Raw genomic sequence first — 64724 nt, forward strand, 5'->3', positions numbered from 1 at the left:
CCTTTGGGGAAGGTAGAATGATTGGAATCTGTCTTTGGGCAAGATAGAATAAAAAAGATGGTGTCTGTCTTTAGGGAAGATAGACTGTAAATAGACTCCTGGCCAGGTCACACAGATACTTTAGGGAAGTATTTTATAGTTATATATTTTAGGGAAGGATATACCAGAAGTAGTCTTTTGGGAAGACTTCATATAGTGTCTGCACCTTGATTTCTCTCGTCACCCCCTGTCTGTTGCTTCTTTTCTGTCGCTTTCTTATGCTTTTTGTTATGTTCTGATGTTATAAAGCATTAAGTAATTTTTTTATGCTGAAGGTAAGCAGCAATTGATACTGTAACAAATGTACTAACTTTATTGTGTGTGTCCTGGATGACCTTCTAACCCAGCAACTGGTGAACGCAAGTAACTATTTTAAGGGATTATACTACCTGATAATTGTGAAGGACGTTGTGCATAGATTCTGTACGGCCAGTCCTGGGGTCAATTTTGCTCTGCCTCCATCTCAATTAAGTTATATGACATGGGTGCACAGCAAGGAAATGTCTCTCCACCCCCTCCGAATGTAGGAGAAACTTGTAGGGATTATGTAGCCCGGGTCTGTGTGATTGTTTAGTTACTCCCTGGGTTGATAATCTGGCAGTATGGACAGAGTGAATGAGGAGTATGAATTTGTTCCCTCAGGAAGAGGCTGATGACGTCTTCCATATGGATATGGTGATAAGGATTATGTTTGGATGACACTGAAGCTGACCCATATTATGGTCCAGACCTCCAGTGGGACATGCAGTGTATGCAGTCAAGTAGGGAAAATTGCCTTACTTAAGCACCATAATGGTATGATAGACCAAATAAAGGTTCACAAGCAGTAGGCAGGGAACCAGGAGGGATATATATATATAAAATGAAACATGAGTTAGATAAAGAATTGACAAGTAGTTCACTCCAAAAAACCCTTCCTCCCAATTTAGGAAATATCCCACAGATATCCGTCCCTTCTAACGGATGACTTAGATTTACAAGTACTTTGAGGCCCAGGCATTATTAAATTGGCTAAAAAGGGAATAAGATAGGAGGAGAAGAGCTGACACTCTAGAGTCCTTTTACAGTACACACTTCTTCACAGCATCTGTTGGGAGATAGTTTGGACGCTGCCCGCAGCTCCCTGCCCCCCTTCTCCTCATGTCCATTACATACACAAGGCTTCGAGTGACAGCAGTGAAGGGAGGGGGGGGGGGTGCTCCTGAGCTAAAAATGCAGTTTCTGACAGTTCGGGATTGACCAGTTGTTGTCCTGGAAATACGAGAACATGTAGACTACAATTCACACATTTCTAACACTAGAGATGTCATTTCTCCCATGCGCCTTAGATCACAAAAAATGTTTTCCCAAACCTGAACATATACCTCCTCATGATGAGGACAGTGACCTTGAGGAACAGTTCACTTTTATGACTATAGGGGTCACCTTGTTAAAGGAACCTATTGAAGTAGTTGATATTAATAAGGTTGTTATTATACCCATAGCCCCTGAGGTTCCTGACGTACCATCTCTGCTATTCAGCTATTCCTGCCATGCAGAGTTTTTCTCTGTTATTAATTTGATGAATGCATTTTTTTCTGTCCCAGTTGACAAGGAGACACGGCCACTTTTTGCTTTCACATTTAGATTTCGCCAGTATACTTGGTGTAGAATGCCTCAGGGTTATGTGGACTCTCAAATAGTCTACTCCATTGTCCTCCAAATTACACTGCGCCCTTGGACTGTCCCTCATGGTTCTGTTCTTCTACAATATGTGGACGATCTCATATGTAGTTCTACTCGGGAGGCCTGCCAGGCAGACTGTGTTAGTTTACTACTGTGGTTATGTGACACATTACAATGGTGTATGGAAAGAGTTGCGTATTTGGACTTTGTTCTCAGTAAGGGTGAAAGGAGAATCAGCCATGCCAGAATTACTGCCATACTAGGTCTGCCCCGCCCACGAACCTAGAAAGACATGTTGACCTTTCTTGGTATGATTGGTTACTGCCGCCAATGGATTGCTGATTGGTCCTACTATGATAATGTTCTTAGACAAGCCACTAATACTGAGATGCCTGACTTCATTAAATGGTCTGATGACATGTTACAAGCTTTTAGTCATTTGAAATGTGCAATGGTTTCAAGTCCTGGTTTGGGCCTACCCGACTATGGCGTGATGTTTCACTTAGTTGCCAGGGACAATTGTAAAACCATGGCAGGAGTCCTGGCGCAGGATCATGGAGGTACATTCCACCCTGTTGCTTTTTTCTCAAAAGTGGTTCCCGTACAGGTTTAGGGCATGCCTGCGTGTCTCAGGAGTTTGGCAGCCTGTGCTATGGTCGCTGAGATGGTCACGCCTATCACCCTAGGTCATCCCACTACTCTGCATGCCACACGATGTTCAGGCCCTATTGAGGAGCATACATACGCAACATATGTCAGCACGAAGACTGAGTGGATATGAAGTTTTGTTGCTATCTAATTCTCAGCTTTATATCAAGTACTCAGCACCCACGTTCGGTCCAATGGCTATCCTCAATGCCCTACTTGGCTACAAGGGAGAGCAGGATGATTTGCCTCCTCTCCATGCATGTGCTGAACTTATACATGAGCATACCTCACCTAGGCCTGACTTACAGTCCACACCCATTGATGGAGCACCTGATATATTTATGGATGGATCCTGTTCCCGCCCTAATGTTGAGGGGAACGATGTGGCTGAATACACTGATTCCAAGTATGCCTTTGGGGTTGTCTATGATCATGGGGTAATCTGGCGGAGGAAAGGCTTCATAGCTGCAGATGGGAGATGAATCTCACATTCCACCCTAGAACATGATCTCCTGGCCACCATCCACTTACCGAGCGAAGTTGCTCTTATCCATTGTAGGGCACATTTTGGACTACAGACGCACATAGCTATGGGGAATGCCCTGGCTGATCGTGCAGCAAAGGAGGCTGCTATTAGGATGGCAGCGACAGTTCGAATGCCTTCCCTGGTTCCGGACATTACCCTTACTGACAATCTATTGCGACAAACTGGCATGGCAGTCGGTAGGTGCAGTACAAGACCCTAATACGGGTCTTCTCTGCAAAGAGGGGAATCCATGTATCCCAGTTGCAAGCGCCCCAATTTTCATTGCACAGTATCATGGTCTTGGCCATAGGGGAGCACAGGCAACCACTGATCTCATTCAGAGAGATTTTTTTATACCAGGTCTTAGATCAAAGGTACAATCTTATGTTTAGCGGAGTATTATATGTCTCAGAGATTAGGATGCAGCCTAACAAGGATACTGGGTACTCACTATTTGAGGTCCTAATGGGAAGACCCTTCCCCAACCCTTGGGGTCAAAGGCCCCTGTGATAGAAAAAGGGGATCTAGAAGTGGTACAAGCAGAGTATGTGAGGAAACTTATAGAAACTTTAGATCAAATTAAACAAGATATTGCTCGTGCCTCTCCTTTCTCTCCACAGGAACCTACGCATCCTTTCCAACCAGGAGATGTGGTGATAGTCCAGCGCCTGGCAAAAGGACGAAAACAGATTGAGTTCCCGTTTGGACCACCCACCCGAGTGGTAGCAGTCACCAGAACAGCGATTCTCACAGAAGAGGCTCCAATCTGGATTCACAATAGCAGAGTGAAAAGGGTCCCTGAGGCTTCTTCTCCGGTGATAGACAAAGACAAAGAGGGTGAAGCAGGTGTGAATTCCCTGAACAAAGAGGGGAACTCAGAAGAAGTTTCCCTGAAAAGTGCCTTGCCACAGGCTGAAGATGATGACCCCACAATATTCTGGGAGATAATATTCTAGGAGATTTGTTTGTCGGCTGATAATTATTAGTCTGGCTTATTACTACATGTATTTATCACCCAGAGGAGATGAGTTTCTTCTGCGGTGCATCAAATAATCAGCCAGTATATAAAAGAGCTCAGGAGCAAGATCCCTTGGCTCCCGTCCCCTTTTATTCTGAACAGAATAGTATAGTCAGGATGGCAAATGCCCTAAATGTTAGTTCACTGTGCCTTAAAGACTTACAGAGCCCACGGGATCTTATACAAACATGTGTTATTGCTGTGCCTACACCCGATGAATCCCTCCTTGAAGTCTGGTCGAAGGCTAACAATACACAATCTTTTATTCCCTTGTATGACTTCTGTGGGGAATGTCAGAAAATAGGAAATAGCAGGGATAATATTAGAATAACTACTATTAATATGACTACAGCAGAAACTTGTTTTACTTTTTTCAGGATATGACTTTATATTGTGATAATAGAGACATTAAATGTGGATTACCTAGGAATAGTGTATATGATTATATTGACGACACCTGTAAAAAGAATAGTAGACTTGCTAGCTCCCTGGATAATTCCATGAGCTGTAATAAGACCATTGTGACTCCTAGTTTTATCTATAATATAATGCTTCCTAAAGGATGGTTTTTGTCTTGTGGTAACAGCACCTACAATTACATTCCTGCTAATGTTATTGGAGGTCCCTGTGCGTTATCCAGGCTGACTTTGGCTCTTCCCAGTCAATCAGGAGAGCTTACAGATCGGTTACCAAGACTTTATCAGCAGATTGTGACTCTACTTTACCCCTTCTCAGCCGTACAGAATATATAAGTTTTGGCGACTCTATATTAGGAGTGCCTGGACTGGCTATATATAATACTCGTACTATAAATTCTATTGCATGTGACTTAGCAAAATCCCTGAATCATACCTCTATCGCCTTATCAGACATGCTTTTAGATATACAAGGTATAAGAGGAGTAGTGCTAGAAACTAGATTTGCTGTAGATTATCTGTTACTGAAGCATAATATAGGATGTCAAGATGTTAAAGGAATGTGTTGTTTTAATTTATCTGATCATTCCAGATCAATCCAGTCCCATATTCAAGGGTTACATGAAATTGCTAATAATATCAGGAAAGATGTTGAGTCATCCTCTTGGTGGGACTGGTTATTGAGCTGGCTGCCGGATTTGAGTTGGTTAAGAACATCATTTATCAGTATTATAATTGCTTCCTTGATTGGTATATGTTGTTGCATCCAATGTATTCCCTCCCTCATACAGATGTTTTGTGCAATGTGTCCAAAACCCACAGACCCTGGTCAAGCATATGCTACTTACCTCTCTTTGAGAGAGAAAAGATAAGTCATATTTATGACTAAAGAGGGGATTGAAGGGTTAAACAGAATTAGCTGTGTGATCTGTATGAAGGACAAGAGGTTGGGTGACATCATATTGAAGGGTGACTATGTATACATTTACCTTCTGTCTTTATAAGGAAAGTTTCTAGTCAGCATTTATATAATGAGAGCTGTATAAGGAACTGCTATTATTGTAATGAAAGCTCAGCTATTCTTGTATGTATGTTTGAAAGTATATAAGGCCCTGTACGACGAACAATAAATAGAACTGTTTCTGACATCATACTGCATCTGTCATTGACACGTTCTCCAGACGTCTGTCTTCGGGGACACAGAAAGAAATCACGGTGCATAGAGAGAAGGATAATATTCTTTCACCCACATATATCCGCGGAGTTGAAAGCTCTATTTTACTGATTGTCCCCTGGCTCGGCACAATTTTAAAGGCACCCCAACTTAACCTTCCAGTTTTACTAATCCCTCAGAGGGAGTTGCTACTTTATGGTATTCATCCATACCTTCCTCCCCCCTACATCACAACACCCACTCAGGGAACTAAAGTTGTCATGTTCCCTTTTTCTAAACATCTAACTAACCAATTAAGATTACTTTTTCTGGTTTTGTTCTTTAAGTTTGATCTATGTTGTTTTGACAGGTGCTCAGGACTTTCTTTTATTGCTTTCTTTATGGGCGATCCTGACATGGTGTTAGCTGAGAAGACATGGTCCTGGAACGGCTTGAGACAGTGGTCTCGAATACGCTTCTCTCGTGGTGGCACCCTCCTTCCCCTCCTATGGTCGGCCGGTACCCCCCTAGTTGGTATGCCAATTAGATTTTGCTTCACTCCTTTCTCCATACTCAAAAATGTCTGACCTTAAATTGGTATCCTATAATGTCAAAGGCTTGAGATCCCCCTCTAAGAGAAGTCAAATCTTCTCCTTGTTGCATAAAGAGAAATGCTCTGTGGTCTTCCTCCAGGAGACTCACTTTAAGCATGATAGATACCCAGATCTCTCTTATTCCAAGTTTCCCTGCTGGTACCATTGTGGAGCTGGGGGTGCCGCCTCGAGGGGAGTCAGTATAGGTTTCCGTAGAGGGCTCCCTTTCCAGTATATGTCCCATATGCAGGACCCAGATGGTAGATATCTCATCCTCAAGGGCAAAATAGGGCAAGCCATATTCACATTTGTCAATATCTATGCCCCTAACTCAGACCAGATCAGTTGGCTCTCTAGTACCCTGTCTCTTGCAGACTCACAAAGAGAGGGATTCTTGATCATTGCAGGGGATTTTAACCTGGCCTTTAACCCTCTCATTGACACTTCATCAAAGAAGTCATCAACTTCTGCAAAAGCCCTCAGATTACTGCATACTAAATTATTCAACATGGGTATGGTTGATGTATGGCGCTGCCTCAACCCCGATTCAGTGGATTTCTCCTTTTACTCCTCAGCCAACTCCTCATACAGCAGGATTGATTATATTTTAGCCCCAAAAGAGAAACTTCAGCTCTGCTCCTCAGCCCAAATAGGTGATATCACACTATCTGATCACTCTCCTATATATTGTTTTATACGTCCTGAAGTTAAAAGCAGTAGATATACAAACTGGAGGTTTAATGAATCACTGTTGGGTAACTCCAAGCATAAATCACAAATATCATCCTTTCTTGAGGAATATTTTAGACTAAACAATACCCCTGAAATATCCCCCCAGGTCCTCTGGGACGCTCACAAGCCCTATATTAGAGGCAGGTTGATCAACCTCTGTTCTTTTTTAAAGAAAGAGTCTGAAAGGAAGCTTAATGCTTTACTGTCCAAAATCCACACAATGGAAAAAGCGCATAAACGGTCCTTGCTTGCCCACCAACTAACGGAACTCTCTTCTCTTAGAACACAATTGAAGAACTTATTAAACGAGCGCTCAGCCAAGTTCTACTTGTCGGCTCAGCAAAAAACTTTCGCCCATGGAAATAAAGCATCGAAATTCATGATGCGTAGAATAAAACAGAGAAGAGATTCCCGCTATGTGCAAAGCATCAAATCCCCCCAAGGTACTCAGCTTTTCAAAGCTGAAGAAATTGCTGATCAGTTTAGACTGTTCTACTAAGCTTTATATAACCTCCCTCCTTCTGCTCTCCCAAACTCCTCTCTGGATAGAGAAGCCAATATCAAGTCCTTTCTGGACACCCTCAATCTCCCGTCCCTAACCATTATACAGCAAGAATCTCTATCCAAGCCATTTACCCCTCTTGAACTAACATCGGCCATCAAGTCTACCCCCAAAGGAAAAAGCCCTGGTCCCGATGGCCTCCCTATATCATACTATTCAGCCTTTGGAGAATTATTACTCCCTTTCATGCTTCCCATCTGCAACCGTACACTAATGGGCCTCCCACTTTCTTCAGATATGACGAAAGCCACAATCACAATAATCCCTAAAGAGGGCAAAGACCTCACATCGTGCACCGCCCCATATCCTTACTCAATGTAGACCTCAAGCTCATTGCAAAAATGCTTGCCACAAGACTGCAAAACTTACTCCCTCAATTGATCCACCCTGACCAAGTAGGGTTTGTTAAAGGTCATGAAGGGAAGGATAATACTACTAAAATACTCAATGCCCTATTTTACGCTTCCCATAAAGCCATCCCCCTGGTCATGATCAGCACGGATGCTGAGAAGGCATTTGATAGAATAGACTGGACATACAATAAGATGACCCTCTCAAAATTCCATCTGCCTATACAATACATAAATGCTGCGTTTTCTATGTATGTGCATTCTTCGGCATCCGTGTCGGTCAATGGACTTATGTCTTCCCTGTTCCCAATAAGAAATGGCACGAGGCAAGGCTTCCCACTATCTCCCCATATATTCGTCTTAGTAATGGAATCTCTCCTACAAGTTCTTCGGCAAGACAGGGAGATCAAGGGTTTGATGGTCGGGCGTCATGAATTTAAATTAGCAGCCTTTGCAGATGACTTACTGATCCTAACCACCAACCCCCATACTTCCATGCCCAGAATTTTGTCAAAGCTCTCCTTATTCGGCTCACTATCCAACTTCAAAGTCAATCCTTCGAAATCTCAAATTCTCCATATGGGTTTATCTCCCCTGAGTCTCTCATCCCTTCAGATAAACTCCCCATTTAATTGGCAAACCCAACTATTAACATACTTGGGAGTCAGGATCTCCCCCCCATCTGTCGGAACTATTTAGCTTGAATTTTAAACCCCTTCTAGCATCTATACAAACCCAAATAGACTCACTAGATTTTCCATACCTTTCTTGGTTTGGAAGGAAAAACATTCTAATGTCCTTAATTATACCCAGACTCACTTACTTAATGCAGGTGCTCCCTATAGAAATCCCTAAATCTTTTTTTGCTTCCCTAAATAAGCTTATACGAAAATTTATTTGGAGTGGTAAGCTCCCACGCATCTCATTCCTTACACTAACTAAACCTAAAGCTAAAGGCGGTATTGGACTTCCCGACCCAGAGACATATATGAAAGCTATACAACTTTCTCGGGTAGTTTACGGGATTAGAAATCCCCCCCATAAATCTTGGCCCATAATAGAGAATGCCTTCCTATCCTCCCCCATTAGGGCCCTTATACTTGCCGATAAACTACCCCCCTCACCTGGCTCTATTCCAAATTCTCTCATCCGTAATTCATTAAAGGTTTGGAGAAGTTTCTCACTTTCTTCTAAGGTTTTGAATCTGCCCTCTCCTCTTCTCCAGATAAGAGATCTTGTTAATCTGGCTCCTAAAGACTTGAGAGATAGCAGTCCTATTCTGAATCGGCTGCAAAGGCTATGAATGTGGTTTTCAGTAGCACATGGAGCTCATTGCCCTGAAGAGATTATTCATCCCAAATCACCTTTCCAGATAGCTTACTCAGTCCCAACTCACATGAAAGAAGATCTGGCAATGTTTATTCGTCGTATGATCCGTAGAATGCAAGTTACAACAGGTAAAAGAACGATTCTTCCATGCAGGTATAGAGAATAGACACAGGTCAGATGAATTACAGCATTAAAATGGCTGATACAGCAAAGAGGGGGAGGAGACTGAGCAGCATGCAAACTAAGGAATGCCGCAAGAGACAAACTAGATAGGCATTAAAGAGACAGTACATAATAAAAAATAATATCATGTAACATGACACTCCCCGCCTGAAATCTTTAGATTTCAAAGTCTATTACATATATAAAGATAAGTCCAACTTGAAACCTGTAGGGGAAGAAACGTTAAAGGTAAAACTGGTGTGTAAACCATAGATTCGAGATACCCGCAAACACAAGAAGGTATGCAGTAAATGAACAATGAAACATGACGTCCAAAAAACAGATGGCTTGAGTCCTGCGGTCTATCGTTTGTAATCGGTGGGACTTCAACAGTAGCACAGTCAATAGTGATAGTGATATTCTCCCCGCCATAACAGGTATAGCCGGTACTCCTGCCTAAGTCACTCACTTGGGAGAAGAAGCACCAATTCCGTGATTGGTCGTGAGAAAGTCCGAGCAGAACCTCCTTTAGTTATCTTAACTTCAACCTTTCGAACCTTTCCGTCATCGCTGGGCATTACGCCTGTTACAAGACCCATAGGCCACTCATTGCGACAGACTTCTCTATCTTTCAGAAGAACAAGGTCTCCTACTTTGAGGTTAGGCTTGGGTGTTTGCCATTTGGAACGGCTTTGAAGGGTATGCAGGTACTCCATTCTCCAGCGGTGCCAAAACACATTGGCTAGGTGTTGCACCCGTTTCCATTGACGCCTATAGATATCCTTCGGGTCAATCTCGGCAGAAGATATCACAGGTAGTTCCAACCTTCTGAGTAAGGAGTGTGGCTGGGGTAAGGATCATTGGAGCATCAGGATCGGAAGATACTGGTACTAGAGGCCTTGCATTAATGATGGCGGATACTTCTGAGAGAAAGGTACTCAAAGTCTCGTGAGTCAATAGTGAAGACTTGTGGTCCTGCAACATGGAATCGAGAATTCTTCGAGCGATTCCAATCATTCGCTCCCAGGATCCTCCCATATGCGAAGAATGTGGTGAATTAAACAGCCAAGTACATCCATTGTTTGCTAAGAAATTGTCTAGTTGAAGTTCTTTACAGGCTCCAACGAAGTTGGTACCACAGTCGGATCTTAGTTGTTTGACAGGTCCTCGGATGGAGAAGAATCTTCGTAAAGCGTTGATGAAACAAGACGAATCCATTGACTCGATCACCTCGATATGTACAGCTCGTACGCTGAGACAGGTAAACAACACGGCCCACCTCTTGCTATTGGCTGCTCCACCGCGAGTCCTACGAGTTACCACAGTCCATGGACCAAATACATCAACTCCAACGTAGGTGAAAGGCGGATCTGTACTTAGGCGATCAAATGGCAGGCTTGCCATTTGTTGTAGTTGGTGTCTACCTCTTAACTTGCGACACTTGACGCATTTAAAAAGCAGGGAAGAAACACATCTCTTCATTCCAACAATCCACAAGCCAGCTGACCTGATAGCACCTTCTGTAAATTGTCGGCCTTGGTGCTGTATTAGTTCGTGATGGTGCCGTATTAAAAGAGTGGCAATGTGGTGCCGACCTGGTATGATGACGGGGTTTTGTTCCTTGCTGCACAGGTCAGATTTCTCTATTCGACCTCCAACTCGTAGCAACTGATTGTCATCGACTACAGGGTTCAGATTAAATAGTGAACTACCCTTTGATAAAGGTATTCCACCTTTGAATCTGTGCAACTCTTCCCTGTACACTTCTTGTTGTACACAGCGAATGATTACCCTTTCCGCCTTTTCAATTTCCGTTGCAGTAGGGAGGTTGGTACAGATATGCCAGCCATGACATTCTGAAGTTGAGCTCCATTTAAAACAATGGGCAATGTGTATCAAATAAGCAACGGTCCTAACAGCTGATGACCAGGTTGAGAAACGTTCAAAACGATGCGACTTTAGTTTTTGTTCTGAACTCGCAGAGGTACACAGTGTGGTGTACATAGACCTGATTTCTTTATCATCGTCAGGATGTACCAGTTCATAGGTAGTGTCCGTGGGAATTGAGTAGGAGTTTTCAGAAAGAAATCTTGGAGGCGACAGCCACAAGCAGTCGAGGAGAGCTACTGGAGATATAGCTCTTGTCCCACAATCGGCAGGATTAAGGTCAGTGGGAATATGATGCCATTGCTTTGGCAAGGAGAACCTTCTGATACGTTCTACTCTATTGCTGACGTACACGTAAAACTGTTTAGTTTGGTTGTAAATGTAACCAAGCACTATCTTGCTGTCTGTGTAAAATGTGAAGGAATCAATGTTAATGTCCATTTCACTCTTTATGACTTCAGCTATTTCCACTGCTAGCACAGCTGCACAAAGTTCAAGTCTGGGTATGGTATGTGCGGGTTTTGGTGTTAGCTTTGTCTTGCCTAGAACAAAGTTGCAGTGTATGTCTCCATTAACTCCTGAGGTCTTCAAATAGGCCACTGCAGCTATAGCTTCAACTGATGCATCAGAGAAAATATGGATTTCCCTCTGGACAGCGGCTGAGATGGAGACTGGGGCATAGCAACGTGGAATTTGGAGCTGTTCTAATGTCTTCAGAGAACCTCTCCATTTCTCCCATCTTCGTTGTTTCTCAATAGGTAACGGAGTGTCCCAATCTATGTTATCAGTAGTAAGCTGTCTTAATAACATCTTACCTTGGATGGTGACTGGGGCTATAAATCCCAGTGGGTCGTAGATGCTGTTCACTACGGACAAGACTCCTCTCTTGGTGAAGGGTTTGTCACAGGTTGACACCTGGAAGGCGAATGTGTCTACTTTGATGTTCCACAGCAGACCTAGACTTCTCTGCATAGGGGGTGCGTCTGACCCAAGGTCAAGGTCTTTCACACTGGCAGCATAGTCCTCAGGGTGAAATGCATTCATTAGCTCTTGGCTGTTAGATATAATTTTGTGAAGTCTCAAGTTTGCTACAGCTAGCATCTCTTTTGTTCTGGTAAGAAGATTAATTGCTTCTTTAGCAGTAGGAAAGGATTTGAGCCCGTCATCTACGTAAAAGTTCCTTTCAACAAATTGACGAGCATCAGATCCATACTCAGCTTCTCCAAGCTGAGCTGTCTTTTTTAGTCCATAGATTGCTACAGCTGGGGAAGGGCTGTTCCCAAAGACATGTACCCTCATTCGGTAATCAATTACCTCTTTGTTGATGTCGTTGTCCTTGTGCCATAGAAACCTGAGGTAATTCCTGTTATCTTCCTTGACGATGAAGCAGTGGAACATTTGTTGAATGTCGGCCATCACCGCTACAGGTTCTTGACGAAAGCGAATTAGGACTCCAATGAGGTTGTTGTTCAAGTTGGGCCCTGTGAGGAGCATGTCGTTAAGTGAGAAGCCTTCATGTTGGGCACTGGAGTCAAAGACAACTCTGATTTGGTCTGGCTTTCGTGGGTGATACACACCGAAGGAAGGGAGGTACCAGCATTCTTCTCCTTCTTTCAATGGGGGTGCGGTTTCGGCATGACCCCTGTCAAAGATATTCTGTATGAAGTCCACAAAATGTCTTTCCATCTCTGGCTTCCTGCTTAAGGTACGCTTTAAGGAGGAGAATCTTTTGACTGCTTGATGTAGATTGTTTGGTAGCTTCTCTCTTGGGAGGCGAAAGGGTAGGGGTGCTACCCAGCTATTGGAATCTTCCTGAAAGAACTCATTGTCCATTACTTTAAGGAATTCTTTGTCTTCTGCCGAAGGAGCCAACTTGTCGTCTTCACTGCTTACATTGAAAACTGTAGAACCAAAGCTGTCATCGTAGGTGCGGGAAAGGTTTGTGTTGCGATGTTGCAACTTGCAGCTAGTTACCTTCTCCTTCACCCAGTAGTGATGTGGGCATGGCTCAAAGTGAGTATTACGACCATTTGGCAATACATTTGTCTTGAATGAAGAAATGTTAGTAGGCCTTTTCATTTTGCCTATACAGACGTTGCCTATGATGACCCAGCCTAAGTCCAGGTACTGGGCAAATGGGGCCTCTGGAGGTCCGCTGACCTGCCTGTGTACCTTGTGGATCCTTAGAATATCTCTTCCCAGCAGAAGAAGGATTTTAACATCTTTGTCAAGTGGTGGGATTTCACTGGCTATTGACCTTAGATGAGGGTGGTAGAAGGCAACTTCTGGTGTAGGTATTTCTTCTTTGTTGGCTGGTATCTGGTTACACTCTACAAGTGTAGGTAAGGGTAATTGTAGGTTATTTTCTAGGGAGGACACAATAAATCCATGAGCCCTTCTTCCAAAAACCTCTGTAGTTCCACTACAAGTGCCTAAGGTGTAAGGGTGAACCTCTCCTTTTGTGCAAAATAGATCGAACAGTTCGGATCGTGCAAGCGATCGATTGCTTTGATCGTCTAAGATAGCATACACCCTTAAAGTCTTTTCTGGCTGATCCTTGTGATGAATATTCACTAGGCATATTTTAGCGCAAGATTTGTCACAGTGGTCTTCCCCACAGACTTCGGTGCACGAAGAAAATACCATGGTGGAATTAGGTACGTGATCTGTACTCTTCCCGCTGTGGTTCTGTCCAGGAGGAAGGTCTGCATGTTGTGAAGGATTGGACTCAAGGGGATGGAGTGCTTGCACATGGTCCTCGGAACCGCACTCTATGCACTTGATAGGAGTTTTACATTCCTTGGCAAAGTGATCGGTGGAAGCACAGCATCTATAACATACCCCAAAAGTCTTTAGGAGTTCCTTTCGTTCTTGTAGGGGCTTCTTTCTGAAACCGATACATTTTTTGAGGGGATGAGGCTTCTTGTGGATGGGACATAATCGGTTTGGGTTTTCGATCTTGCCGCTCTTGTTTGGGGCGGGAGTGGGAATAATGTCTGTCTTCCTAACGGACACGGGACCTCTGCGGTTCCTGTAGCTAGTATGTAGGTTGTCACCTTTAGGTGAGGGAGTATTGAACTCGTTGAATGCAAAACTAGGATCGTTCTTGGTGTCAGCAATGTTCCTGACGAAATTGCAGAAGTAGGAGAACGGGGGAAAGGAAACCTTGTTTTCCCGTTTGTATGATGACCCAACTTGGATCCACTTTTCTTGTAGGCCATGCGGAAGCTTGCAAATGATAGGGTTAACTCCTCGAGCAGTGTCCAGGTAACTGAGGCCAGGTAGCTTAGGGTCAGTTTTGGCAAGCTGGACTTCGAGAAGAAGGTCGCTGAGTCTCTGGAACTCTATATTGTCCTTACCAGATATCCTTGGGAAATTTTCCAATCGTTTGAGCAATGCATTCTCTATGGCTTCAGGACTACCGTAAGTCTGTTCTAGACGCTCCCATGCTGCGGTGAGACCTGCAGTTGGATTGTCGATGTAAACTGACCTGAGGCTCTTGACACGTTCTGTTGACTGTGGGCCAAGTAACCCGATCAGCAGATCCAGCTCACGATCGGCAGTAAGACCGATACCGCCTAATGTAGTTTTGAAAGCGGCTTTCCAGCTTCTATAATTTTCAGGATGGTCGTCGAAGTTTACTAGGCCTGACTTGGCGAGCTCATGTCGAAGTAAGTACTTTACTACCTCTGTTGTATCGGTTGCCTCTGACTTTACATAGGAGGTTGCTGGTTGATTGTTGTGGATCGCATTGTTTATGGTATCGTTGCAAAGAGACGTGGGAAGATATGGTGCAGCAAGGGCATTCAGCTGAATTGTTGGGTGAAGGTCTGGAACAGTACTGTTAGCAGGAGGCTGGCGACTTGCTTGCGGCTTAGTGTGCCGTTTTGTGACATATGCGGGATCAGCATGACAGTCGGGAGCTGCACTGGGGTGGGTTTGCATGTAAGAAGTGGCTGGAACGGCTTTTACCTGATGATGTGGTGAAGTCCTTGCGTTGCCGTGAAACGTGGAGGTAATTGAGTGTTCACTGCTGTGGTTTAGAACATAGTTCTTAGTGCGTTCAAAAGGATCTGCTACATCTGCCTTGACGCTGACCCTTTCGCTAGCATTTTCATCTGCACCGATAGCTTGTTCCAAAACCTTTAGTTTTGCTGCAGCTGCCTCGTAGTTGCTCTGTTCCTTTAAAGCTTCAATTGCTGCCCTTTGACGTGCCGTTTGAGCTTCTATTGCTGCCTTTTGATGCGCTGCCTCGGCTTCCATTACTGCAACCTCGGTCTCCATATCTGCTCTCTTTTTTGCATATGCGGCCCGTACCTTGATAGCCTCTGCTTCGGCGCGGGCATTCATTAGCTGTTCACTAAGCGTTGAGTGCTTTGAACTTCGGGATCTAGAGGAACCTTTAGAACGTCTGGTGGATACAGATTTGTGAGATACAGTGTCCCGTGGCAGCATTAATTTTGCTTCTGCCTTTGCTTTAGTTCGCTGGATAAAGCTTTCTCTTTCCTCATTAAGAAGCTGGGCATTGTTAAGTTGCTCTAAGGACTCCTCAGTGTTGATGCTTTGCAGAATAGTTTTATATTTGTTGCTTGTAGTCTGGTACAGTTCGTATGAAGCAGAGAGATGCTTTATGGCGCCCTCTAGTTGCAGTACCTCATGGCTGGGACATTAAATCACATCAATGTGGGTGAGGATTTTATCCCAAATCTGCTTCAGACTGGTTGCTAGTTCAGTTCTCATGGATTCATAGTTCTCTTTAACCTTCCAAGTGGGTTTCACAGAGCGTTTGGTTGATGCAGTGAACTCTGGGTCCTCATCCTGACTTTCTCTGTGTGAAGCATGCTGTGGTGTTTCATCACACACTGAGCCCTTTCCACTCATGATGGCCTGCAGTACACAGGCTTGACTGTAGCAGTGAAGAGGGTCTGTATACTGTGAGGAGCTGTAACAAGCTGTGCTGGGGTTGTATGCAGAATTCTCGTGCAATACACACAGTTACACTTCACTATGATCTGTCCTGTGACGCAGTTATCTCTGTGCAGGCTGCTGGATACGTTCTTTTACTATTCTGAATCGGCTGCAAAGGCTATGAATGTGGTTTTCAGTAGCACATGGAGCTCATTGCCCTGAAGAGATTATTCATCCCAAATCACCTTTCCAGATAGCTTACTCAGTCCCAACTCACATGAAAGAAGATCTGGCGATGTTTATTCGTCGTATGATCCGTAGAATGCAAGTTACAACAGGTAAAAGAACGATTCTTCCTTGCAGGTATAGAGAATAGACACAGGTCAGATGAATTACAGCATTAAAATGGCTGATACAGCAAAGAGGGGGAGGAGACTGAGCAGCATGCAAACTAAGGAATGCCGCAAGAGACAAACTAGATAGGCATTAAAGAGACAGTACATAATAAAAAATAATATCATGTAACATGACAAGTCCTCTGGCTTTAAGGTCTCTTGATATTCCTGTCTCTCGGCTCCTAGACCCAAACGGTTGTGTACTCTCAGACTTAGAAATTGGTAGAGTCCTAGATACACAGATCCACAACCCTGTCCTTATGAGCTTCATTAAAACCGAATCTCTTCTCACAAAAAAGACCCCCTCTTCCAATACTATCTGCTGGTTCAAAGAATTGATCAATAATAGGAAATACCCCCCTAAAATCATATCTACAATATATAAAAACCTGATGTCCCCCCCTACTGCTCTCAAACCCGCGGTAATTGGTTTGTGGGAAAAAGACCTCCAACGAATCCTGACACCTCCTGAAATAGCCAAAGCTCTAACCGCCCCATATAAGATCTCCAGATGTGTGCGTATCCAGGAAAACAGCTATAAGGTCCTTATGAGATGGTACAGAACTCCAGACAAGACATGCCTATACAACCCTAATGCCTCTGATAGGTGCTGGCGATGTTCCAAATCCAAAGGTTCGTTCTTGCACATCTGGTGGTCTTGCGAGCTAATCAACCTGTGGTGGCTTATCTTAATCAAATTATGCAACCAGATCTGCCAGACTTCCTTCACCTGCTCACCAGATATGGCTCTATTATCTTTAGGAATAGGGGGGGGGTCAACCCTTGTAAGTCTACACTCTTCTCACTTTTGATAGCTGCGGCCAGATTATTATTACCGACTTACTGGCTGTCTTCTGATGTTCCTAGTATGGAACAATGGTCTAACAGAGTTGACCAGATCTACAGAATGGAGGAGATCTCCCATTGGGAATCTCGCACCAGACACACCTTTCTCCAGATCTGGTCCCCTTGGAGAACCTATAGGAACTTCTCTTAGCTCTCCTCCCCTGCCCTACAGTTCCAGGGCCAATGTCTCAATACCTTAATTCCACCCTAATGGTTCTCGTACTTACACCATGTCAATATTATCTTATTACCCTGTCACAAAGTTAAATTAACTTAATGTTATTGTTCACCTTTATTTGACATCTGCCCTTATGCGGCCTCTTAGGCCTCTCTCCGTGTGTACAAATGCACATTGTATTTTTGACTGTTAATCGTAACTATCACATGTGTACAACTCTCTATATTGTATACCAGTCAATGCTCTCTGTTATTATAACTATGAAAAGGTAAAAACAATAAAAATTGTCAATATAAAAAAAAAAAAAAAAAGTTATAGAAACCAAAAAGAAATTAAAAACTAATTAATTATTAATGTTTTTTTCACTAAAACTTTTTTTTTAGTTTTTTTAAACTAACTACAAAGACACGGACTAAGACAAAACGAATACAAGTAACAGTAAAACTTTTTTTTGTTTTTTTTTCTCTTAACTACCTACAACGGCACAAAGACAAAGACAGACAGACTAAGACAAAACGAAGACAAGTAACAGTAATACTTTATTTATTTTTTTATTTATTTTTTCTCCTAACTACCTACAACGTCACAAAGACAAAGACGGACGGACGGACTAAGACAAAACGAACCCAAGTAACAGTAAAACTTTTTTTTTTTTTCTCTTAACTACCTACAATGGCACAAAGCCAAAGACAGACGGACGGACTAAGACAAAACTAACAAACTCGGAACAGACAATGAAGAACTACAAATTTACACAGAAGGACACTAAACTAAAACCCTACACTAAGCTAATATATCAAAAGTTAACCTAAACCCTAACTCTCTCTGTAAATAATATAGTTGATCCTACACTAAACCCTAAGAACTAAGCTAATTGATACTGAGAGTACTATCTAATTCCCTATCTGTATTTAATCAAGTCAAACTAACTAGTCCCTACTCTACACTGAACTTTATATAATAAACTGAGCCCTAACACTGCCTAAACTAACTTTCTGACCTAACCTGCACCCTGCAAACTATCTAATTATTCACTTCCCTAATCCCTATCTATATAATAAACTATAATTTAGATCAATGCACAATTAAATTCACAGACTGAGAAACGCTCTTGCTCCTCTCACTCCAAAAACTAAACCCACAAAATGGCAACCGGGCGGTGTCTTTATTTATATAGTGAAGGGGCAGGCTACTAACCGATTGGTTGCTATGGATGTTGCTAAAGTGTGACAGACCATTCCCATTGGCTATTCAAGATAGAAGAAGGGAGGGTTCACGATTAGAGTTGAGCGAACACCTGGATGTTCGGGTTCGAGAAGTTCGGCCGAACTTCCCGAAAATGTTCGGGTTCGGGATCCGAACTTCGTCCCGAACCCGAACCCCATTGAAGTCAATGGGGACCCGAACTTTTCGGCACTAAAACGGCTGTAAAACAGCCCAGGAAAGGGCTAGAGAGCTGCAAAAGGTAAATCCCCTGCAAACAAATGTGGATAGGGAAATTAATTAAAATATAAAAAATTAAATAAATAAAAATTAACCAAAATCAATTGGAGAGAGGTCCCATAGCAGAGAATCTGGCTTCACGTCACCCACCACTGTAAGAGTCCATTTTCATAAATTTAGGCCCAGCACCCAGGCAGAGGAGAGAGGTCCCGTAACAGACAATCTGGCTTCATGTCAGCAGAGAATTAGTCTGCATGTCATAGCAGAGAATCAGGCTTCACGTCAGCCACCAATGCAACAGTCCATTGTCAGATATTTAGGACCAGCACCCAGGCAGAGGAGAGAGGTCCCGTAACAGAGGATCTGGCTTCATGTCAGCAGAGAATCAGTCTTCATGTCATAGCAGAGAATCAGGCTTCACGTCATAGCAGAGAATCAGGCTTCACGTCATAGCAGAGAATCAGGCTTCACGTCATAGCAGAGAATCAGGCTTCACGTCATAGCAGAGAATCAGGCTTCACGTCATAGCAGAGAATCAGGCTTCACGTCATAGCAGAGAATCAGGCTTCACGTCATAGCAGAGAATCAGGCTTCACGTCATAGCAGAGAATCAGGCTTCACGTCATAGCAGAGAATCAGGCTTCACGTCATAGCAGAGAATCAGGCTTCACGTCATAGCAGAGAATCAGGCTTCACGTCATAGCAGAGAATCAGGCTTCACGTCATAGCAGAGAATCAGGCTTCACGTCATAGCAGAGAATCAGGCTTCACGTCATAGCAGAGAATCAGGCTTCACGTCATAGCAGAGAATCAGGCTTCACGTCATAGCAGAGAATCAGGCTTCACGTCACCCACCACTGTAAGAGTCCATTTTCATAAATTTAGGCCCAGCACCCAGGCAGAGGAGAGAGGTCCCGTAACAGACAATCTGGCTTCATGTCAGCAGAGAATCAGTTTTCATGTCATAGCAGAGAATCAGTCTTCATGTCATAGCAGAGAATGAGGCTTCACGTCAGCCACCACTGCAACAGTCCATTGGCATATATTTAGGCCCAGCACCCAGGCAGGGGAGAGAGGTCCCGTAACAGAGGATCTGGCTTCATGTCAGCAGAGAATCAGTCTGCATGTCATAGCAGAAAATCAGGCTTCACGTCAGCCACCACTGCAACAGTCCATTGTCAGATATTTAGGCCCAGCACCCAGGCAGAGGAGAGAGGTCCCGTAACAGAGGATCTGGCTTCATGTCAGCAGAGAATTAGTCTGCATGTCATAGCAGAGAATCAGGCTTCACGTCACCCAACATTGGAACAGTCCATTGGCATATATTTAGGCCCTGGCACCCAGACAGAGGAGAGGTTCATTCAACTTTGGGTAGCCTCGCAATATAATGGTAAAATGAAAATAAAAATAGGATTGAATGATGAAGTGCCCTGGAGTCCAATAATATATGGTTAAGGGGAGGTAGTTAATGTCTAATCTGGACAAGGTATATGTATCCAGCATGGTATTAATTAAACCCCTAAAAAATTTTTTATTGGTATACGTTAAAACGATCCCTAAAGGATCCACTTGATCAAGGCTATTAGATCTACAAACAAAACATTTTTTTTTATTAAATTAAGTGACCAGAAAACCACATCCAGAAAAGATTTTACACTGGGGTATGGGGAAAATGCTGTCCCTAAATCTACCCCTATCCTAGAGCCCTTCGCCCAGGGAGGGCTCCTGATGGTGGAGGCCCCCTGTCCGCGGTACCTGTACTGCTAGCCCTTCCTGCTCCCTAAAGGGGTGCAACAGAGTACGTGGACTGTTATCCCAGGTAAAAGATTAGGATATTAAATTTATCAACTATATGAATAGGCTGGATGGGAATTGAAAAAATAGAGACACAAACAGTGGTACAGACAAACACAGAAATACACGAACATACACTTAGTGTTGATATTATAATCATACACCTAAGGGGTTGACATTATAGTCAAACACCTCACTTGCCTCGACGCGTTTCACCCACGTGTAAATTGTGGGATCATCAGGAGGTGTAATTATATATTAAATATGCAAGCCTTTGTATGTGACTAAAGAAGTGCCAATATAGGGCTGGGTCACATAAAGGGGGTGCTCAAAGATATGTGCCGGCTAAAAAGCCTGAACGCACAAGTGAAATAGACGCTCTACCAGGGGTTAAGACAGGAGGATATATTCATATCAGTGATACTTATGCCTGTTTAGGACTCCATCCAGTATAGATAATGTTATCCACATCTACATCCACATCCTGTATAGGGCAGGAAACAATTATACACCACAGTCAATTTCAATGTATAAGCATCTATATATAAATGAAATCACTGGTAAGTGTAAACTCACGGTTTAGTAGATATAGTTGACCATAGTTTGTTAGTCCCCTGCCATGGTAGCTTGACAGAGCATACACTAAAAATAAGGTGCATCATTAGTTGTAAGCATTGATGCTGGTGCTCACTAAGCGCATGGAATTCAAGAGTCCTCTGACTGCAGGGATGCCATACTTACATGGTGGAGTCTCCTCTAGAATCTATGTCCCCCTGGTAGGCGATTTGGTAACTGATGCGCCGGCTGTATTTAAAAGAGCCGCCGCATCACGTCACTGATGGTTAATTAAATACAAGCCCAGCTCCATTTCCTGCTCCCGGAACGCATATGCGCTCCAACTGCCGGAAATGCTCACTCCTATGGGCTGGGTTGTGCAATCTCAACCAGCGCCGCCTTTCTGAGTGTTGGAACGCACATGCGTTCCAAAGAGCGACTTCCGGTCTTCCGGTCTTGCGACCTCCCTCCCTACAGTTCCTGTATATGCGTTCATGCAGGATGCGGTGCGTTCCGTATGCTAATTTACTCCCTTATAGCTGTAGCCAGACCAACCCCAAATCCTGTTCAAATATATAAATCTATAGTTTGACAGGGTTATGATAGAATTTGGCAGGCATGGGATGCTGTTATTCACATAGTCATGGCCATAATTTACATATGATCATGGCCATAGTGTATGATCCCACAGTATATAGGTATTACCAGCATGTATCAGGGTAGGTGCATACATTGGGCACCGAAATCATACAATGCCCCACATTAACTGTAGCGAGGTATATATAAATATGATTATAGAGTTCGTGATGCAGAGGCTTAAAAATACACATTCCGGCGTATAGCACGATTAATTTTGATGTGTACATCTTTAAAAGGGTAACCAGAGTGCATGGTTACCTATGGACAGTGATCCGATATTGCGTCACTAATGTCCAATCTGATATATATTTTTCATGCTTTCCGCATGTGGTCTAATCTTCAGTACATTTTTTACATCACATGATGCTTGGCTCTTAAAGACGGAAATAGGGATATCACAGACACGGTCATACTTCATAAAAAACAGGTAAATGTCAGCCTTTCGTTAATACCAGTAGGTGCCTGAGATCGAAATCTGTGTATCCACACACACTCCTTCTGCAGGATTTTTTTGTCCCAGTTCCCACCTCTAGGTGAAGGTGGTATAAGCTCCAGAACGGAGAATTTTAAACAGAGAGGGTCCCCTCCATGTACGTCATTAATATGGGAGGCTACTGGAGTGACTTTTTTGTTGATGACATCATTAACATGTTCGCAGACTCTCCTGCGTAGCTCCCTTATCGTCTTCCCTATATAATCTTTAGGGCAGGGGCATTGGCAGATATAAATAGCCCCTTTACTGCGACAGCTGCAGAAGTTCCTGATATCAATTGTCTGTCCAGTGGCACTACATGTTATGACTTTTGCCGTAGATATATATTGGCAGGCTTTACAGGTACCGCATCTAAACATCCCGAGGGGTTTACGGTCCAACCAAGTGCCCTCCCTAATGGGGGGAGCGTAATGGCTATGTACCAGACTGTCTTTAAGGCTTTTGCCTTGTCTGTAACAGACACTTGGTTTTTCAGTTAGGATATCCGATAGATCCTGGCCCATCCGTAGAATGGGCCAGTATCTATCGAGTACCCTCATCACCTCTTGATTAGCAGAGTCGTAGGTGGAAACGATACGGGGTGGTTGTGCTGTATCTGCGTCTCTCGGTTTAGGGACCAATAGTTTAGTGCGATCCTGTGATACTGCATGTTTGAATGCTAGGTTCAAGGGTTTCTGTGGATAACCTCTCTCTTTGAACCTGGATTGCAATTTCCTTGCTTCATTAAAGAAGGCTTGATTGTCCGAGCAATTCCTCCGTGCACGGAGATATCGTCCCCTCGGTATCCCTCTTTTGAGGGGAACCGGGTGGTGACTATCCCAGTGCAAGAGGGAATTGGTAGCGGTCGTCTTTCTAAACATATTTGCAGTTAACCTGTCACCTTCAATTGTGACACGCACATCCAGGAAGGCAATTGATTTTGAGTCAATCTCTGACGTAAAATGAAGGCCCACATTGTTCACATTAATGTCAGTAATAAACCTACTGAAATCGTCCGACTGATTTTGCTGGAAATATATGATTTAATACTGTGATGGCTAACTTCCTGACTGGTACATTCTTCACTGAGGCACTTATCAGTGAGGCAAAAGAAATTTTCTCGGATAGGGACGTCCCGGGCCTGGCTGCATCTACATCATCCAAACAGGTATTTCACGAACTTTATAATAAATACAAAGATAACATCAAATCCTGGTGGGAAATTAAATCTATTGAGAGCTACCTGAAACTTAAAATAGTTCCTCGAGGCCTCCGCCACCAAGTCAAACCAGCCGACCGTATTACATCAGCGGAACTGTTAGTTAAATGGGAGGAAGAACTCACTCGGAGTTCGCTTAACTTGATGAATATCCTCTTAGAGGAAGAGAAGTTATTACTTTGAGCGTACCTCCGTTAAACTAGAGGAACAAATTGAGATTGCCCTCAAATTAAAAGGGGATCCTGACTTCGATAGACGCGAATCATCTCTTCAGACCCTAGTAGAGAGATTCCAGCATCTATTGAAGGACAGGAAACATAGGCAATTTGTACGTGACCTCACAGAATTTAGGGAAAATAGGGCATACAAACAACCCACTCCCATTAATCCCCCCATAGTCTCCAATATCTCTTCCTCTGATATTGAGTCATCCGACACCGAACCTCAATACCAGAATTACGGTAGAGGAAGATTCTCTGGTAATAAGAGACGTGGAAAGAGATGGCCACGTGGAGGGGGTGGGAGACGAGGGGCACCACGAGGGTCTCAATACCCAGCAGTGCCTCCGTCTCTACATCTATCTCCCTCTTCTGGTTTGCCATCTCTTTCTCAATCTGGACCCTCTTTTTTAGAGAAGGCACAGGTCCCTTACAACTTACGGGGGCGGGTACTAACAGACAAAGCATAGTGGACGGCCTGCAAATCATTAATCTCACTTCTCGTGATTTATTTGATGCTGAAACTGAGGTTTTGAAAAAGGGTTTGCCATTTGTTCCGACTACGAACTTCTGCCTCTTCAGTTGGACCAAGGACTTACATCTATTTGTCAGGCGACTGAAGTGGCGGAAGTTCTTCAAACAATCAAACAAACATGTGACAGTCTGGGTCTCGATGTATCCGACTATGCAGACTTTCAGACATTGATGGACCTTGAGGAGGAGAGTAGAAGAAACCCGGGACATGGTCCATATATGGACCTTAAGCAAAAAAGTAAAAAGATGCCGCCCCCACATAACTATGAATGTATAGAGATTTTCCTACAGATGGTACTATCGGATCTAGAGAAACTCGAGAACATACGACCTAGGAAATACAATCTATCACGGGTGGAAATGTCTGCACTGCAGTCGCTTGAACGGGACAAATCCATCATCATAAAGCCCTCCGATAAAGGGGGAAACCTGGTGATCCTGGACCAGCCCCTATACGTGCAGATGTGCATGGATCTGCTCAAGGATAGAGGGGGATATGGAACTTTAACATCGAATCCCACCATCCAGTTTAAGGCAGAATTAAAGAGTATACTGGACGAAGGTATTTGTAAAAAAAGTAATATCACCTTCGGAATATGACTTCCTCCTCCCAATGTTCCCATGTACAGCGACCTTCTACGGGCTCCCCAAGGTCCATAAAGGCACGAATCCATTAAAAGGTAGACCAATTATTTCAGGGGTCGATTCACTTACTCAAAACAGTGGAATCTATAATGACCGTGTCCTAAGTCAGTTCGTCGTGTCCCTACCGGCATATACTAGGGACATGATGGACTTTCTTAACAAAATTGACACCATCAATTTGGACCAGGGATGCCTTCTTGCCAGTATCGACGTGGAGTCCCTATACAGTTCTATACCCCATGATAGAGGGCTCCACGCCATTGAATACTTCTTAGCAACTAGGGGGACATTCTGTAGGGAACATAATGCCTTTGTACTCAGGCTTCTCGAGTTCGTCTTGACCCATAACTATTTTCTATTTAATGGGCGGTTCTTCCACCAGCTCAGGGGGACGGCAATGGGGAGCCCTTGTGCCCCCTCATATGCCAGCCTCTTCCTGGGCTGGTGGGAGGACACCCATATCTTTCCAGACCAGAACATGTGGTGGACAGACAAGATACTGGTCTGGACACGGTACATCGATGACGTGTTTCTGGTCTGGAAAGGTGGGTCGGACGATTTCAGTAGGTTTATTACTGACATTAATGTGAACAATGTGGGCCTTCATTTTACGTCAGAGATTGACTCAAAATCAATTGCCTTCCTGTATGTGCGTGTCACAATTGAAGGTGACAGGTTAACTGCAAATATGTTTAGAAAGACGACCGCTACCAATTCCCTCCTGCACTGGGATAGTCACCACCCGGTTCCCCTCAAAAGAGGGATACCGAGGGGACAATATCTCCGTGCACGGAGGAATTGCTCGGACAATCAAGCCTTCTTTAATGAAGCAAGGAAATTGCAATCCAGGTTCAAAGAGAGAGGTTATCCACAGAAACCCTTGAACCTAGCATTCAAACATGCAGTATCACAGGATCGCACTAAACTATTGGTCCCTAAACCGAGAGACGCAGATACAGCACAACCACCCCGTATCGTTTCCACCTACGACTCTGCTAATCAAGAGGTGATGAGGGTACTCAATAGATACTGGCCCATTCTACGGATGGACCAGGATCTATCGGATATCCTAACTGAAAAACCAAGTGTCTGTTACAGACGAGGCAAAAGCCTTAAAGACAGTCTGGTACATAGCCATTACGCTCCCCCCATTAGGGAGGGCACTTGGTTGGACCGTAAACCCCTCGGGATGTTTAGATGCGGTACCTGTAAAGCCTGCCAATATATATCTACGGCAAAAGTCATAACATGTAGTGCCACTGGACAGACAATTGATATCAGGAACTTCTGCAGCTGTCGCAGTAAAGGGGCTATTTATATCTGCCAATGCCCCTGCCCTAAAGATTATATAGGGAAGACGATAAGGGAGCTACGCAGGAGAGTCTGCGAACATGTTAATGATGTCATCAACAAAAAAGTCACTCCAGTAGCCTCCCATATTAATGACGTACATGGAGGGGACCCTCTCTGTTTAAAATTCTCCGTTCTGGAGCTTATACCACCTTCACCTAGAGGTGGGAACTGGGACAAAAAAATCCTGCAGAAGGAGTGTGTGTGGATACACAGATTTCGATCTCAGGCACCTACTGGTATTAACGAAAGGCTGACATTTACCTGTTTTTTATGAAGTATGACAGTGTCTGTGATATCCCTATTTCCGTCTTTAAGAGCCAAGCATCATGTGATGTAAAAAATGTACTGAAGATTAGACCACATGCGGAAAGCATGAAAAATATATATCAGATTGGACATTAGTGACGCAATATCGGATCACTGTCCATAGGTAACCATGCACTCTGGTTACCCTTTTAAAGATGTACACATCAAAATTAATCGTGCTATACGCCGGAATGTGTATTTTTAAGCCTCTGCATCACGAACTCTATAATCATATTTATATATACCTCGCTACAGTTAATGTGGGGCATTGTATGATTTCGGTGCCCAATGTATGCACCTACCCTGATACATGCTGGTAATACCTATATACTGTGGGATCATACACTATGGCCATGATCATATGTAAATTATGGCCATGACTGTGAATAACAGCATCCCATGCCTGCCAAATTCTATCATAACCCTGTCAAACTATAGATTGATATATTTGAACAGGATTTGGGGTTGGTCTGGCTACAGCTATAAGGGAGTAAATTAGCATACGGAACGCACCGCATCCTGCATGAACGCATATACAGGAACTGTAGGGAGGGAGGTCGCAAGACCGGAAGTCGCTCTTTGGAACGCATGTGCGTTCCAACACTCAGAAAGGCGGCGCTGGTTGAGATTGCACAACCCAGCCCATAGGAGTGAGCATTTCCGGCAGTTGGAGCGCATATGCGTTCCGGGAGCAGGAAATGGAGCTGGGCTTGTATTTAATTAACCATCAGTGACGTGATGCGGCGGCTCTTTTAAATACAGCCGGCGCATCAGTGAACAAATCGCCTACCAGGGGGACATAGATTCTAGAGGAGACTCCACCATGTAAGTATGGCATCCCTGCAGTCAGAGGACTCTTGAATTCCATGCGCTTAGTGAGCACCAGCATCAATGCTTACAACTAATGATGCACCTTATTTTTAGTGTATGCTCTGTCAAGCTACCATGGCAGGGGACTAACAAACTATGGTCAACTATATCTACTAAACCGTGAGTTTACACTTACCAGTGATTTCATTTATATATAGATGCTTATACATTGAAATTGACTGTGGTGTATAATTGTTTCCTGCCCTATACAGGATGTGGATGTAGATGTGGATAACATTATCTATACTGGATGGAGTCCTAAACAGGCATAAGTATCACTGATATGAATATATCCTCCTGTCTTAACCCCTGGTAGAGAGTCTATTTCACTTGTGCGTTCAGGCTTTTTAGCCGGCACATATCTTTGAGCACCCCCTTTATGTGACCCAGCCCTATATTGGCACTTCTTTAGTCACATACAAAGGCTTGCATATTTAATATATAATTACACCTCCTGATGATCCCACAATTTACACGTGGGTGAAATGCGTCGAGGCAAGTGAGGTGTTTGACTATAATGTCAACCCCTTAGGTGTATGATTATAATATCAACACTAAGTGTATGTTCGTGTATTTCTGTGTTTGTCTGTACCACTGTTTGTGTCTCTATTTTTTCAATTCCCATCCAGCCTATTCATATAGTTGATAAATTTAATATCCTAATCTTTTACCTGGGATAACAGTCCACGTACTCTGTTGCACCCCTTTAGGGAGCAGGAAGGGCTAGCAGTACAGGTACGCGGACAGGGGGCCTCCACCATCAGGAGCCCTCCCTGGGCGAAGGGCTCTAGGATAGGGGTAGATTTAGGGACAGCATTTTCCCCATACCCCAGTGTAAAATCTTTTCTGGATGTGGTTTTCTGGTCACTTAATTTAAAAAAAAAAATTTGTTTGTATATCTAATAGCCTTGATCAAGTGGATCCTTTAGGGATCGTTTTAACGTATACCAATAAAAATTATTATTTTTTAGGGGTTTAATTAATACCATGCTGGATACATATACTATACAATTACCCCCGTATATCAATGTTTATTGATTTTGCTGGAAATATATAATCTGGACAAGGGACGGAAAGGTCCTGTGGGATCCATGCCTGGTTCATTTTTATGAACGTCAGCTTGTCCACATTGGCTGTAGACAGGCGGCTGCGTTTGTCTGTAATGACGCCCCCTGCCGTGCTGAATAAACGTTCAGACAAAACGCTGGCCGCCGGGCAGGCCAGCACCTCCAAGGCATAAAAGGCTAGCTCTGGCCACGTGGACAATTTAGAGACCCAGAAGTTGAATGGGGCCGAACCATCAGTCAGTACGTGGAGGGGTGTGCACATGTACTGTTCCACCATGTTAGTGAAATGTTGCCTCCTGCTAACACGTTGCGTATCAGGTGGTGGTGCAGTTAGCTGTGGCGTGTTGACAAAAGTTTTCCACATCTCTGCCATGCTAACCCTGCCCTCAGAGGAGCTGGCCGTGACACTCTTGCTCCTCCTCTGCCTTGGCCTTGGGCTTCCACTTGTTCCCCTGTGACATTTGGGAATGCTCTCAGTAGCGCGTCTACCAACGTGCGCTTGTACTCGCGCATCTTCCTATCACGCTCCAGTGCAGGAAGTAAGGTGGGCACATTGTCTTTGTAGCGTGGATCCAGCAGGGTGGCAACCCAGTAATCCGCACAGGTTAAAATGTGGGCAACTCTGCTGTCGTTGCGCAGGCACTGCAGCATGTAGTCGCTCATGTGTGCCAGGCTGCCCAGGGGTAAGGACAAGCTGTCCTCTGTGGGAGGCGTATCGTCATCGTCCTGCCTTTCCCCCCAGCCACGCACCAGTGATGGACCCGAGCTGCGTTGGGTGCCACCCCGCTGTGACCATGCTTCATCCTCATCCTCCTCCACCTCCTCCTCATCCTCCAGTAGTGGGCCCTGGCTGGCCACATTTGTACCTGGCCTCTGCTGTTGCCAAAAACCTCCCTCTGAGTCACTTCGAAGAGACTGGCCTGAAAGTGCTAAAAATGACCCCTCTTCCTCCTCCTCTTCCTCCTCCTCCTGGGCCACCTCCTCTTCCATCATCGCCCTAAGTGTTTTCTCAAGGAGACATAGAAGTGGTATTGTAACGCTGATAATGGCATCATCGCCACTGGCCATGTTGGTGGAGTACTCGAAACAGCGCAACAGGGCACACAGGTCTCGCATGGAGGCCCAGTCATTGGTGGTGAAGTGGTGCTGTTCTGTAGTGCGACTGACCCGTGCGTGCTGCAGCTGAAACTCCACTATGGCCTGCTGCTGCTCGCACAGTCTGTCCAGCATGTGCAAGGTGGAGTTCCACCTGGTGGGCACGTCGCATATGAGGCGGTGAGCTGGGAAGGCCGAAGTTACGCTGTAGCGCAGACAGACGAGCAGCAGCAGGATGTGAACGCCGGAAGCGCGAACAGACGGCCCGCACTTTATGCAGCAGCTCTGACATGTCGGGGTAGTTGTGAATGAACTTCTGCACCACCAAATTCAGCACATGCGCCAAGCAAGGGATGTGCGTCAAATTGGCTAGTCCCAGAGCTGCAACGAGATTTCGCCCATTATCACACACCACCAGGCCGGGCTTGAGGCTCACCGGCAGCAACCACTCGTCGGTCTGTTGTTCTATACCCCGCCACAACTCCTGTGCGGTGTGGGGCCTGTCCCCCAAACATATGAGTTTCAGAATGGCCTGCTGACGTTTACCCCGGGCTGTGCTGAAGTTGGTGGTGAAGGTGTGTGGCTGACTGGATGAGCAGGTGGAAGAAGAGGAGGAGGAAGCTGAGAAGGAGGATGTGGCAACAGGAGGCAAAGAATGTTGCCCTGCGATCCTTGGCGGCGGAAGGACGTGCGCCAAACAGCTCTCCGCCTGGGGCCCAGCTGCCACTACATTTACCCAGTGTGCAGTTAGGGAGATATAGCGTCCCTGGCCGTGCTTACTGGTCCACGTATCTGTGGTTAGGTGGACCTTGCTACAGATGGCGTTGCGCAGTGCACACTTGATTTTATCGGATACTTGGTTGTGCAGGGAAGGCACGGCTCTCTTGGAGAAGTAGTGGCGGCTGGGAACAACATACTGTGGGACAGCAAGCGACATGAGCTGTTTGAAGCTGTCTGTGTCCACCAGCCTAAATGACAGCATTTCATAGGCCAGTAGTTTAGAAATGCTGGCATTCAGGGCCAGGGATCGAGGGTGGCTAGGTGGGAATTTACGCTTTCTCTCAAATGTTTGTGAGATGGAGAGCTGAACGCTGCCGTGCGACATGGTTGAGACGCTTGGTGACGGAGGTGGTGGTGGTGTTGGTGGTACATCCCCTGTTTGCTGGGCGGCAGGTGCCAACGTTCCTCCAGAGGCAGAGGAAGAGGCCGAGGCGGCAGCAGCAGAAGAGGCCGAGGCGGCAGCAGCAGAAGAGGTAGCAGGGGGAGCCCGAGTGACTTCATTGGTTTTAAGGTGTTTACTCCACTGCAGTTCATGCTTTGCATGCAGGTGCCTGGTCATGCAGGTTGTGCTCAGGTTCAGAACGTTAATGCCTCGCTTCAGGCTCTGATGGCACAGCGTGCAAACCACTCGGATCTTGTCGTCAGCACATTGTTTGAAGAAGTGCCATGCCAGGGAACTCCTTGAAGCTGCCTTTGGGGTGCTAGGTCCCAGATGGCGGCGGTCAGTAGCAGGCGGAGTCTCTTGGAGGCGGGTGTTCTGCTTTTGCCCACTGCTCCCTCTTTTGCTACGCTGTTGGCTCGGTCTCACCACTGCCTCTTCCTCCGAACTGTGAAAGTCAGTGGCCCGACCTTCATTCCATGTGGGGTCTAGGACCTCATCGTCCCCTGCATCGTCTTCCACCCAGTCTTGATCCCTGACCTCCTGTTCAGTCTGCACACTGCAGAAAGACGCAGCAGTTGGCACCTGTGTTTCGTCATCAGAGACATGCTGAGGTGGTATTCCCATGTCCTCATCATCAGGAAACATAAGTGGTTGTGCGTCAGTGCAGTCTATGTCTTCCACCGCTGGGGAAGGGCTAGGTGGATGCCCTTGGGAAACCCTGCCAGCAGAGTCTTCAAACAGCATAAGAGACTGCTGCATAACTTGAGGCTCAGACAGTTTCCCTGATATGCATGGGGGTGATGTGACAGACTGATGGGGTTGGTTTTCAGGCGCCATCTGTGCGCTTTCTGCAGAAGACTGGGTGGGAGATAATGTGAACGTGCTGGATCCACTGTCGGCCACCCAATTGACTAATGCCTGTACCTGCTCAGGCCTTACCATCCTTAGAACGGCATTGGGCCCCACCATATATTGCTGAAAAATTCTGGCGGCTACTGGGACCTGAGGTAGTTGGTACACTAGGACGTGTGGATGTGGCAGAACGGCCACGTCCTCTCCCAGCACCAGAGGGTCCACTAACACCACCACGACCATGTCCACGTCCACGTCCGCGTCCCTTTCTAGATGTTTTCCTCATTGTTATGGTTCACCACAACAACAAAAATATTATTTGGCCCAATGTATTGAATTCAAATTCAGCGGGATATAAATTTGAGGCCTAGTATTTAGGCGCTGGGTGACCGGTATAGATTTACTAACAGAATTAGACTTGGAAATGCACAGTAGCGTGTGTGTGAAGTTATTCTGAATGACCCTATGTGCACCTTGAATATTATATACCCTTTTAGGGATAGATTTCAAATAGCTCTGATATAGCAGAAACCACTAAATTATGAAATTGCTAAATTGGGAATTGTATTTCAACCCTGAACAAAAAATGTGCTTTGACGGACACTAAATAACTTGCCCATCCACAACAGGACAGCGGTAACGACAGATTTAGCGGGATATAAATTTGAGGCCTAGTATTTAGGCGCTGGGTGACCGGTATGGATTTAGTGACAGAATTAGACTGGGATATGGCCCAAAAATAACCACACTATTGCTGGTTAAATGCACTTGGTGTGACAGCTTGACCAACCACACTACTGAGGGTTAAATGCACTTGGTGACGGGCGCAGCTTGCCCCTGATGTAGTATATGGCCAAAAAATGAACAGACTATTGCTGGTTAAATGCACTTGGTGTGACAGCTTGACCAACCACACTACTGAGGGTTAAATGCCCTTTGTGACGGGCGCAGCTTGCCCCTGATTTAGTATATGGCCAAAAAATGAACAGACTATTGCTGGTTAAATGCACTTGGTGTGACAGCTTGACCAACCACACTACTGAGGGTTAAATGCCCTTTGTGACGGGCGCAGCTTGCCCCTGATTTAGTATATGGCCAAAAAATTAACAGACTATTGCTGGTTAAATGCACTTGGTGTGACAGCTTCACCCTGATGTAGGCTTTAGCCAAAAAACAACCACACCATTGAGGGTTAAATGCACTTGGTCGCAGCTTGGATCCACTTGGTCGCAGCACCGCACAAGACACAAAATGGCCGCCGATCACCCCAGAAAAAAGTGACTGACAAACGGTCTGTGCAGCCTAAAAACAGTGAGCAATTGAATTTCAGCAGCTCAATGATGCACAGCTGCAGATCGATCGATTAATCAAGTCCTTTGGAGGAGTTAATCTGCCTAATCTCGCCCTACTGTCGCAGCCGCAACCTCTCCCTACGCTAATCAGAGCAGAGTGACGGGCGGCGCTATGTGACTCCAGCTTAAATAGAGGCTGGGTCACATGGTGCTCTGGCCAATCACAGCCATGCCAATAGTAGGCATGGCTGTGACGGCCTCTTGGGGCAAGTAATATGACACTTGTTGATTGGCTGCTTTGCAGCCTTTCTAAAAGCGCCAAGAAAGCATCACAAAAGCGCCAAGAAAGCGACGAACACCGAACTTTTACGAAAATGTCCGGGTTCGGGTCCATGTCACGGACACCCCAAAATTCGGTACGAACCCGAACTATACATTTAGAGTTCACTCATCCCTATTCACGATTCTACTCTGTCAGTTGAAAAAAAAAAAAAGCGATTTTATCGTTTATGGCAAGTGCTGAGGTAAATGTCCCGCCATTTATTTTTCTTTTGAAATTTTAGCTTATGTTAACGCATGTCTAGTATACCAACTATATCCAACACTGTTTAATAAATTGTATGTGAAGCGAATTTTAGGATTGAAGGATTCAAAACGCTATACTCGATATGGGAAAAAAAAGAAAGAAATCGCCTTACTCGATAATTACGTAGTTGTCATTATCGTGTAATGCGATTGTAACTTATATTCCATATTCGTTAATTCTAGCCTAATATGGAATATAGCAGGTCCAAGTTGAAATCGCAATTCGATTATTTTAACTTTAAATAATCGAATTTCGATTTCAAATTCAAAATCCATATTAGGCTAGAATTAACGAATATGGAATATGGCAGTGCTAAGTTGAAATCGCCATGCGATTACTTCGAGTTATATTAATCGCATTGCGATTTCAACTTGGACCTGGTTTACTATGGTTGGCTTGGTAGAATTAGCGAATATGACAAATGTATTCGTCATATTCCACAAAACGAATATGGCGAATGTATTCATCATATTCCACAAAACGAAGATAACGAAGTATTCTGCATCTTCGTTTTAGCTACCTATTCATCAACTTCGCTAATTCTAGCAATGATACAGGAAAGTTTACTATAGAGACAGCCAAGTTTAATTCGCTATGTGATTATATGACTGCTTTTTTTTTAATAAATAGAATAATTATAATACCTGATAATTATTAGAATTATTCTATTTATAAAAAAAGCAGTAATATAATCGCATAGCGAATTAAACTTAGCTGTCTCAATACATTCGTCATATTCGCTAATTCTACCGAGCCAACCATAGTAAACCAGGTCCAAGTTGAAATCGTAATTCGATTATTATAACTTTAATTGATCGAATTTCGATTTCAGCTTAGCACTGCCATATTCCATATTGCCTAATATGTAATATAGCTGTGCCAAGTTGAAATCGAGATTCGATTATTATAACTTGAATTAATCGCATTGCTATTTCAATAGGAGACTAGGACAGTAGCCTTTAAGTTAAAAAGGAAAAATCGCAATACGCGATTATTTAAATCGCATATTAATCGCGATAAGTAAAATAATGGCGAATATTCGATTTCGACGAATATAAAACGAATATTCTATCGAATATTCACGAATTTCGTCGAAATCGAATATGGCACCTGCCGCTCAACACTAATGGAAATCACTGATGTGTGAATGAAGCTTTATCACTCCTGTCTGTCATAGACTTATATTAGAGCTTCTATGCTACTCAATGGCTCTGACTGCTCTACTTATATACAGTTTCTAACTAAACTAGAACCTTCTAGTGGGAGCGGTGAAGTGATACTTTCCATCTCGCATAGACTTACATTAGAGCTTCAATTATACTCATTGGCAATGACAGAGCAAACAGGTTTTCAGACATGGCTAAACCAGACATTCAAAAGGTTCAGTATGTCTGATTTTGATGGAAAAAAGTCAGGCTTTTCCCCTCCAAAACATGATCTTCTTTAAACCCTATGGCAGCAGTGGAAAATTGCCAGCTTTTCCTTCAAAGTCCCAAAAGTCTCACAGTATTCATTAACCCTTTCCACAGTGCCTTTACAAATAAAATGAAAATAAACAGGAAATATATCACAACATACATATAAAATGCAGTTAAACAGTATTAACCCCTTCTACCCCGAGCCAGTTTTCACCCTCCTGCCCAGGCCATTTTTTGCAAATCTGACATGTGTCACTTTATGTGGTAATAACTTTGAAACACTTACTTATCCGAGCCATTCTGAGATTGTTTTCTCGTGACATATTGTACTTCATGACAGTCATAAATTTGAGTCAATATATTTCCCCATAATTAGGAAAGAATCCCAAATTTACCAAAAAAATATTAAATTAGCAAATTTAAAAATTTCAATGTATCTGCTTTTAAAACAGAATGTGATACCTCATAAAATATTTATTACTTAACATTCCTTATATGTCTACTTTATGTTGGCATCATTTTGTAAATGCAATTTAATTTTTTAGGACGTTAGAAGGCTTAGAGTTTTAGAAGCAATTCTTAAAATGTTTAAGAAAATTTCAAACCCACTTTTTAAGGACCAGTTCAATTCTGGAGTCACTTTGTGGGGCTTAAATACTAAAACCCCCCTCATAAATGACCCCATTGTAGAAAGTACACCCCTCAAGTTATTCAAAACTGATTTTAAAAACAATAGTAAAGATGTTGCACTAGAGAAACCTGGACACCAAGGGAGGTGCACCTGTCCAAACGAGAACACTCACTCGAATAAAGAGGGGGAAAAATTGTATAATAATGGACAGAGCACTCAAAGAAAGCCGGGACCATGTGATTGAACAAATAATACACTGATATTTAATGTGCTAAGCTCAGCACTAAAAATGCAATAAAACAAAAAGAAGGTAGCAGCATAGAGTGTATACAATATGGCTCTATGCTATTACCATAGCAACACAATAAAAGTAGCAACTGTACATATAATAGCAGCCCAGATTGCAAGGGATAAGTGACAGGAAGAAATAGCAGTTGTTATTCGATAAATATTCGATGGAATAATCGACCCAATGTCCATATAAAGGGTATAAAACCCTAAAGAAAATCGGTAGATACCGATCCTATCAAAGTTCTTACAAAGCAACGTTCAATTAGCTCCACTAGATTTCGAGACCACAACTAGTGTTCATAGAATAACTACCCCACACCTGAACAGCGGCGTCCCGCTGAAGCGGGGTAGGTAGTGGCGTCCCGCTACTAAACAACTTGCAAGTGATTTTTACCTTTGGATTGACTTGAACTTCGGCCAGACCTCAGGATATTGTCGCTCCCCAAACGTGCCTCCGTTAATGCAGCACTGTTTTATCGGGAGGTTCTTGTTGGTAAGGACTCCACTGGTGGGTTTTTCGTCACCACCTAGGCCAATAAATACCAGCCTTCTGTTGGTTAGTCCGCAGTAATGCTGTATTGATGACTTTCGTCGATTTGTGAGCTGTTTAAATCGAGTGAAAGTAAGAAGTTTATAAGGGGAAATAGGCAAATGTCCACACTTCACAGTACCCCTGTTCCAGGGCACTACAATTTATCAAAACTAGTGCAAATAAATACTGGCTTTGTTGCCCATAGCAACCGAACAGATTGATAATTTCATTTTCCAAAGGAACTTTGAAAAATAAGTGGAATCTGATTCCTTGATAGACAATGAAGTCAATTTTCATTAGGACTAGTTTTGATGCGTGTTTTCCACAGCAGATCAAATGATAATAATTTGTAAATGACCCCCTTTAATGGATATATATTCTTTCTCATATTTTCTCTTATAGGATGTACAGGAAGTCTTGCAAAACAACTTGTATCTACATATAAGGAGTCAACAGTCACTATTATGGACATGCCAAACGTTTTGCAAGCAGCCAAGAAGCATTTTGCAACAGACGAGCAACAACATAAATTTCCTGGAAGGTGCAGTATATAAGACACTACTAGGTATAGAAGAAAGGAAATGGCAGCAATGGATGACATTTGAGATTTCTGTATTGTTTTCCTAATTCTACATTCAAATTGTGTGCATAAACAATACAGAATTGCTGTTAACCCCTTAGTGACCACCAAACTACTCACTAAGGGACCTTAGGCTGGGTTGCCGCCTTTTTTTACGGTGGCTGAGTCTAAATGCTGCATGGAACAGCTCTTACATGATCCGTGCTCCTTCTGTAATGGCCTGGACAGGCAGATGTGTAGATCCAGGCCATTTAACCCCTTAGATGGCAGGGTCAATAGGACCAGCCGCATCAAAGTGATTTAGAGGGAGGGGAGCTCCCTCTACCTCTGATCGGCACCCCACAAATGAGTTCATGTGATGCTGATGTCTATGTATGCAAGCTGTGGCCTAATGAAGGCCCCAGGCCTGCCTTCAGTGTGTCCTAACAGGCTGCACCTCTCTGATCAGCCGGACAGTAAAATACATTGCACTGCATGAATAGTGCAATGTATTTTAGAAAGATCAAAAGACCGACCATTATAGTCCCCTTGTGGGACTAATAAATGGTTGAAAAAGTTCAAAAAAATCCAGGCATAAAAGAAACACATTTTTCCATTGAATAAATGCCTTTCAATGGAAAAATTGAAAAAATAAAATCTTACATATTTGGTATTGTCACATCTGGAACCGCACTACACAATTATCATGTAATTTATCCTGTACAGTGAATTCCTTGCAAAAAAATACAAAAATGAAAGGATTGCTGGAATAAATAGTAATCAAAAGTGTTATGTTCTACAAAATGATAGTCGTTCCACAAAAATCAAACCCTCACAGCTCTGTAGAAATATAAAAGTTATGGGTCTTGGATGTGGTGATGCATAGACATGTTCATTTAAAAAAAAAAAGGTTTTTATTGTGCAAAAGTAGTAAAACTTAAAAAAGTGATATGTATCTGATATAGCTGTAATTATACTGACCCAGAAAGAAAAGTTATCGTGTGATTTATGCCAAAACATCACCACAAATAAAGAAAACATGGATTACAGGTGTCTACAACTCCTGCCTACTGTAGTCAGCAGTTTTGCAGGGTCAAAACTGCTGACAGACTCCTTTTGAAACAGCTTTTTGAATGGAATGGATGTCACCCTTCCAAGCTCTGGTGCTATAAATGGAATGTTTTATGAGTTATTAAATGGACATTCAGAAAGGGTTCTTTTTTATTTTGATATTTGTGGGAGTGTTATCCCATTCAAATTTAAATGCAAGATACTGTCCTTCTGTAGCAGTTAGCACAGAGAGATAAAAACTGCTATATAGATATTTAATCCATTGTCAGTTTACTGCTGCTTTGAGGGGAAGGTGTTATAATTCTTATTATAGATTCTAGCTGTAGAATTGGGATAACAGTATTACAGCTCTTTTGATATGCCTAGATAAAGATGCCCACAGAACAGCATTGCACATATAAGTGTGATGCTCTAATAAAATCATAGTGAATAGTCTGACTGAGAAAGTCAAGTGAGACTGTTTGCCATGCCAAAATCCAAACAGAGAAAGTTAAAGAGACAGGAAGGAAAATACAGAAAGTGACTTCAAAAATGTACTGTATCTCAAGAAAACCATTGACAAAAAAAAATAAAAAAATAATAATATAGAATATTCATACTTTTAACATTTATTGTTAATTTTTCTCTATGTTCTGCATTTAATTATATTGATATCTTTTGCTTTTTTACCTCAGGAGACTTCTTTAATGATGCTATTCCTGAGGCAGACCTGTTTATTTTGGCCAGGATTCTTCATGACTGGACAGAAGATAAATGCCTTAAACTACTGAAGAAGATTTACCAGTCTTGTAAACCTGGTGAGCTGCAGTTATCAAAGTTGTATGTCAGTTTTGTGGCCTAAAAAAAGTCATAAGTCATTGTGGAGATGGCACAAATTTTTTTTACTTTTTTAAATTAATTTTCTGACACTCTTGTCACACTCTAAAGTTGGGTGAACATAGTAGAAGGCATTTAGCTACGCGAGTCAAATACTTTTCCAATAATCTACACCAATAGAAAAAGGTTTCTTTAGACAGGACGATACAGCGTTCCTTCCCGACAAGTGCTTGCTTCTCATTGGTGGAGAGCATTGCATTTACATAGAAGAGTGATCGCTAATGCCATCGCTCTTCCTTATACTGACTAGTTGTTTGCCGGCAGCAGAGCGTGTTTACACAGCCCGATCTGTTGCCGGCAAACAACGATTTTTGTGTTTGCATAAATGATCTATTACTCGCTGAACGTTTATTGAGTGAATTATTTTTTCATGCAGCACATTAATTCATCTTTTCTAGGCTGCAGATGGTGCTGTGTAAACTGTGATTTGTTGCATGGAAACAATTTGTATGAGGACAAGCGATTGCAGTGGCCATCATGTGTCCCCATACAGTGATCACTGCATGTAAATGCAGCTCTTCATCTCCACTGATGAGCAGGAAGTTATCGAGAGAATAATCCTTTCCTGACAATTGCCTGCTCAGACAGGCAGTGAAAATATGCCTTTAGATTTCAGTTTGTGGTGCACAGACAGCACAAGATGCAAGAAATTTGCACCTCATAATAGGTGTGGTACATTTTATTCTGGTGAACGTTTTGCCTATCAAACATCACTATTTAGTAAATGTGATTCATAATCTGTAGGCACATTAGACTTTGTAGAAAGGCAAGCAAATCTTAATGGATTTGAGGATTTTTCAGTAATTTTCATAAAATGAAAAAATATTTACCGTACCATTCAATTAAAAATACAAAAAAGTGACTAAATTGCAAACTCCACAAAAACACTACGTATGAACGCGGTCAGTCCCTGTGTGTTTTGGGATCTGAAAACTTGTGTCGTGCAAAAGGGTTGGGAGCAGCATGCTGAGACACAGGCCCCTAAAGCCTGCTGTGGACCACAGGTGGAGAAACTGCAAACCAGGTGAAGCATTTTGCTCTGTGGACTTTTCATGGTGTGAACAAGCACCTAGACTCCAAAATGTCACTTTTTGTTTTTCCTCATGTGTGAATAAAACACTGAACTGTTTAAGTTAAAGACTTAGTGGTTGCCTCTATACTGCGTCCTCCAGCCTGTCTACTAGAGCAAATCCCCACAATATCCAAACAAGTCTTTAAAAATAGTCAGTCTATGCAGAATTCTTCAACTGGCGCTTCAACACATTCACTATCGCTGCAGTGAAATATCAGCCCCGTTTCTTGCTATGAAAAGACTTTATACAGACCAGCCGTATAAAACACAATTGACCATAAAACAATGTAACACTGCGCGCTTACTCTGTATTATCACACTAGCCAGCTGATCACCACCTTCCTATCCATCACCCAGATATACAAGCAAGCACCGGTTTCTATATAAATCTCAGTCCTACCTTGACATAGACGTCCGTGCTGTAGTATGTATCCTGCGGTAGTTTGTTTCTCTGCTATATGTGAAGTACACAGGGAAAAAGCAGATCACAGGGAAGATGGCTCCAGCGTAGACTATTAAGTGGTTTTAAAAAGTTTGGGAGAACACCCCGGCCGGTGGCGATATACTCCCGTTACCTTTTACTTGCGCTCACGTCTGAGCGGGTGACATCACCGTCTGTGAACTACGGATGGCAGTGAGGATCTAACTTCCTACGCGTTTCGAGTACATACGGTACTCTCCGTCAGGGAATGTTACACTCACTGCGCTTATTCTCTCTTCTTATAGTCTGTGTTGTCCATCCCCCCTATGTTTATTACTATTCAAAACCAAACACTTCTATTTCCGAATTCAGACCTCTTGGTAACAGTGTATCTAGATTGAATATCCACTCAGTTTCCTTTTTAGATTGTTTCTTTATATAATCTCCACCGCGGGCATCTTTTTCTACCTTTTCTATACCCATAAATGACAATCCTTCTATTTGTCCTTTATGCACCTCAGTAAAATGTCTGGATAGGGGATGTTCTATTGATTTTTTCTTTATATTGTATACCGTATATGTTCGCTTATCCATTTTTTTAGTTTCCTCTTTGTGCGTCCAATATATAATTTATTGCAGGGGCATCTAATTGCATAGATTACCCCTTCTGTGTTGCATGAGATATGACCCCTTATTTTTTGTTCAAAATTACCCTCATAGTTTTTTATGCTTAGTATTTTCCCTGTATTTTTTTGCTGTCTTTATACATGGTGCACATCTTTTGCATGGAAAGAAACCTTGTGGGAGGTTCCCTTTGGTGTGATTTTTCTTTTTTGTTATTAGCCCCGCTCCTTTACTGGTTGAGGCAATTTTGTATGTAAAAACAGGTACTGATGGTATAAGGTTGCCTATAATTTTGTCTTCCCTCAATATGTCCCAATATTTCTTTACAATTTTTCTAAGGATATACGTCTGTGTATTATATGGGACTATAATGGGTGGTATTTTGTCTTTTATTTCTACCGCCTTCTGTTTCTTGTCATTTTCCCTTTTTTGTATTAGTAATTCTTCTCTCTCTCTATCATTTTCACTTCCATCTTTTGCATTTCTATTCTATCCCCATTGTATCCCTTTGCTTCAATTTTTTTTCCCAATATTTCTGCTTCTTTCTCATATTCTTTTATTTCGGTACAATTTCTTCTTAAGCGAAGGAATTGGCTCCTAGGTATATTATCTAACCATCTAGGTAGATGGCAGCTTTCTCTATTGATGTAACTGTTTTGAGTCTGTTGGTTTGGAATAAGTTTTTGTACTAATACGGTCTTCTGTGGCAAAAATGGTGAGGTCCAAAAAATTAATTTCATATTTACTATAAGTTAATGTAAAATCCAGATAAAATTAATTTTTATTAATCTCCTCTAAAAATTTAGTGCATCTTCCCCTTTATCCCATATAAAAATGACAATCTATGAAACGCCGCCAGAGGACGAGGCCCGCCCGGAGATCGCCGTTGGGGTGTATGTGATCCTCCTCCCAACGTCCAACATACAGATTTGCGAACCCCGGTGCGAACCTCGTCCCCATCGCGGCCCCCCATGTCTGTAAGTAAAAATCATCCTTATATCTAAAATAGTTCTTTTCTAATATAAATAAAATGCATTCCCCTATATAATCAATTTGAGCGCTATTTAGTTCCCCTTTTTTGTATAAAAAGTGTTTTGCTGCTGCACATCATTTTTTATTTTCAATTATAGAATACAGAGATTTCACGTCTAGTGTTCCCATTATATATCCATCTTTCCAGTTTATCATCTTTAAGATCTGTAATACCTGATTAGTATCTTTTATAAATGATGGTAACGTCTGGTAACATGGTTGTAGAAACTGGTCAATGTATTTAGATAGTGTACTGGTCAAACTCTCGATGCCCGACGCTATTGGTCTTCCTGGGGGTTTTTGTATACCTTTGTGAATCTTTGGATTCTGGTAAAAGATCGCCATTTTTGGATTATATATATATATATATATATATATATATATACACACACACACATATACACACACACACACACACTTTCATTCTTGTTAAGAATACCCTCCGTCTTTCCTTTTTGTATTAGTTGTTTTAGGTCTTTTTTATACATTTCTCTAGGGCCTTTGAGACGTTTATATTTTTTTCGTCACCCAAAATATTCATAATTTCTATTTCATAGTCTTCCTTATTTAATATCACAATACCCCCCCTTTATCTGCTGGACGGATGACTATCTCATTATTTTGTTGCATTTTTTGTATTGCTTCTCCTTCTGCTTTTGTTATATTACCTGTATAGTTTTTTCTATATTTATTAACCTCTCTAGTTTTTCTTATTTCTCTAGTCACTAAATTGGAGAAAGTATTAATAGGTATGGAATATTCATTGAGTGGCTCAAACCTGGATTTCATTTTTAAATTCGTATGCATATATGGATTTCCATTACCATTATCATTTTCCTTATTTTCCATATTATTTTTCTCTTTTTTCTTATAATATCTTTTTAGGGCTAGTTTTCTCATAAATTTTCTTATTCCAATAAAGGCTTCAGATTTATTAAAATAGATGGTGGGGGCAAACTTTAGACCTTTTTTCAATAGATCATTATCTGCCTTTGTCACGGTGTATTTACTCAGATGTAGATTTTTTGCCCTAAGTCCTCAGAAGTTTTTTCTTCCTTTACTCCTTTCTCTATTTGTTTTCTTTTTTTTCTTGCCGCCTCTGCATCCTCTTTTTGAATGTCTTTTTTGTATATTCTGAAAAAATCCTGTTGTGTTGTCTTTTTTGTAGATTTTTTACTGTTATTTTTCATACTTCTTGTATTTCTATTCTGTCCCGTCTTCCCCTTATTTTTAGGTCTCACTGCCCTATCTATTTGACTACTTTGTTCTTTCTCCCTGGTTTGTATTGTTTAGGTCTCCCTGATCCATATTCATTTCTGGTTCTTCACTGTTGTCTCTAGGTGATCTCTGTTTATTTTTTAATGGTTGTACATCATTTATTTCCATATCTAGTCTCTGTTCATTTAACGTCTCAAACCTATTTTCTGTTTGTATAGTATATATTTCACTCTTTTTATATTCTACTCTGGGGTTATTATCTACTCTTCTTCTCTCTTTTTCTGTGTCTGGGGTATGTTGGTTACTTTCCTCATCCACATGAATCGTGAAAGCCGATGGTAATGCTTCTGTCTCTTCCATTATATATCGCCACCGGCCGGGGCGTTCTCCCAAACTTTTTAAAACCACTTAATAGTCTACGCTGGAGCCATCTTCCCTGTGATCTGCTTTTTCCCTGTGTACTTCACATATAGCAGAGAAACAAACTACCGCAGGATACATACTACAGCACGGACGTCTATGTCAAGGTAGGACTGAGATTTATATAGAAACCGGTGCTTGCTTGTATATCTGGGTGATAGATAGGAAGGTGGTGATCAGCTGGCTAGTGTGATAATACAGAGTAAGCGCGCAGTGTTATATTGTTTTAAAGTCTTTAAAAATAAAACAAAGTTAAGTCACATGTACAATTTTTGCTATTGTCCTGTTCCTCTTATATCTGTCTAGAATTAATCCTTGAATGGAGACTTTCTAGAAAGAAAAATAGTTTAATATATTGTTTATTATAATACTTCAGTGCTAAGGTATGGACGCTTAAAGTTATAGACTGTAAGTCTGTGCCTAAAGTGCAGAGGGATTAAGATAGAAACATTTTCCACTATGATTTCTGACAGGCAACGATGTACATAAGAAATCATCAAGGAAAAAGAGTGAGGGGCTTCATAGACTGATATGTAGAAGGTACTTCTAAACATTTGTGCCCTACTGTATACATACAAATGTTTTCATCTGGTAACCTACAATGTACCGTACTAAGAAAGATCCACCTTGTTTAATTTGAATGTGTTTCTCAGAAACCCAAGTATATGCAAATTAGTTTACATAACAAAACAGAAAAGAGAGGCTATTGTGTGCAATGCTAGCATAAAAATGAAAATTTATATGATATTGCCTAGCATACAAAATTCATTTTAGAATTTTTGTCACTGTAATGATAAACAGAATGCCAAACAGGACCCTTCCCCCCCTAAGGCTATACACCACAACTAGGCAACTTTGAGGCTTCCAGGCTCTCAGGCTCTTCTGGGTAGACAGATGGTCTTGTATTTCTCATTGTATAACCTTGTGGTTAGTGTTGAGCGAACCCAAACTGTAAAGTTCGGGTTCGTACCGAACTTTAGGATTTTTGGACCCCGGACCCAAACCCAAACTTTTCAGTAAAAGTTCGGGTTCGGTGAGTTAATGGCGCTTTTTGAAAGGCTGCAGAGCAGCCGTTCAACAAGCGTTTAACTCGTGTGCCCTTAGAAACCATCACAGCCATGCCTACTAACGGCATGGCTGTGATTGCCCAGTGCACCATGTGACCCAGCCTCTATATAAGCTGGAGTCACGTAGCGCTGCACGTCACTCTGCTCTTACTATTGTAGGGATAGGATGCTGCTGCTGTGAGGGAGAGAATAGGAAAGTCTCTGTTATCAGAAGTGCTTGTAAACTCAGCGATCTACATCGATTTTGTTTTGTGGGTGCAGTGCACCATTTTTTTACCCTGCCCTGAGCCCAGTGACACAGAAAAATAACTTTTATCCGTCTGTTAGTTAGGTGGGTGTCGTCGGCCATTTTGTGCAAGTTCAGTGCACCAGCACAGCATATGTGCATTTGTGACAGTCAAATACAAGGTTTAAATACTGCAATTATATTCTGGGTTTGAAAAACCACTCATTTTTGGCAAGACACTACATCTGGGGCCTTTGCTGCATTTCTGACAGTGAAATACAAGCTTTAAATACTGCAATTATATACTGGGTTTTAAAAAATAAGCATTTTTTGCAAGATAATACATTTGCGGCCTTTGTTGCATTTGTGACATTCCAATACAAGCGGTACATACTGCTGTTATATTCTGGTATTAAAAAAACACCCATTTTGGGCAAGATAATACATTTGCAGCCTTTATTGCATTTCTGGCAGTCCAATACAAGTGTTAGATACTACTGCTGTTATATTCTGGGTTTAAAAAAACACCCATTTTTTGCAAGACCCTACATCTGGGGCCTTTGCTGCATTTGTCACAGTCAAATACTAGCGTTAGATACTATTGTTATATTCTGGTTTAAAAAAAAAAAGAAAAAACATTTTGGGCAAGATAATACATTTGCAGCCTTTGTTGCATTTGTGACAGTCAAATGCAAACTTTAAATACTGCTGTTATATTCTGGGTTTAAAAAAAAACACCAGAAATTGTATAAAATTCACCTGTCACACTGTTGTGTGACCTCAAGAAAATTTTCCTCTTTATGACACCGGCGCTGCCTTACTCTCAGTGAACTTAATTGTTCACTATTGGCAGTCACAGTTTCACCTGACATAAACCATTTGTTAGTTTGGTGGGTGAATGCAAAGAATGAGGAGAGCGTCAAATAAGGGACGTGGCCCCGGTCGTGGTGCTGCTGGTGAGCTCCTGTTGCAGGGAAAGGACGTGGTCGATCTGTGCCAGCTACACGCACAAGTGAAACACCTTCCTCAGGTGCGAGTTGGCGACAGAACTTTCAGCGTTATTTGGTAGGGCCGAATGCGGCTCTACACATGGTGAGGCCAGAACAAGTACAGGCGATAGTAGATTGGGTGGCTGACAGTGCCTCCAGTTCCTTCACATTGTCTCCCACCCAGTCTCCTGCTGAAAGATCAGAGTTGGCACCTGCAGCCTATGTCCATCTGTCCTTCACCTCACCCCCTTGCAAATCAGCCAAGCAGTCTGAGCCCCAAGTCATGGAGCAGTGATAGCATCCATGGCTGAACTGATACAAACAAAATGACGCTTATTTGGCGGTTTATAATGTCACGGATGCGGTGTGGGTGGGAAACACCACACCGAGCATAGGAAGAAAGGGAACAAGGCCTGGAAACTAGTGTAAAGGAGAAGGTTACCTCCTAGAACAACCCTAATCCAAGTCCTGACTACCAATCAGTATTAACTGACCTCGATTGTAGGAAAGTTCATACACAGTAACCTAGAGCCCTAACACATCCTGTAGGGCCCTGGTATAGTGACAGGACTTGAGACAACCTATTGCTCCACCAGAAGGGTGAACAGAAGTCTCCCTCAGGCCTAGATACGAAAGACAGGGGAAGACAACAAACAAAATACAAATAGGGAAGATGACACTTAACTTCACGTGGAGCAAAAGCAGCACCAGGAGCTCAACCGAGATCCAAAAACCAGCAGGTCAGAGTCCAGAAACTGAAGCTATTAACCACACCCCCAGAAGGGGTAAGCAGTAATAAATAGGGAAAGTTGAATGACCAAACCAACAACACCTGCCATAGGGGTGGTCATTACCAAAACAACACAAATACAAATGATCCACAAGGAACTATTCAGATTAACCCACGTGTTGCCAGCTTCTCTGATCTCCTGGCACCCGTCACGGGAGTGTCAGTGACATGAAGAGACCAATTGCTGGAGTTTTTTTTTAGAGGAATGTTTTCCCAATCTCGTATCATGTAAAATTCCAGCTGCTCAACAGTCCTGGCTCTTCTTTGTTGGATTTTTTATTTTATGATGTGTCAAATGTTTTCTACTGGTGAAAGTTCTGGAATGCAGGCAGGGCAGTTCAGCACCTGGATTCTTCTAAGCCATGCTGTTGTGATGGATGCAGTATGTGATTTAGGCCTCATGCACACGACCGTATTTTGTTTCAGTGTCCGATCCGTTTTTTTTTGCGGATAGGATGCAGACCCATTCATTTCAATGGGTCTGCAAAAAACGCGGAAAATACACTGTGTGCTGTCCGCATCAGTATGTCCGTTCCGTTGCTCCGCAAAAAAAATAGTGCATGTCCTATTTTTTCTAGTTTGCGGACAAGGATAGGCATTACTACAATTGATCCGCAAAAAAAAAACGGATGCCATACGGAACGTCATCTTTTTTTTTGCGTTTTGCGGACCGCAAAACACATACGGTCGTGTGCATGTAGCCTTAGGGTACTAGCGTTTTTCTTTTCCAGCATAGAGTTCCATCACAGGGGCTCTATACCGGAAAAGAACTGATCAGGCATATCCCCATGCATTCTGAATGGAGAGTAATCCATTCAGGATGCATCAGGATGTCTTGAGTTTAGTCGTTTTGACTGATTAGTCAAAAGATAAAACCGTAGCATGCAATGGTTTTATCTCCAGCGAAAAAAACTGAACACTTGCCTGAATGTCCGATCTGGCATTTTTTCCCATAGGAATGTATTAAGAGAAAAATCTCTCCTTCCGGCCTGCGCATGTGCAGACCGTTAAAAATGTGAAAAAAGGTACAAGATGGATCCGTCTGTCCACATGACAAGCAGAGAGACGGATCCGTTCTTGCAATGCATTTGTGAGACGGATCTGCATCTGGATCCGTCTTGCAAGTGCTTTCAGTCACAGCCAGATCGGCGGATCTGGCGGGTAGTTCAGACGATGGAACTGCCCGCCGGATCACACTGCCGCAAGTGTGAAAGTAGCCTTAGCATCAACTTGCACTTGCTGAACTACACAAGGCCTTTCCTGAAGGAGGAGATGTCTGCTTTTCCAGATGTGTAAGCTACCCACGCCATAGACACTAATGCAACCCCATACCATCAGAGATGTGGGCTTTTCAACTGTGCGCTGGATGGCCCCTCTCCTCTTAAGCCTGCAGAACACAGTGTCTGTGTTTTCCAAAAAGAATTCAAATTTTGATTCACAAAAGAGTTTTCCATTTTGCCTCAGTCTATTTTAAATGAGCTTTGGCCCCCAGAAGACTTCAATGTTTCTGGATTGTGTTGACACATGGCTTCTTTTATGCATGATACAGTTTCAACTTGCATGTGTGGATTGGACAGCGAACTGTGTTCACAGACAATGATTTTTGGAAGTAATCCTGAGCCCATGCAGTGATTTCCAGTACATAATTATGCTTGTTTTTAAAGCAGTGCTGTCTGAGGGCCCCTAGATCACGAGCATTCAAAATTGACTGTCAACCTTTTACCTTTCTCCAGGGTCTCTGAATCTTTTTATGATATTATGTATTGTATATACAGGATATTTTATGTCCTTGCAGTTTTACTTTTTCAGGAACCATTTTATGTGACTTAGTTGCAAATTGGTCTTCCAATTCCAACCTTTTTATTAGTACCACTTTTCCAGCTTTTTGTTGCCCGTGTCCCAACTTTTTTTAAATGTGTTGCTGACATCAATTTCTTAATAAGTTATTTTCTTTTATGTAATGGTATACTCTCACTTTCAACATCTGATATGTGTTCTATATTTTATTGTGGATAAAATATGGATCTATGATGTTTACAAATTGTCGCATTATGTTTTTATTAACTTTTTTTGGCATTGGGGTTGTATATTATCAGAGAAAAATGCCACGTTTTAGCATTATCAGCTGTTTCTTCCTATCCCTGTAATGATCTAATCTGAATGGGCAGATCACATCATCACATTTAAGTCTCTGGAGAGGGGAGGAGGAAGGAGTTAGAAAGTGCTAAGTATGACAGAACTCCATGAGAGACACCAAAGAGACTTCTGCAGCTAAATAGGACATTTTATCTCAGCTCAATGCTTTACTCCCATCAGCACAGGTCAGTTCTACTCTGTAGTGTTCTCCACGAGCATAGGGATGCTTCTGAGTGACAGAAAGTTAGAAAGAAGATTCTCCTCTACTTTCTGTGTGCAGTGCATAGAAGCTAATCTCCAACGACCAGATCTAGAACTGCAAACCAAAGATCTAGCATATAGAGGAGAAAACTACTGAAACATACCAGATACAAATCAAATAATGGCCAGACATAGTGTTATTCCACATGTACAAACACACAGTACTACTGATTAATGTAAAGTGTCTTAAAAGGTTAGGTATGCTGTAATAGCAATACAGAGGATGAGTATAGGTCACAACTATTATCTTTAAATACCTACATAATGTCCACATGGGCCAATACTTTTAACAGTTTTAAAATATATAGATTTTATAAAGAATACAAGCATTCTTAGTTTTATACATTAAAATTGGCTTATTATCTGTACTAAAGAATAAAAATCAGAACATCAAATGAGTTTTGCTTATAAATGTGACAAATAATTGATACAGTTTATTTTCTCTAAATATTAAGGAGGAGGAGTGCTGCTAGTGGAAGTCGTTCTAAATGAAGACAGAAGTGGCCCACTGATTGGCCAGCTGTTCTCACTAAACATGTTGCTCCAGACAGAAGGAAAAGAACAGACATCATCTGAATATACCAAGCTCCTTACAGAATCTGGCTTCAGGGACATTAAAGTCAAAGTAACTGGAAAACTATATGATGCAATACTGGGAAGAAAGTAGATCCAAGTGTCATTTTTCTTATTTAGCTGACTGCATTTCATAAATTATAACAAATCATAACAGTCATTTATTGTGTTATAGAAGCATGGATATTACAAATAATATTTAAATTTTTCATATATGTTTTTTTGGACTTGGAAACATATTGTAAACATTCCAATGTCATGTTTTAATAATACAATTAACTAATATGTTTTCAGCTGAATTTCTTGAGATACTTTAATGAACATAGTTTTATGGCGTGATCCTTTCTATTACTTTGCATTCTTACGACAAACACTCTTTCATTTAGATTATCAATTAGCAGTAGTGTGGCTGGCCAATTAATCTGCTGTAGGCAAAATAAACAATTTGGCTCCATTCACACGTCCGTGATGTGATGCAAATTGCGGGTCCGCAACACACCAGCCGGGCACCCCCATAGAAATGCCTATTATTGTCCGCAAGCTGCACAGGTGCTCCACAAGAATTAAAGGAAATGGAGATGAAATTTCTAAATTTCACTTTTTTCACAGATTTTCCATTCTAATAAATGTTTTTCCTGTAACACAGCAAGGGTTAACTGCCAAACTAAACTCAATATCTATTACCCTGATTCTGAAGTTTACAGTAACACCCCATATGTGGTTGTCAACTGCTGTATGGGTGTATGGCAGAGCTTAGAACAGATGGAGCACAATATGACTTTTGGAGGGCAGATTTCACTAGAATAATTTTCAGGCGCTGTGTCACATTTGAAGGTAAGCACAGTGGAAACCCCCAAAAAGTTACCCCATTTTGGAAACTACACCCCCAAGGAATTTTTCAATTGATGTAGTGAGTAGGGATGAGCGAACTCGAACTGTATAGTTCGGGTTCGTACCGAATTTTGGGGTGTCCGTGGCACGGACCCGAACCCGGACATTTTCGTAAAAGTCCGGGTTCGGGTTCGGTGTTCGTCGCTTTCTTCGCGCTTTTGTGACGCTTTCTTGGCGCTTTTTGAAAGGCTGCAAAGCAGCCAATCAACAAGCGTCATACTACTTGCCCCAAGAGGCCATCACAGCCATGCCTACTATTGGCATGGCTGTGATTGGCCAGAGCACCATGTGACCCAGCCTCTATTTAAGCTGGAGTCACATAGCGCCGCCCGTCACTCTGCTCTGATTAGCGTAGGGAGAGGTTGCGGCTGCGACAGTAGGGCGAGATTAGGCAGATTAACTCCTCCAAAGGACTTGATTAACTGATCGATCTGCAGCTGTGGATCATTGAGCTGCTGATCCTCAATTGCTCACTGTTTTTAGGCTGCCCAGACCGTTTGTCAGTCACATTTTTCTGGGGTGATCGGTGGCCATTTTGTGTCTTGTGGTGCGCCAGCACAAGCTGCGACCAAGTGCATTTAACCCTCAATGGTGTGGTTGTTTTTTGGCTAAAGCCTACATCAGGGTGAAGCTGTCACACCAAGTGCATTTAACCAGCAATAGTCTGTTTATTTTTTGGCCATATCCCAGTCTAATTCTGTCACTAAATCCATACCGGTCACCCAGCGCCTAAATACTAGGCCTCAAATTTATATCCCGCTAAATCTGTCCTTAGTGCTGTAGCTGGGCGAGTTATTTAGTGTCCGTTCAAGCACATTTCTTGTTCTGGGTTGAAATACAATTCCCAATTTAGCAATTTCATAATTTAGTGGTTTCTGCTATATCAGAGCTATTTGAAATCTATCCCTAAAAGGGTATATAATATTCAAGGTGCACATAGGGTCATTCAGAATAACTTCACACACACCCGCTACTGTGTATTTCCAAGTCTAATTCTGTCACTAAACCCATACCTGTCACCCAGCGCCTAAATACTAGGCCTCAAATTTATATCCTGCTAAATCTCTCGTTACCGCTGTCCTGTTGTAGCTGGGAAAGTTATTTAGTGTCCGTCAAAGCACATTTTTTGTTCTGGGTTGAAATACAATTCCCAATTTAGCAATTTCATAATTTAGTGGTTTCTGCTATATCAGAGCTATTTGAAATCTATCCCTAAAAGGGTATATAATATTCAAGGTGCACATTGGGTCATTCAGAATAACTTCACACACACCCGCTACTGTGTATTTCCAAGTCTAATTCTGTCACTAAACCCATACCTGTCACCCAGCGCCTAAATACTAGGCCTCAAATTTATATCCTGCTAAATCTCTCGTTACCGCTGTACTGTTGTTGCTGGGCAAGATATTTAGTGTCCGTCAAAGCACATTTTTTGTTCTGGGTTGAAATACAATTCCCAATTTAGCAATTTCATAATTTAGTGGTTTCTGCTATATCAGAGCTATTTGAAATCTATCCCTAAAAGGGTATATAATATTCAAGGTGCACATTGGGTCATTCAGAATAACTTCACACACACCCGCTACTGTGTATTTCTAAGTCTAATTCTGTCACTAAACCCATACCTGTCACCCAGCGCCTAAATACTAGGCCTCAAATTTATATCCTGCTAAATCTCTCGTTACCGCTGTCCTGTTGTGGCTGGGAAAGTTATTTAGTGTCCGTCAAAGCACATTTTTTGTTCTGGGTTGAAATACAATTCCCAATTTAGCAATTTCATAATTTAGTGGTTTCTGCTATATCAGAGCTATTTGAAATCTATCCCTAAAAGGGTATATAATATTCAAGGTGCACATTGGGTCATTCAGAATAACTTCACACACACACGCTTCTGTGCATTTCCAAGTCTAATTCTGTCACTAAATCCATACCGGTCACCCAGCGCCTAAATACTAGGCCTCAAATTTATATCCCGCTGAATTTGAATACAATACATTGGGCCAAATAATATATTTGTTGTTGTGGTGAACCATAACAATGAGAAAAACATCTAGTAAGGGACGCGGACGTGGACATGGTCGTGGTGGTGTTAGTGGACCCTCTGGTGCTGGGAGAGGACGTGGCCGTTCTGCCACATCCACACGTCCTAGTGTACCAACTACCTCAGGTCCCAGTAGCCGCCAGAATTTACAGCGATATATGGTGGGGCCCAATGCCGTTCTAAGGATGGTAAGGCCTGAGCAGGTACAGGCATTAGTCAATTGGGTGGCCGACAGTGGATCCAGCACGTTCACATTATCTCCCACCCAGTCTTCTGCAGAAAGCGCACAGATGGCGCCTGAAAACCAACCCCATCAGTCTGTCACATCACCTCCATGCATACCAGGGAAACTGTCTCAGCCTCAAGTTATGCAGCAGTCTCTTATGCTGTTTGAAGACTCCGCTGGCAGGGTTTCCCAAGGGCATCCACCTAGCCCTTCCCCAGCGGTGAAAGACATAGAATGCCCTGACGCACAACCACTTATGTTTCCTGATGATGAGGACATGGGAATACCACCTCAGCATGTCTCTGATGATGACGAAACACAGGTGCCAACTGCTGCGTCTTTCTGCAGTGTGCAGACTGAACAGGAGGTCAGGGATCAAGACTGGGTGGAAGACGATGCAGGGGACGATGAGGTCCTAGACCCCACATGGAATGAAGGTCGTGCCACTGACTTTCACAGTTCGGAGGAAGAGGCAGTGGTGAGACCGAGCCAACAGCGTAGCAAAAGAGGGAGCAGTGGGCAAAAGCAGAACACCCGCCGCCAAGAGACTCCGCCTGCTACTGACCGCCGCCATCTGGGACCGAGCACCCCAAAGGCAGCTTCAAGGAGTTCCCTGGCATGGCACTTCTTCAAACAATGTGCTGACGACAAGACCCGAGTGGTTTGCACGCTGTGCCATCAGAGCCTGAAGCGAGGCATTAACGTTCTGAACCTGAGCACAACCTGCATGACCAGGCACCTGCATGCAAAGCATGAACTGCAGTGGAGTAAACACCTTAAAACCAAGGAAGTCACTCAGGCTCCCCCTGCTACCTCTTCTGCTGCTGCCGCCTCGGCCTATTCTGCTGCTGCCGCCTCGGCCTCTTCCTCCGCCTCTGGAGGAACGTTGGCACCTGCCGCCCAGCAAACAGGGGATGTACCACCAACACCACCACCACCACCTCCGTCACCAAGCGTCTCAACCATGTCACACGCCAGTGTTCAGCTCTCCATCTCACAAACATTTGATAGAAAGCGTAAATTCCCACCTAGCCACCCTCGATCCCTGGCCCTGAATGCCAGCATTTCTAAACTACTGGCCTATGAAATGCTGTCATTTAGGCTGGTGGACACAGACAGCTTCAAACAGCTCATGTCGCTTGCTGTCCCACAGTATGTTGTTCCCAGCCGCCACTACTTCTCCAAGAGAGCCGTGCCTTCCCTGCACAACCAAGTATCCGATAAAATCAAGTGTGCACTGCGCAACGCCATCTGTGGCAAGGTCCACCTAACCACAGATACGTGGACCAGTAAGCACGGCCAGGGACGCTATATCTCCCTAACTGCACACTGGGTAAATGTAGTGGCAGCTGGGCCCCAGGCGGAGAGCTGTTTGGCGCACGTCCTTCCGCCGCCAAGGATCGCAGGGCAACATTCTTTGCCTCCTGTTGCCACCTCCTCCTTCTCGGCTTCCTCCTCCTCTTCTTCCACCTGCTCATCCAGTCAGCCACACACCTTCACCACCAACTTCAGCACAGCCCGGGGTAAACGTCAGCAGGCCATTCTGAAACTCATATGTTTGGGGGACAGGCCCCACACCGCACAGGAGTTGTGGCGGGGTATTGAACAACAGACCGACGAGTGGTTGCTGCCGGTGAGCCTCAAGCCCGGCCTGGTGGTGTGTGATAATGGGCGAAATCTCGTTGCAGCTCTGGGACTAGCCAATTTGACGCACATCCCTTGCTTGGCGCATGTGCTGAATTTGGTGGTGCAGAAGTTCATTCACAACTACCCCGACATGTCAGAGCTGCTGCATAAAGTGCGGGCCGTCTGTTCGCGCTTCCGGCGTTCACATCCTGCTGCTGCTCGCCTGTCTGCGCTACAGCGTAACTTCGGCCTTCCCGCTCACCGCCTCATATGCGACGTGCCCACCAGGTGGAACTCCACCTTGCACATGCTGGACAGACTGTGCGAGCAGCAGCAGGCCATAGTGGAGTTTCAGCTGCAGCACGCACGGGTCAGTCGCACTACAGAACAGCACCACTTCACCACCAATGACTGGGCCTCCATGCGAGACCTGTGTGCCCTGTTGCGCTGTTTCGAGTACTCCACCAACATGGCCAGTGGCGATGACACCGTTATCAGCGTTACAATACCACTTCTATGTCTCCTTGAGAAAACACTTAGGGCGATGATGGAAGAGGAGGTGGCCCAGGAGGAGGAGGAGGAGGAGGAGGAAGAGGGGTCATTTTTAGCACTTTCAGGCCAGTCTCTTCGAAGTGACTCAGAGGGAGGTTTTTGGCAACAGCAGAGGCCAGGTACAAATGTGGCCAGCCAGGGCCCACTACTGGAGGACGAGGAGGACGAGGATGAGGAGGAGGTGGAGGAGGATGAGGATGAAGCATGGTCACAGCGGGGTGGCACCCAACGCAGCTCGGGTCCATCACTGGTGCGTGGCTGGGGGGAAAGGCAGGACGATGACGATACGCCTCCCACAGAGGACAGCTTGTCCTTACCCCTGGGCAGCCTGGCACACATGAGCGACTACATGCTGCAGTGCCTGCGCAACGACAGCAGAGTTGCCCACATTTTAACCTGTGCGGACTACTGGGTTGCCACCCTGCTGGATCCACGCTACAAAGACAATGTGCCCACCTTACTTCCTGCACTGGAGCGTGATAGGAAGATGCGCGAGTACAAGCGCACGTTGGTAGACGCGCTACTGAGAGCATTCCCAAATGTCACAGGGGAACAAGTGGAAGCCCAAGGCCAAGGCAGAGGAGGAGCAAGAGGTCGCCAAGGCAGCTGTGTCACGGCCAGCTCCTCTGAGGGCAGGGTTAGCATGGCAGAGATGTGGAAAACTTTTGTCAACACGCCACAGCTAACTGCACCACCACCTGATACGCAACGTGTTAGCAGGAGGCAACATTTCACTAACATGGTGGAACAGTACGTGTGCACACCCCTCCACGTACTGACTGATGGTTCGGCCCCATTCAACTTCTGGGTCTCTAAATTGTCCACGTGGCCAGAGCTAGCCTTTTATGCCTTGGAGGTGCTGGCCTGCCCGGCGGCCAGCGTTTTGTCTGAACGTGTATTCAGCACGGCAGGGGGCGTCATTACAGACAAACGCAGCCGCCTGTCTACAGCCAATGTGGACAAGCTGACGTTCATAAAAATGAACCAGGCATGGATCCCACAGGATCTGTCCGTCCCTTGTCCAGATTAGACATTAACTATCTCCCCTTAACCATTATATTATTGGACTCCAGGGCACTTCCTCATTCAATCCTATTTTTATTTTCATTTTACCATTATATTGCGAGGCTACCCAAAGTTGAATGAACCTATCCTGTGTCTGGGTGCCGGGGCCTAAATATATGCCAATGGACTGTTCCAATGTTGGGTGACGTGAAGCCTGATTCTCTGCTATGACATGCAGAATGATTCTCTGCTGACATGAAGCCAGATTGTCTGTTACGGGACCTCTCTCCTCTGCCTGGGTGCTGGGCCTAAATATATGCCAATGGACTGTTGCAGTGGTGGCTGACGTGAAGCCTCATTCTCTGCTATGACATGCAGACTAATTCTCTGCTGACATGAAGACAGATTCTCTGTTACGGGACCTCTCTCCTCTGCCTGTGTGCTGGGCCTAAATATATGCCAATGGACTGTTGCAGTGGTGGCTGACGTGAAGCCTCATTCTCTGCTATGACATGCAGACTAATTCTCTGCTGACATGAAGACAGATTCTCTGTTACGGGACCTCTCTCCTCTGCCTGTGTGCTAGGCCTAAATATATGCCAATGGACTGTTGCAGTGGTGGCTGACGTGAAGCCTCATTCTCTGCTATGACATGCAGACTAATTCTCTGCTGACATGAAGACAGATTCTCTGTTACGGGACCTCCCTCCTCTGCCTGGGTGCTGGGCCTAAATATATGCCAATGGACTGTTGCAGTGGTGGCTGACGTGAAGCCTCATTCTCTGCTATGACATGCAGACTAATTCTCTGCTGACATGAAGACAGATTCTCTGTTACGGGACCTCCCTCCTCTGCCTGGGTGCTGGGCCTAAATATATGCCAATGGACTGTTGCAGTGGTGGCTGACGTGAAGCCTCATTCTCTGCTATGACATGCAGACTAATTCTCTGCTGACATGAAGACAGATTCTCTGTTACGGGACCTCTCTCCTCTGCCTGTGTGCTGGGCCTAAATATATGCCAATGGACTGTTGCAGTGGTGGCTGACGTGAAGCCTCATTCTCTGCTATGACATGCAGACTGATTCTCTGCTGACATGAAGCCAGATTGTCTGTTACGGGACCTCTCTCCTCTGCCTGTGTGCTAGGCCTAAATATATGCCAATGGACTGTTGCAGTGGTGGCTGACGTGAAGCCTCATTCTCTGCTATGACATGCAGACTAATTCTCTGCTGACATGAAGACAGATTCTCTGTTACGGGACCTCTCTCCTCTGCCTGTGTGCTGGGCCTAAATATATGCCAATGGACTGTTGCAGTGGTGGCTGACGTGAAGCCTCATTCTCTGCTATGACATGCAGACTAATTCTCTGCTGACATGAAGACAGATTCTCTGTTACGGGACCTCTCTCCTCTGCCTGTGTGCTAGGCCTAAATATATGCCAATGGACTGTTGCAGTGGTGGCTGACGTGAAGCCTCATTCTCTGCTATGACATGCAGACTAATTCTCTGCTGACATGAAGACAGATTCTCTGTTACGGGACCTCCCTCCTCTGCCTGGGTGCTGGGCCTAAATATATGCCAATGGACTGTTGCAGTGGTGGCTGACGTGAAGCCTCATTCTCTGCTATGACATGCAGACTAATTCTCTGCTGACATGAAGCCAGATTGTCTGTTACGGGACCTCTCTCCTCTGCCTGTGTGCTAGGCCTAAATATATGCCAATGGACTGTTGCAGTGGTGGCTGACGTGAAGCCTCATTCTCTGCTATGACATGCAGACTGATTCTCTGCTGACATGAAGCCAGATCGTCTGTTACGGGACCTCTCTGCTCTGCCTGTGTGCTAGGCCTAAATATATGCCAATGGACTGTTGCAGTGGTGGGTGACGTGAAGCCTCATTCTCTGCTATGACATGCAGACTGATTCTCTGCTGTCATGAAGCCAGATTGTTACGGGACCTCTCTGCTCTGCCTGTGTGCTAGGCCTAAATATATGCCAATGGACTGTTGCAGTGGTGGCTGACGTGAAGCCTCATTCTCTGCTATGACATGCAGACTAATTCTCTGCTGACATGAAGCCAGATTGTCTGTTACGGGACCTCTCTCCTCTGCCTGGGTGCTGGGCCTAAATTTTTGACAATGGACTGTTGCAGTGGTGGCTGACGTGAAGCCTGATTCTCTGCTATGACATGCAGACTGATTCTCTGCTGACATGAAGCCAGATCCTCTGTTACGGGACCTCTCTCCTCTGCCTGTGTGTGTGCTGGGCCTAAATATATGCCAATGGACTGTTGCAGTGGTGGCTGACGTGAAGCCTCATTCTCTGCTATGACATGCAGACTGATTCTCTGCTGACATGAAGCCAGATTCTCTGTTACGGGACCTCTCTCCTCTGCCTGTGTGTGTGCTGGGCCTAAATATATGCCAATGGACTGTTGCAGTGGTGGCTGACGTGAAGCCTCATTCTCTGCTATGACATGCAGACTAATTCTCTGCTGACATGAAGCCAGATTCTCTGTTACGGGACCTCCCTCCTCTGCCTGGGTGCTGGGCCTAAATATATGCCAATGGACTGTTGCAGTGGTGGCTGACGTGAAGCCTCATTCTCTGCTATGACATGCAGACTAATTCTCTGCTGACATGAAGACAGATTCTCTGTTACGGGACCTCTCTCCTCTGCCTGGGTGCCGGGGCCTAAATATCTGAGAATGGACTGTTCCAGTGGTGGGTGACGGGAAGCCAGATTCTCTGCTATGGAACCTCTCTCCAATTGATTTTGGTTAATTTTTATTTATTTAATTTTTATTTTAATTCATTTCCCTATCCACATTTGTTTGCAGGGGATTTACCTACATGTTGCTGCCTTTTGCAGCCCTCTAGCTCTTTCCTGGGCTGTTTTACAGCCTTTTTAGTGCCGAAAAGTTCGGGTCCCCATTGACTTCAATGGGGTTCGGGTTCGGGACGAAGTTCGGATCGGGTTCGGATCCCGAACCCGAACATTTCCGGGATGTTCGGCCGAACTTCTCGAACCCGAACATCCAGGTGTTCGCTCAACTCTAGTAGTGAGCACTTTGGCCCAATATGGTTTTCATAGATGAAGAAACCCTTGGCTGTAAAAATAAATAAATTAAATAGTTTACTGAAAAGTGTCACTTTAGGCCCAAGTTTTTTCATTGTCACAAGGGGTAACAGGAGAAAGTCACCACAACATGTGTTACCTATTTTCTCCTGAATATGGCAACACCCCATATGTGGTTGTCGACTGATGCACGGGCGCATGGCAGAGCTTAGAACAGAGCATGATATGGTTTTTGGAGGGCAGATTTCACTAGAATAATTTGATTAATAATTTGAGGTACCCCAAAATGTGACCCCATTTTGGAAACTACACCCCCTAAAGTATTCATCTAGATGTGTAGTAAGAATTTTATTATTTTACGGTATTCATCTAGGGGTATAATGAGAATTTATTTTTACATTTTAAGATTTTTCCCAATTATAATTGGCTAATAATATAATGAAATGTGGAGTGTTAAAAAGAGTGGATTGCATAATAAATTAAAAATGGTCAAAAGTGCATAAAAGTAGTAAAAAAAATGTAAATTGATTACATTAATAATCTAGGAAAGTATGGTAAATGCGTTTAGGGCTCGTTCACACAACCGTGGTTTGGTTTGGTATCCGAGCCTCATTTTTTGTCGCTCGGGTGCGGACCTATTCACTTCAATGGGGCCACAAAAATTATAGATCATGTCCTATTCTTGTCCATTTTGCGGACAAGAATGAGCATTTCTATAATGGGCTGTCCATTCCGTTCCGCAAATTGCTGAAGGCACACTGGCGGCATCCGTGTTTTGCGGATCCCCAATTTGCGGCCCGCAAAACACGTCACGTTCGTGTGAACAAGCACAAATGCAAAGTCCAGGCTTAGGGCTCATGCACATGACTATGTATTTTGCGGTCTGCAAAAAACGGATACGCAAAAAAAAAAGGATGATGTCGGTGTGCATTCTGTATTTTGCGGAACAGAACTGCTGGCCCCTAATAGACTATCCATGTCCGTAATGCGGACACTAATATGATATGTTCTATTTTTTGGTGGAATGGAAATATGGAAATAGAATGCACGCAGAGTACCTTCTGTTTTTTTTGCGGACCCATTCAAATGAATGGTTCCACATACGGTCCGCAAAAAAAACGGAATGGACACGGAAAGAAATTACGTTCGTCTGCATGAGCCCTTATCTGGACAGATGTCACATTGATACAGTATTTGGTATCCCGCCGTACCCCATTCTTGTAAAAGACCCTACATCTCTTTTGGGCTCTACCTTTTTCGCAGTAGGGGGCACCTCTGATGGGAAATGTTGCCCTGGGATAATTCTGCTGGCATGACTAGACTAGATCCCACTGCTATGCTGGCGCTGCTCTCCAAATATTGCATTTTTAATGATTTGTTCTTGAAAATCAAGATATGTTCCTTGGTTCCCTGCTTTTTGGAACATGAAAAAAGAATTATACATGGGCTACTTGCATAAGGTGGGCTGCAAGTTTCTTATACCAGCATTTGATCTGCAAGGTCCACCCCACCCATATATTTATTGTAATCCTGTATGCAGACAGGCTTACAGACGGTGGTATTTGTGCCGCGCACAGGAACAGGGCTGTTACTGTATGGATGTAGAGATGACATTATGAGGACATCTTTTTTGTCTCAATATTTTACAAGTAAGATATCCCCAGTGCAAATGCCCTTTATTTCCCCAGACTTCAATTTTTGGTTGACTAATCGCTTGGGCAGGCCTTTTTGATTGCGGTGTATGGTGCCACATGCCACTGTCTTTCTGACTGAAAGGCACCTGAAAAGGGGCATGCTGGTGTAATAATTGTCTACGTATCTAAAAGAGGGTGCAAACACTATTTTACATGCCACATTGAGGGAAGGTGGGGCATTCAGGAGGGCCAAACTGGGTACCTTTGCCTCCATACACTAAATTTATAGGTGTAGCCAGATCTGCTCTCACAGAGCCTTTAAATTTTTAGCCCAAATAGTGCCTTCTTCCTTGGTAAATATTGGCAAAACTGAAGACTGCCTTTAAAAAAGGACAAGTGACTCATCCACGGCAATAATTTTTTCTGGGGTGTAGGCCTCCTTAAATTTTTAATTTAAATATTTTATAAGGGGCCTAATTTTATAAGGCCTGTCATGGCGGGGGGGCATCACTGTCAGTTGTCAGCAAAATGAAGAAATCGCAGGATTGTCTCAAATCGCTGTCTTTTAAAAAAAAAAAAATTTAACCCCTTAACCTGCACCGTACATGTACGGCACTCTGATCGGGCGGGTGCAGGAGCTGTGCCCGCCCGATCAGCGGCAGGGGTCCGGCAGGGACTGAAAGCCGGACCCCTGCTGTATGCACCAGCATCGGTGAAATCAATGATGCCGGCGTATTAACCCCTGCACAGCCGCGTTCAGGACTGACCACGGCACGTTCGGGCTTCAGAAGTGTGCGGGGTGGCCATCGGGTGGCTGTGACGGGAACCCGATGGCAGGGAAGGCAGCCCGATTCCTTCCTTAGGCATCATGGCTGCCTTCTGTGACAGCCTGTGAGATCCAGCCCCTTGGATCCCACAGGCAAGCTGGCTGAAGTGTATTACAGTGTGTAATACAAAAGTATTGTAATGCATTGTAAAGGGGATCAGACCCACAAAAGTTGAAGTCCCAGAGTGGGACAAAAAGGTAAAGTGAAATAAATAAAAATAAAAAAGTTTTACAAAAAAATAAAAAGTTTCAAGTAAAAAAAAAAATGCATCCTAGTCCCAAAATAAAGTTAAAAAAAAGTAAAAAAAAAAAATTGTGAAAAAAACTAAAGTAGACATATTAGGTATTGCCGCGTCCATATTGACTGGCTATATAAAAATATCACATGACCTAACCCCTCAGGTGAACACCGTCGAAAAAAATCCAATAAAAACTGTTCTAAAAAAACATTTTTTTGTCACTTTACATCACTAAAAGTGCAAAACCAAGCTATCAAAAAGGAGTTTGCCCCCAAAAATAGTTGCAATCTAAGCGTCACCTCATCTTGCAAAAAATGAGCCCCTACCTAAGACAATCGCCCAAAAATTGAAAAAACTATGGCTCTCAGACTATGGAGACACTAAAAGTTTTTTTTTTGTTTCAAAAATTAAATTATTGTGTAAAACTTAAATAAATAAAAAAGCAGACATATTAGGTATGGCCACATTTGTAAGAACCTGCTCTAAAATACCACAAAAAGTGTAATACCAAGCGATCACAAATTCACACGCACCCCAAAATATTGCCAATATCAAACCGTCATCTCACCCTCAGTAAGACAATCACCCAAAAAATAAAAAACTAGGGCTCTCAAAATATGGAGACACTGAAACATGATTTTTTGCAAAAATGCTGTTATTGTGTAAAACTTAAATGAAAAAAAAAGTATATATATTAGGTTACTCGGCATCCGTAAAAAACTGCTGTATAAAAATATCACATGACCTAATCCCTCAGATGAACTCCTTAAAAAAAAAAAAAAAAAGCGTGTAAAAAAAAAATATCTTGTCACTTTACATCACAAAAAGTGTAATACCAAGCGATCAAAAAGTCATACACACCCTAAAATAGTATCAAACCATTATTTCATACCAAAAAAAATGAGCCCCTACATAAGACAGTCGCCCAAAAAATAAAAATAAACTATGGCTTTCAGAATATGTAGACACTAAAATATGATTTGTGTCAAAGGTATTGTTGCGTCCGTAACAACCTGCTCTATAAAAATACCACATGATCTAACCTGTAAATAACAAAAAATAAAAATTGTGCCAAAACAGCTATTTTTTGTTACCTTGCCTCACAAAAAGTGTAATATAGAGCAACCAAAAATCATATGTACCCTAAAATAGTACCAACGAAACTGCCACCTAATCCTGTAGTTTCCAAAATGGGGTTATTTTTTTGGAGTTTCTATTCTAGGGGTGCATCAGGGGGTCTTCAAATGTGACATGGCAGCTTAAAATTATCCCAATGAAATCTGCTTTCCAAAAACCATATGGCGTTCCTTTCCTTCTGCGCAATTCTGTGTGCCTGTACAGCAGTCTACGACCACATATGGGGTGTTTCTGTAAACAACAGAATCAGGGCAATAAATATTGAGTTTTGTTTGGCTGCTAACCCTTGCTTTGTTAGTAGGAAAAAAAAAATATTAAAATGGAAAATCTACCAAAAAAGTGAAATTCTGAAATTTCATCCCTATTTACATAAATTCTTGTGCAACACCTAAAAGGTTAACAAAGTTTGTAAAATCAGTTTTGAATACCTTAAGGGGTGTAGTTTCTAAAATGGGGTCACTTTTTTGGAGTTTCTACTCTAGGGGTGCATCAGTGGTTCTTCAAATGTGACATGGCAGCTTAAAAATATCCCAGTGAAATCTGCATTCCAAAAAAAAACATATGGCGTTCCTTTCCTTCTGCGCAATGCCGTGTGCCCGTACAGCAGTTTATGACCACATATGAGGTGTTTCTGTAAACTACAGAATCAGGGCAAAAAATATTGAGTTTTGTTTGGCTGTTAACCCTTGATTTGTTAATGGAAAAAAAATTGATTAAAAAGTGAAATTCTGAAATGTAATCTCCAATTTTTATTAATTCTTGTGGAACACCTAAAGGGTTAACAAAGTTTGTAAAATCAGTTCTGAATACCTTTCGGGGTGTAGTTTCTAAAATGGGGTCATTTTTGGGTGGTTTCTTTTATGTAAGCCTCACAAAGTGACTTTAGACCTGAACTGGTCCTCAAAAAGTGGGTTTTGGAAATTTTTGGAAAATGTTCAAGATTTGCTTCTAAACTTCTAAGCCTTCTAATGTCTAGCGATGAGCGGAAGGTTCCATATTCAATTTTGTGATATTTTGCGAATATTTAATTGAATATTCATCTTATATTCGTCAAAATCGAATGTTCATCATTATTCTATTTATCCCGAATAACATGCAATTTAATTATTCGTGTATTGCGATTTTCTTTTAACTGTATAAGGCAACTTTCCTATTGGTAGGCTATTTAGAATATTTGTATATTTTTTTTCCAATCTGTACGATCGCTCGCATACTCCTCCCCGACAAGCGTCCCCGTCACCATGGGAACGCATGTGGATTATAAAATACCAATGGTGAGAACGTGAAAACTCAGATCCAATGGTATTTTCTAACCCACAGGCGTTCCCATGGTGACGGGGACACTTGTCGGGGAGGAGTATGTGTACAGATTGAAAAAAATAAATATACGAATATTCTAATTAAGTTATTCATCTTTTTTTCCCCAATCTGTATGGTCATTCACATACTCCTCCCCAACATGCGTCCCCGTCACCATGGAAACCCCGGTGGGATAGAATGTACCATCAGACCTGAGTTTTATGATCTCAGGGAAAACTCAGATCCGATGGTATTTTATAATCCACAGGCGTTCCCATGGTGACGCTTGTCAGAGAGAAGTATGCGAACGACCGTACAGATTGGAAAAAAAAAGATGAATATTCTAAATAACTAGGGATAAGCAAACCCATACTGTATAGTTCAGGTTTGTACCGAATTTTGGGGTGTTCGTGACACGGACCCAAACCCGAACATTTTTGTAAAAGTCCAGGTT

General features: G+C 43.2%; 1 protein-coding gene across 1 annotated transcript; it reads left to right on the forward strand.

The window, feature by feature from the left end:
* The first annotated feature begins 24527 nt into the window (after nucleotides 1-24527).
* Nucleotides 24528-49810, forward strand: LOC122931737 (acetylserotonin O-methyltransferase-like). Its single transcript, XM_044285803.1, is given in 5 exon segments — nucleotides 24528-24843; nucleotides 36784-36896; nucleotides 36898-36922; nucleotides 38689-38808; nucleotides 49599-49810. Coding segments are annotated over 5 exon segments (786 nt in total).
* Nucleotides 49811-64724: the final 14914 nt, after the last annotated feature.

Source organism: Bufo gargarizans, chromosome 3 (assembly GCF_014858855.1).
Source record: "Bufo gargarizans isolate SCDJY-AF-19 chromosome 3, ASM1485885v1, whole genome shotgun sequence".
NCBI classification, from domain to species: domain Eukaryota; kingdom Metazoa; phylum Chordata; class Amphibia; order Anura; family Bufonidae; genus Bufo; species Bufo gargarizans.